General features: G+C 39.0%; 1 protein-coding gene and 1 long non-coding RNA gene across 5 annotated transcripts; both read right to left on the bottom strand.

Annotated features, from left to right (window-relative positions):
- Positions 1–14,549: 14,549 nt before the first annotated feature.
- On the bottom strand, positions 14,550–30,094 carry LOC309687065 (uncharacterized protein). Of its 3 annotated transcripts, none has more exons than XM_082501743.1 (9): positions 25,069–25,107; positions 24,902–24,924; positions 23,969–24,069; positions 20,709–20,800; positions 18,840–19,066; positions 18,004–18,163; positions 17,277–17,439; positions 17,100–17,153; positions 14,550–17,019 (listed from the first exon to the last, which is right to left on the bottom strand). In XM_082501743.1, exons 1-9 carry the CDS (start codon positions 25,090–25,092, stop codon positions 16,766–16,768), a joined length of 1,098 nt encoding a protein of 365 aa, XP_082357869.1. In that variant the 5' UTR covers positions 25,093–25,107; the 3' UTR covers positions 14,550–16,765. The 3 variants fall into 3 exon arrangements, with proteins under 3 accessions (XP_082357869.1, XP_082357871.1, XP_082357870.1); XM_082501745.1 differs by lacking the exons at positions 14,550–17,019; positions 17,100–17,153; positions 17,277–17,439; ... (3 more) ...; positions 23,969–24,069; positions 25,069–25,107 and adding exons at positions 25,358–25,534; positions 25,705–25,806; positions 27,435–27,632; ... (3 more) ...; positions 29,883–29,903; positions 30,012–30,094; XM_082501744.1 differs by lacking the exons at positions 14,550–17,019; positions 17,100–17,153; positions 17,277–17,439; ... (3 more) ...; positions 23,969–24,069; positions 24,902–24,924 and adding exons at positions 25,358–25,534; positions 25,705–25,806; positions 27,435–27,632; ... (3 more) ...; positions 29,883–29,903; positions 30,012–30,094 and having other exon boundaries at positions 25,069–25,111.
- A 7,599-nt stretch (positions 30,095–37,693) lies between these two features.
- On the bottom strand, positions 37,694–47,357 carry LOC309687954. 2 transcript variants are annotated; one of them, XR_014270925.1, is made up of 4 exons: positions 47,196–47,357; positions 39,410–39,558; positions 38,539–38,703; positions 37,694–38,461 (listed from the first exon to the last, which is right to left on the bottom strand). It is a non-coding gene; the product is annotated as an uncharacterized lncRNA (long non-coding RNA). The 2 variants fall into 2 exon arrangements; XR_014270926.1 differs by lacking the exon at positions 47,196–47,357 and adding an exon at positions 39,681–39,702.
- Positions 47,358–72,089: the final 24,732 nt, after the last annotated feature.

Raw genomic sequence — 72,089 nt, 5'->3', positions numbered from 1 at the left:
TGTCCTAGTAGATGTTGGTAAATTGTACGTGATACCCACATGTTACACAATGCTCTTGTGTGCTATGTCTGTCTAAAGATAACAGGGGCATTAGCAGCCTCAGATCAACTTCTGTCGGTGCTGTGCTTTTTGGAAATCGAATTTCCCAGAGGAACCCACCCAAGGGATTAATAAAGTTCTATCTTATCTTATCAACAACACATTATGCCATTTCACTTTTCATTTAACAGAATCCAGAAGCCAAAATGCAGACGTAAATAGACCCTAGACTCAAAGTGGAGATGAGCCAACCACAAACTAATATATTAACTAATATAAACTAACCAATATATTCTACCACAGTGGATTTTAAATTGAAAACCAAGAAGTGAACTTTCAATAAGAGAGTAAGATGTCAATGCAACTTAGGGAGCCATCGTTAGGCTGAAAAACAAAAACAAAATAAACTCTACAGTGCATCCAAAAAGTATTCACAGCACTTCAGTAGTTACTGAAGTAGTAAGTAATTTTTCACCTGAGAATTTGACACACAATACTTCATAATGACAAAGTGAACAGAGTTTGCTTGAAATTGTTACAAAGGTGTTTAAAACTATAATAATTAATAAATAAATAGATTCCCCACTTGCGCTGAGGGTGGTCTATATCCTTCAAGCTTGGGTCCTCTAGCAGCTCAGTATCGTTGCTCGTCCTGCATTAGAACTGCACTCTTCTGGATAGATGATGATCCTGGGATTTGCTGGAGCTACTCACCCAGTTAAGAGGTCACTGCCACAAGTGCTCCGATTACAGTACAGTAATGCCACTGCTGTACAGTAATGCCACTGTTTTGCACATGTCTCAACTCTGTATATTTTTATATATTTTATTTTATTGTTTACTCTATTTAATTTGTAAAATATGTGTGTATACACACACACACACACGTAGAAAAATATTTAGTATACACATCCAGAAATGCATATACTATTATATATTGTAAAGTAGTAGTAGTATTTATTTATTGTCATTGTCAAGAACAATGAAATTGTGTTTGGGGCTTCCATACAACCCAAAAAAAGAAGAAAATAATAAATACCCCTTAAAACCCAAGTGTACATATTTAACCTAGTGTGACTCCAATGCAATAAGACAATCCTTAGCAATAATGTTCGTAGAAATTCAGACAAAGACCTGAGAAACATGACAAAATACAACAATGCACCCATTCAATATTATTGTACTGTGAGATATGATATCAGATATGATAGTTATCTATTTAAGAAAGAGGGGGGGGGGGCAGAGGGGGAAGAGAATAAAGATATGATGCACCAATGCAGACCAGTTCATTGCTATTAAGAAGTTGGATATGGTTATTGTCCGTGAGAGGGGGGCAGAGTGTTCAGGAGCCTCACAGCCTGTGGATACAGGCTGTTGGCCAGTCTGGATGTTCTGGCCTGTATAGACCTGTACCTTCTCCCTGAGGGCAGCAGATGGAAAAGGTGGCGCGCAGGGTGATGTTGGTCCCGCAGGATACTGTGCACCCTCCTCAGACAGCGAGTGGGGAAGATATTACTGATCTCTGGCAGACTTGTTCCAATAATTCTGCCAGCTTCTTTCACCACCCGCTGGAGTGCTTGCTGATCGGCCTTGGTGCAGCTGGGGAACCACACTAGAAATCCATACGTCAGAACGCTGCTGATGGCACAGTTGTAGAAGTTCAACATCAGAGATCAACATCAGAGATCTGGGAATGTGTGTGCTCCGCAGTCTCCTCAGGTAGTAGAGGCGCTGTTGGGCCTTGTACATATATTTATTAGTTTCAGATTTAGCCATTCTTGTATTTTGCACAACTCTGTTGCTTGTGAAGCTCGCACACAAGAATTTCACTCACATGTACTGTACCAATGTACCTGCACATGTGATGTGACAATAAAAGTGATTTGATTTGATTACTATACTCAAAATAACTACTGACATTAAATAACCTACCACAAAATAACTATTTAAAATAACTATTTAAATAAATTTACATGATTAAATTGCTTTATTTTACCATCATGCAATTCTGTTATTCCAACTTAATGTACTTGAATTGGACCAACTTAATCAATTAATGATGAATCAATTTATTTACTGCAGTTGAGTCCAACTTAATTTAATCCTGCTGATCCAACCCACGCAAATTATGTTAGTCGAACAGAATTATTGCATCTAATAGAAAGCCATTTATTAACGTGGAAATCCTTTTCATGATTATTTTAAATTCATTTAAAGCGTTATTTTTTGGAGTGTTCAACAAAGTCTAGAGTCTGCTTAACATTAAAAAAAATCTTTTTTTTCCCTGCACTTTGATCAGTTTTAAACAAAATTCACGTAGCTGTCGCTCCATCCATCCTCTTCCACTTGTCCTTTTCAGGGTTTCAGGGAGGCAGGAGCATATGTCATGGGGCATTGGAGGAGAGGTGGAGTATACCCTGGATAGATCACCAGTCTATTGCAGGTCTAACACAGAGAAACAGACAACCATTCACCCTCACACCTATACACCTATGGGCAATTTAGAATGATCAATTAACCTAGCCCCACTAACTGCATGTCTGCGGTCTGTGGGAGGAAGCAGGGGTATCTGGAGAACACCCATGCAAACACGTGAAGAACATGCAAACTCTATGAGGGCAACAGTGCTATGCACTTCATGTTTTTGTCCTTGACAGGTTAAACTGCAATGAATAGCAATAGCATACTTGTCCTATGTGTGCATGCTTTTCTGCTTCTTATAACCCAGTGATTTTCCTGTGGTTTGAAATCTTGAAATCAGAGGACAGAGGAGGATACTACGGATAGGGCGAGATCGAGGCAGATGAGTTACTTTGGTGATTTCTAAAAGAGGCAGCTAAAAGAAGAATGTTCTGGAAAATATTTATAACTTTCATACTGACCCTGACTTAAGCATTCAGCTGGGTCTTAAGGGACTATACTTTCTACTTTCTCAATGCATCAGTTGGAATTAGAGTACAGTGGTCCCTCGCTATAACGCGGTTCACTTTTCGCAGGCTCGCTGATGCACAGATTTTTTTGTGCAATTTTGAATGCTTTTTGGTTTTTTTTACAGTGCATTATGTTCTGTGTCCTGATTGGCTGTAGGCCATTGTCAATCAATCTCGTGCCATGTCTCCTGTACAGTACAGAATGTGTTCAGTTTGTCAAATTTACATAAATCTTTGATCGCTAGCAGTGTGACTCTGAACTGCTGTACTGTATGTTTATAAGTTTTCTCCCCAACAAACACAACAATGTCGATGAAATGTTTTCCACCCTCATAGGCACCTGCAGTAGCACCCAAAGGGCAGAGGAAGATGCTAACCACCGCACAAAAAGTTGGACTTCTGGACATGCTAAAGGAAGGGGGAAGTTACCTATTTTTCAGACCATAAGGCACACGCATTGTGAGGTGCAAATCATCCTTCTTGCTTCCTCCACTTATGTACCATTGATTCATTAGTGTTAAATTCTCTTACAGCTGCACTATTCCCATGTTCTGGAACTGAAAACAGGGTTTGGATTCATTCTATAATATTGGACTTATTTTTCTACAAAGGTTTGAACTTTGAGAGAGTTTAAACAAGAGAGAAAAGTGTGAAAATGTTCATGCCTGTCTGAGAAAAGTGTATAAAGTGTGTAGTGAGGGGTTATACGGCCTTAAAACAACTATAATAATTGTAAAAAATAAAGCTAGCTACTTTGCGGATTCCACCTATCGCGCGTTATTTTTAGAACCTAACTCCCGCAATAAACGAGGAACCACTGTATACATAATATACTTTCTGTATAAAAGATTGTACATGGGAACAAGAGGTCAAAGACAAGAGAGTGATCACAGTTGAACAGGGCGAATTAATCTTTCATGTGTAACCCAGGTCCCACGTAGCTATGGTAAAGCTAGAGTATATAGTACAATGAGACTGGGCCTGGGTTCGTAGTGCTACTAGTAATGATACCTGATACTAGGGCTGGGCGATATGACCCAAAATTCATATCTCGATATTTTTTTAGCTGGATGGCGATATAAGATATATATCTCGATATATTTTTTTAAAGTCATAAAGTAAGAACAAAAAGAGAGTTCTTAGTCAAAGCTGTGTCCCAGATGTCACACAGGCACTTTTATTAACATAGAGCAGATGTACATAAAATTTACTCAAAAATAAATTATGAGCATTTATTAAATAATAATGATCCATAAATAAAAGAAAATAATGTTGTTTTTGTGCATAACAAAAAGCTCACAATTGTGCAGTCAAAATGTAAACTAAAAGACGCTGAGCATAGTAACAAAGACAGATTTCACAGCTGCTCTGTTCCCAACTTGTACTGCGTGACTGACAGCCTGGAGTTTGAAATCCGCTTCGCAACCACGTCTCTTAACAGGTGCCATTTATGGTCCTTATACACAGTAGGGTAATATTACGTTGAAGCACAGTACGTATCACTCCGCGAGGCTCAGCCGTAATCCTCCGACAATCCATCAAGCGGTGCAGCTCCGTAGCTTATCAAAGTCGTACTAAAGCATTTTTTGACAGATTGCTGAGCGCCGTGTTCCACATAAAATCGGTTCGCGGCCATCAAGCACAACCAGAATTCATACATAAGGCGCGCTGTCAACTTTTGAGAAAATGAAAGGATTTTAGTCCGTGCAGCCCCTGGGCTGCATGGCGTTAGCGTCGTTAGCTCGTTAGCGCGGTTAGCTAGCTAACACGTTGACGTCGTCCAGCCCCACACACGGGGCGATGCGCAGTAACTCGTTAACGGAGATTTGCCGTGTCCATCTTGTCGCTTCCTGCAGGTGAAGCGATGGGGGAGGAGGGGGAGTTGTGTTCAGTGAAGGAGAGGCGAGGCCGAGTAACGTTGCGTAAAGACGAAAGTGGACGAAAGAGAGGCAAACTTGCGGCTCCACAAGTATAATTATAACGTAACATAGACTATATCGATATAAAGGATATTGTCACATCTTATATCTCGTATAAAAATATATCGATATTTTTTAAAAACTCGATATATCGCCCAGCTCTACCTGATACCCTCTAATTTAACTAATAAGGACCACCACAACTGTATTTTACACAAATTTATCCCTCACCGGGTATTTATTTAGACAAAAAGAAATGAATAAAATAAACAGTTACTTTTATAAAATGAATTGAATTCAAATAAACAAACAAAAATACTGTAAATGTGACTACATGGATTATAAATAAAAGATTATCAACACAAAATACCTCTTTCTTAGGTGCCAACTGTTATTTCAGTTACAACAGCTCACACCTTTAAAATGGATGAATTTCAACCTTTGATAATAACTTTGATTAAAACTACACACTTACTCAATTTAAACCAAATTTGTAACAGTGGGCCCACACACACACACACACACTTTAACCTGTCCACACTACACCTGTAGCACGGTGCTTGTTGCAGGCCTGATTCGAAGTTCGGGTGCGGTGAGGCCTAAAACTGATGGCCGCTTCACTCAAACTGAGCCATAAAACAAAATACGTGCACTTTAGTTCCAGTTAGTACTCACGAGTCCAATGAGTTTGTTAGTGGGGCAATCAGAAATGGGCAGTTAGTTCACCAGTAGTGAAGACAGCCAGGGGTGAGAAAACAGCCAGGGGTGAGAAAACAGCCAGGGGTGAGAAAACAGCCAGGGGTGAGAAAACAGCCAGGGGTGAGAAAACAGCCAGGGGTGAGAAAACAGCCAGGGGTGAGAAAACAGCAGGGTCCATCTGGGTAGACACCTCTCTCTCCCTCTCCTTTCAGAGCGTCCCTTGGCTTCTAAACATATTAAAACACGTGAGCTACAATACCAAATGCTATCACATAACGATTTAGCATTAGCATGCTTTGACTGAAAATCACAGAGCTAAACATACAGCATGGCATCACAGCACATAACGCGGTAAGCTGCACTAATTAGCAAGCCGCTAGTTAGCATCACATATCACGCTATTTTATCACTATAACGAATAGTTACAGTACAAATGTCAAGGCACACAGTCTCATTTACCTCTTGCAGATCACAAATAAGTAATATCAGGACCACGGGTAGTCGACCTCAATGATACACTTAGATGCAAAATCCACACCACGTTTGCCTTACGACATCTCTCTCTTCGGACTTAGCTTCTGTGTCCGCTCCCACAGATTCACACAAACATTACCACTCGTCCCGCCCCCATAACATAGAAGAGTGACATTGACTGGCTCGTCAGCACAACAACCAATGACAATACAACATTGAGGTAACTGACATTAGATGGGTAAATAAACTTAGGTTACACCCCAACATATTGATTCTGCACAGAAAATGAACTCTAAATCATGAAACCCTTTTATTTATTGGACTCTTAACTGTAAATGAAACACATTTGTACCAAAGCATATGATTTTAAACCTTTTATCAACTATTTATATTTTAACCATTTTTTTATAACAGTAGACTTTTTTTTCTTTACCCTGTAAGCCTGAATAATTTCAGACAGGGCTACACATGTATAGAATAATTTTGACATTTAATACCGTTTGATCACTCTGCCTTCAAGATTATAGTTCAATGCATTAGAAAGTGGTTTAAATAAACTTAAATATATACAAAATTTAGTACAACAGTCAAACCTTCTTTGGAAAATCTATGTTGTGTTCCTCTTTGTGGTTCCGCCAATTACTAGTAGATTGCCTTCAACTTAATTCTGCTTTCTTACTTCTCCTAATTCAAGTCTTAAACTTTGTCTCCATAGTATGCAAATGTCAGTGAGTTCTGTTGTCCACATGTGACCAGTACATAGCCACATACATAAATCGTAGTTAGATGGATTGGCAATATTCATCTTGGCTACTGTATTTAAGATGGTGGTGCAAAAAACTGGCCCCAGTCTTATGTATTTTAATGGATTCATTTTAAGCCCTTGAACTACATCGGTTTGTTGGAAGACAGAATTAGACAATAATAAATGTGCATTTATGAGTACAATATTGTTTTCTTTAATAAATCAACTCAAAAAATGACAGATGTCAGCAACTTCTAATAAAGCAATATACAGTACAAAAATGGCAAACCTTTACCCTGGGTCAATTGCAGACCATATGAACTGGAAGAACAACCAACTTTGACAGGAGTCATTCAACACAAGTCACATTACTATTCTATAGAAAAATTAAATATAAATACATGCATAGCACCAAACATTCACAGAGAAATATTTAAAAAAAAATGCATCTGTCTTATATTGCAGAGGAAAAGAGACAGAAGTGCAGAAGTGGCTCAATAAACCTAAGTAAATATCTTGAACAGATTTCCATTTATTTCGAAACCTTTGAATAGGGTGTTAAGGTTCAAAATTGAGGAGGGAGAGTACAAACCACTCTTGGTCCAGAAGCTCTTTGGTCAAACAATGATTTTAATGAACACACGTGTGGGAAGACACTCTGTACGCAGACAGCCAGTAGTCCTCGACTTAATCAAAGCATGAACAGATATTTTATAGCATCAGGGTTTGTTTACTGACGCCCCTTCATGCGTCACCGGTACATTTTATACATAGATCAGATCAACATCATCATGACTTTTCACCCAGAAAATCATCTTCTATTTTCATGGCTTGGTACTTTCCGTTCTTGTCTCAAAGTGAATTGTTCCTCTTTCTTGTCTAGACATAACTGATCTCTCCTCTAAATAAGTCTAACTAATATGTGTGTATGTGTTGACCTCACATGCTCTTTGTGTCACCTCTTAACTGTCTGTGTCTCGTCCTCAAATGCTCCTCAAAATAACCTACACTTAGACTCTGCTTTCGGTTTCAGTTCTGCAAAAGGCACACTCTGCAAACCTGCAACTTCCTGTCAGCCTGCAACTTAGTCTCTCTGAAAGACATACACTGTTTAAACATCTGAATGCAATATAAACTCCAGATTATATTATTAATGCAATGGTAATGATGACAATTATTTAACAATAGCAGTAAAATAATTTCCCTGCTCCACACTCCCTCTCTCGACCTCTGGAACACCAGAGGTCGCAATACATTGTGTCCTCGCTCAGACCCTCTCTGGTGGTCTCGGACCTCGAGATCTCCAGGATCCTCGTCCCTCCTGTGGTCGCCGAGATCTTCTGCAAAGGAAACAAAACACCTTTTCCTGCACCTCCCTAACCTATCCTATCTGGGACTCTTTAATCAAAAGCCTGATCCTAATTATCTTCTCAACTTATTGACTTATATGTATATATATTCTTCAACGTTACTCACCCCTTTAAACTCTTTAAGCCCTGCTTTCACGTCCGGTTGCTCGCTCTATTTTTCCCTTATCTGATCATCAACATCCTGTGCACAAATTGTCGCTGCTGCAAGTTCCTCTACTCCAAAAGAAAACAACCACTTTAATCAATTAAGTTTAAGCATATAAGCAATTACTCCTGTATACATTTCATCATAGCTAAATGCTGCCTAAAAACAACTCCTATGTGTTAACTTCATTTTAACCTCACATTTCCTATGTTATCACCTGTTTTTGGTATAGCCTTTTTATTTCATTTTGCTCCTTTAATGTAACAATACCTCCTAATTCTAGTTTATCAGACTTAACCAAAATATATGCTTTCCTTCCTCTTTGGTCCTTCTTTAAGTTCAGTTAAAAGCTAAATGAATTTGAGGCCTGTTGCCTGGAATCAATACTGTCATGTGTGTTTCTTAACTCTGTGTCTGTAAGCGTGTGCAATCCTTCATGAACTCATATTATCCTCACAGTAGATTGGCTAATCATAGCGCTAGCCAAAGGCTCGTGACCCTCCAGAGACAAATTTGAGCCACAACTCCTTTAAAAGCACAAAATGCAATATGTATAAAAATCATTTCTATTTATAAGCTCCCCCTTTATCCTAAAGATAAACCTATGTAATATCTGTATGTGTACGCCTACATTATAACCACTTCTTCTAAAGATCAAAAAAATCAAACCTGTTCTACTCCTTCAACCCTCACTAATTTTCCCTCTAAGATTTATTCACAGCTTTGAAAAACCGGCATTGTATCTTCTAAACAGGATTCAGTTCTGTCATGGTCCTGGGCCATGTTGGCCCAGTATTCTTGGTTCCTTGTATTTTCGCTCCTTATTTAGGCCAGGTTTTCTGAGGTGTCCTGTTGTGGTGTTCCCTAAGTGTTTTTTCCCTTTGTGACTCTTACCCCCTTGTGCCCCTCTGTCTATTTATGAGCTCTCGTCTCTCTTTGTGTTTATTCCATGTTTCCCCCAGCCTGTTATGTCTGTGTTCTCCCCGTGCTTTCTCTCCTCCTGTCTGAACCTCTGTGTACTTCCTGTTTTACTTTGACAGTCTCTCGTCAGTATGCGTAATGTTGTGTTCACTCCTGCCCTGTCTCGTTATGTTTATCAGTGTCACCTGTGTTCCCCACCTGTGTGTAATCTCCCTGTGTTCTCTGGGTGTATTTAAGTTGTGTCTTCTGTTATGGTAGTTACTGGTTCGTCTGTGTTGTTTCCCCTCGGTCTCCCTGCGTCTCTTGTGTATTTCCCCGGACCTCCCTGCATCCTCGTTTCTGGTTTGTGTTATTAGCTTACCCAGTTTAGGTTTCCGGTTTCTTGTTTTTCCACCAGTGCTGTTTTGTGCCCACCGTTGTAAATAAATATTCACCTGCACCAGAGCTGCCGCCTTTTGGGTCCTTTTCTACAACTCCACACGGCTTGCCTCGCAAACCGTGACAAGTTCACTTTTAATCCTTTAACCTTAACTTAAAAATAACAGTTTCAGTTTTACCATATCCAAATGATCAAAAACCCAAAAGGTCCTAAAATGATGGTAAAATGGTAAATGGCCTGTATTTATATAGCGCTTTTCTAGTCCCTAAGGACCCCAAAGCGCTTTACATATCCAGTCATCCACCCATTCACACACACATTCACACACATTCACAAATGATCCTAAATTATTAAACAATTAAATTATTAAACCCTAAACCCCCCTTTATCTTGATACATTTCATGTGTCAAGATACTATACAAAACTTAAAAATGCTCAGTTTTCCCCACTCATGTTCCAATCTATATCATAAAAATAAACTTAAAACAGAACAGTTATCAGTCATGTGTTTCTACAATTAATGGTAACTGAGTTACATCAAAAAATATTTCCCCTTTAACATTTGGCATTCTCCCAACAATATACTATAATCCCATAATCTAACCCCAGTCAACAAAACAAAACAGAAATTTTCTCTGGTAAAAACAAATTGTTTGTCCACATTAATTCATCCTCACTCACATTCAGTCACACATTCACTCACATGCAGTCACACATTCACTCACATGCAGTCACACCATGTATTTGCTGATAGTGGAGCTTCCCGCGTCAGATTCTCCACCCTCAGCAAAATGAGCTCAGTCATTTTTTATTTTCCATAGGAAAATATTTCTTTATGCTTTTGGACTGGATTGACTCGCATAAAATCCTTTTTACAGGGACTTACGACCTTGATCAGTCCCCACAGGTAGCTTTCTCCTCAGCCAATAGAAATCTGGAAAGCCCCCTTATATTTTCAGCGCCGTTATTCACTGTTGCAGGCCTGCTTAAAACAGAAATGAAAAAATAGAGCTGACAAAATCACCTGACAGGTTTTCTTTAAGTGCACTGTTACAAAATAATGGGCCCAATTTTTAGACATGTCCATGTTTCCTAAAACTCCCTCTATTAAAAACAAAAATAACAACAACAACCTAACTGACAGAATCAACCCCTCACCACAACAACCTCAACAACCTTAAACACACAAGTCTTGCCACCACATAATTTCACCTCCTCAATACACCGAAAGTCTCATTAAAACCACACAATTTGCACACAAAAATCACCCCCTTATGCTCTGTAACATACTTCAATTCAGCATAAAACATAACCCCCTTACAACAACATATCACTAAACTATAAATTTCCTACCCACATCTGCACTTCTCTTGTCTGCCATGCTTCCTCTCCTGAAAGTCACTTCCTCAGTCACACACATACAGGAAGCTCCTACGTCACCACTCACTCCAGCTAATGTGCATACTGAGTCATCTCTCAAAAAGCTGTAACAACAGAAACATATGTTTAAACATTCCCAACTTATTAAATTATGTTATTTCTTTCTACAGTGATCACTGGTTTTGATCACTCAGTACGAGAGCACTCCTAAGTCACTATTTTTAATACTACTTTAATCACTTTTTTGTTTTCATAACTCCCTTTGTCATATGGCTTCTTCTATTCCTCAATTACAAATTCAAATGCATTTTATTAAACATTCACACCATTGTATCATTCATACAAAATAGCAAGCTGTTCTTCATTGCATATGTTTGTGTTCTTAGCCAGGTTTAATCTGTATCTCTGCATTAATCTCCATGAGCTTGTCTTGTCTTTATAAGGTTAATGCATTTTCTGTTTGTGTATGTGAATTTGCATATGTTGCTTTTGCAGTGTGTCAGACTCCTGCACAATTCTCCACTTAAGCCGTCAGTTCTCTTTCCCAAATTTGCTAACCCAAATTTTAAGTTCCCACCTTATTCCTGCTCCTCAGCCAGAAGCTAGGGCCCACTTGTCAGGTTTATGGAGACATGGCGCTGTAAACAATTCAACCAGAAACTTGCCTTGGCATGTCCAGTCAAGTTAACCTACAGGTTTCTTCCGACCGCTGCACGTGGAAAATTGATCCAGATCTGTTTCGCCCCTATAGAAACACAACTGAGACATTTTCATTATTATCATAAGTACTTAAACTACCCTTTTCCCTCTCTCTGGTCAGAGATCCCAACTTATGTTATGTATATACGTGTAAGCAGGTCTTCATTGCTTTTCCTATGTATTTTGTTAATGTTCAGTAAGTGTAAGCTGCTTTCTTCATTGCCTCTATATGTTATAGTCAGGTTTAATTCATGCATCTTTTCTCTGATTTCTTAATTCAAAACTATCTCACTTCTGATTCTTTCCAGAAATAATTTCACATGTAACACTTTGTGTATGTGTGTTTTCTATTCTTGTTTACCTCTTTGTTTGTGACGGTGGACATCTCTAAACCATCATGAGTTCAAGCTTCACTTTCAGTCCAATTACACCCTCTATTCTCACAGTCGAAGTCGTCCTGCTTCGCCTCTCACTGGTCACCGTCCTCTTCTCTCAGTGTCCTTTTGTTGTCTTGAATTCCAGCAAACACAGTCTGTTTCTTCTCTGTTTCTCTTCAGTATTTTCCTTTTGGATCAAGTCCCAGCCTGGCAAAATACCACATTCAGTGCCTTTAAACAGTCATGTCACACTGTTCTTACCAGCCTGCTGTCCACCGTGCATGGTTCATCACGTGGTTTCTTCTTTCCTGTTGATCCTCTCAGTCATCTCTTTCAAGATTACTCCAAGCATGGCAAATCTGACAATCAGTGTCCAGTGCTTTACCACCGTTCATTATCCCACTGTTCAACTGCCCAGCCTGTAATTTACAGTACATGTTTCCACCTCGTGGTTCCTTTCATGCTGCTGCTGGTGTCGTCAGTGTGGTTTCCGTTGCACTGTCTTTTGCCTGCTATTAATTCTTCTCAAGTCCACGATGTTCTGTCGGTCTTCATCAGGAGATTAACTGTCCTTTGAGCTTCTTCTCAGGATGGGGACAAGTGCGAGGTCAAGCTGTAAAATTTTAAGCCAAAATCTGGCCTGTTTTCTCCCAATTATGCTACTCTAGTGGTTTTGGCGCCGTACTCAAAATTCCAGGTTGAGAGAAGTCCACCTTTATTTATCTGTAATCTGTTTTGACACACTAAAACATACAATTAATATCCTTTTCATTTCTTTTCTCAAAACCTCCATACTTAATCTGCCTAGAGTTTAGCTCATCTGTTTCTCTCTCTGGGTGCTCACTCGTCACCTTATATGGGCATGCAAACTTCCTGTCACCCACACCATTTCCTGTTACACACACACAGCACGCAGCTGCTCTGCTGTTTCTCCAGGCTAATCAAACTTATTTTGTATTTACAATCTACAAACCCTCTGTAATTCTACTAACTTTTGATCTAAAATGTAGCATCATTCACACAATGATTTCATAATCCTCTCACACACACCTTTTAAATAAACTAAACTCTTATAACATCACTCATGCATCTCTTAAATTAAAAACACTTTCAAACTTTAAAACATCCTACTTTACATCACCAAAGAAATACCTCTCACACCTTTATTCATCATTCAAAACCTTCTAGTCACCGCATTCACACAAGAAATTGAAAAAATAAAACACACCAGCAACTATTGCTGGAGAGAAGTTACTACTGAAAGTAATATGTTAATCTTAAGTATACACAGTGCACTCAATATATTTATATATCTACATCCAACTTCAGTCAATTACTATGCATCCACTACGGCAACTCAAAACTTTATTTATAGTCCTCTAATAAACATAAATGGCATTTTAAACACACACTCAACAATGTTTGCAGCAGTATTTGTAAAACCAACGGTGGCTTAAACAGTTCACTGCTTACTCATTTGCATTTTCACACTCACACACACCGTCTAAAAATAGCTCCAGCATTGCCTCAGACTCCTTTCACACAGAGATCTATTATTTTATATTCACAAAGACGTCTTATATTTACAACTGCACAGATTTTATGCCTTTTAACACCTACCGAATTTCGAAAAATTTAAGTTAACGGTCTAACCGATAAAAGTCCAACTTTTTTGTAATCAATTAACCAGTATCTGTCCAACAGTTTCTGGCCTCATCTCTAAAGTCCCTAACTCAATTTAAAAGTGTCCAACACCCAAGGTCCAACCTTTGCTGCCCAAAAAAGCGCAGATACCGTTCCAAACGGTAAGGAGACTCTAACTCCTAGCTATTTTGGAGGTTCCCAAGTTCTCCCCGGTTGCCAACCGTACTAACCCTATTCGCCGATAGGTCAGGGCCAAGCGTCCTTGGCCGGGAGGGAGCATTACCTCCGAGAACTGCGCTTCCTACCAGTCCAACTGGCGTTCTTGAGTAATTTATAATACTTTGAAACAACAGTAAAACACCCAACAAAGTGTAAGACTGAAGCAGGTCCAACCTTATAACCAAAAAATAACCAAATTCCCTAAGATACTAAAAACATTGAGCAGTCCAACTGCTTTTCCTTTTAGCGGTCCAACCGCATTCAATCATTACCAGCAGTCCAACTGCTTTTAAATCCTCAGTACTGTCATGAGATTCTCATCAAAATCAAAGCAGACATTTACCGGCAACTTTTACTGAATAGACATTTAATTTTATCATCCAATTCAGCACACTTCGGATAAAATCAACAGGCCTGTGCCTACCTCTTTTTAAAGGCGCCTGTCCCCTCAGTTTGGTTGCCGGGTCACGCCTGCCTGTCCGACCACAACGGACCATACATCACCGTCTACACCTCCAATCCTCCCTCCTCAACCACCGAACGAAGCCCCCAAATGTTAAGGTTCAAAATTGAGGAGGGAGAGTACAAACCACTCTTGGTCCAGAAGCTCTTTGGTCAAACAATGATTTTAATGAACACACGTGTGGGAAGACACTCTGTACGCAGACAGCCAGTAGTCCTCGACTTAATCAAAGCATGAACAGATATTTTATAGCATCAGGGTTTGTTTACTGACGCCCCTTCATGCGTCACCGGTACATTTTATACATAGATCAGATCAACATCATCATGACTTTTCACCCAGAAAATCATCTTCTATTTTCATGGCTTGGTACTTTCCGTTCTTGTCTCAAAGTGAATTGTTCCTCTTTCTTGTCTAGACATAACTGATCTCTCCTCTAAATAAGTCTAACTAATATGTGTGTATGTGTTGACCTCACATGCTCTTTGTGTCACCTCTTAACTGTCTGTGTCTCGTCCTCAAATGCTCCTCAAAATAACCTACACTTAGACTCTGCTTTCGGTTTCAGTTCTGCAAAAGGCACACTCTGCAAACCTGCAACTTCCTGTCAGCCTGCAACTTAGTCTCTCTGAAAGACACACACTGTTTAAACATCTGAATGCAATATAAACTCCAGATTATATTATTAATGCAATGGTAATGATGACAATTATTTAACAATAGCAGTAAAATAATTTCCCTGCTCCACAAGGGTCATGATTTAAAACTAGCTTCACAACCTGACGAATCTTTCTTTTTTCTTTTTTTTTTTTTGTTTCAAAGAGAAAGGCACTTCCCAAAGTTTGACCTGGATGGGTCCAAGGTTTGTTTGGCGTTTTTTTTAATCACCAAATTGTGTGAATTAGTGTAACTTAGTTACAGTATAGCATACAATTCAGCTCAGGAGGCACTATAACTTTATTGGGTGAGCCTGGACCCCTGGGGCTCATCCATAGTACCCACTCTGCATCTGCCAGTTACAGTACTCTATCTTTAATCACATTACGTAAATCACATTCTCGTTAAAAAGTAACTACAGCTTACACAAAGGTGAACACAGTTGGGTAGTTAAGAAGAAATAGCAATTCTTATAACATCTATGGCATTCAGAAGTAAGTGCTTATTGTTCTCTAGCTTTAGCTAGTAAAATAAAACATATGATTTATAATACATGCATACATTCAATAGTGTGGGTTTGACTTAAAAAAACAGTTTTAGCTTTTTCATGTATGCAACAATGCAACAATTAAGTGGGCTCACCTTGCAGAAACACAAAAAATACAGTGGTGTACAACATTGAGCAATTGAGATTAGTGCAATACATTGATTTCACTGTGAGAAGCATCTATCCATTGCTGCAAACAGGATTCAATTCTTGTCAAGAACCTGAAAAAGGACCCTAAGACCCTGAGCAGTGCTTAAGATCAGTGGTCCCCAACCCCCGGGCCTCGGACCGGTACCGGTCCGTGAGTCGTTTGGTACCAGGCTGCGAGAGTAGAGGCTCAGGTATGAAATGTATGGTTTTCAGGGTTTTTATCAGTTTTCAGCGTTATTTTGTTATCGTTTTGCTCGTTAACTCGGTTTTCCTGGGTCTTTTCACGTGTGTTAAAGGTCCGTCCATGAAAATATTGTCGGGCATAAAAAGGTTGGGGACCGCTGCTTAAGATGACTGTGTCAATTCCAGAGAACTCTACTGAACTGGCTATTTGAAAATTTTGAGCTGTTTTTCCACTAACTTTGCTGGTAATTGTGGCTATACCTAAAGATGATCACGTTTATATCTTCTTTTTTTGTTGTGTGGGTCTGTAAGGTTGAATGTTGTACTGTTACATAAAGATGGGATGGTTCCCATAAACAGTAAGAAATTACACATTGCTCATTGTTTTTTTTAAAAGTAACACAAGTAAAGACATAATTGTAACTAAAGTAATTAAAGTTTGACATTTCTTGGTGATTTTAAAGTAGTTATTACTTCCTTAATTACTTTACATTTTAAATAGTTTTATAAATAAATAATTTTTATTCATCTTATCTTTTTTTGCATTACTCTAACATGACCTTAGGTGTACCATCACACTAGTTAGACTACAGTCCCAAATAAACAGAATGAGGACTCTAGCTGCTTGGCTGGGATCAATGTGCATGTTACTTTCAAGCTCGAAGTAGTTTGTACTTGCACGTTCTTGTCCTTCAATGCACTAAAATGAAAGAAATGCCCATATGGCACTTTTAATGATTTTCTCTTCTTCTAATCTGTCTTCAAGGAGATGACCTTTGTAACACAAGTAAGAATACAGTTGTAACTAGAATGTGATTACTGGTCTAAGGTGAACAGTTGGAAAAAATGAAATGCAGTGATTGAAGAACAGATTGATGATTGAAATCAGTGAAAATATTAACGTTGTTAAAGATATAGATCTTCCCAGGAATCAGTTTAGGGGAGCTGCAGTGATCAACTATTTTCAGGGTGTACGGCAAAGACAAAGCTTTGACTTTGGCCTTCTTCCCATGGACTTTTAGCATGCTCTTGAAAACAATGCTATGCAGAGACACACTTTCCACAATCCCAATGCGCACTAAACAGAGATGCAGAACATTGTATTACAAATACACATTATTTTTCAATGGCATTCCAATATGTGTATATATTTCATACCTTTATTGCAAAGAGAAGTTTTGTTCAGATTATTCACAGAGAAATGTCGGTATTCTGAAAAAAAAGTGTATAGACATATTATTGGTAAAATGCAGAATCTGGGCTGTGCCATCATGTTAAAATGACACAAAATGAAGTTCTACTTTGTGAGAGGACATCTAAATGTATGCGACTGACCATTAATCATCTTTCTCTGATCCTGTTCTGATTCATTGATTAATGTAAGCCTCCCAGCGCAGCACGACCACAAAGTGGTGTTGTAATAGAGGTGACCACAGCATCCAAATCCTGTCTTGACAGTGTAAAGCACCTCTTTGTCCTCACCTGAGCAGCAAATCTCCTGGTTTTGAAAAGAAATGTGTTATTGTTAATAAAAACATAATTGTTTGCAGTCACTGAGGCATTGTGTTAATTCAGTCAGGCCACATTACATGTTAAGCCAATAATCTTGCTACATCCTCAGTTATCAGCTCTTTGTTATAAAAACATTGTAATATTTTATCAGCTCTTTGTTACAAAAACATTGTAACATTAGCAGAGAAAATTTGGCAAGCTTTTTATGGGTGCAACCCCGATATTCAACTTTGCTATTTAGAAGATTTCCAGTTGTATAACATTCATTACTAAACAGTACTTTCAATGGCGTAGTGGGAGGGAGCTGCTGCTTTCTTAAGTTTTTCCCCAGACCTATATCAATTAATTTTCTTCAAAAAATACGCTTTATGTTCCTTCACAAAAAAATCTAGCATTAAAAGTTAGCATCAGTTATGCTAACCACTGTAGCCAAAAGTAACTTTAAATCATGTTTCGTGCCTACAACAGGCAGAAGCCTGTTTAAAGGGGGTGAAGCAGTGGTAGGAAATACAAAATACTTTGTTGACGCCATCAATATCATTGACTCTACCTGTGGCTTTTGCAGAATGGATCCACAGCACTGCGCATCCCCCCCATGCTCATCTAATGATGTCAGATTGTACAGTGTTCCTGCACAGCACTTCATCTGTGGGTCTTTAATGTTGTAGGCTTTGACCCCACAGCAGTGGATGTTTCTCAGTCTGGGATGTCTGGTTGGAAAACAGAGGTATCAATTAATATCAAATATGGAGAGTGAGATGAAAAATGTAAGCTTATTGGAGCCTGAGTTATATGAGCCATTATCTATATTGACAGATTTCAGCCTGAAAGGTATTATCTTCATTTCTTCAGCACAGGGTTTACACAGTGAAAGAAAAATATTGGAGCTGCAGTTTCAGCACTCCGTCAGGATCTACACAGAATGCATTTATACCCAGAGCCATTCTCAACCACACTTTCACAGCTACTACAAGTAGAAACGAACTTATGAGAGCAGCCAAGACTCAACCAGTTCAACTGATACAAAACTGAACATAAATGAAGAACTAAAACCCAGATATAAATAGCTGCTGATTTGGGTGATAACTCTGATAACATTACAACGGTTTCCAACCCATTTATCAATACAAAATATTGAATGGTACAATAAATTAAATTCCTAAATATTTTAGTTCTTCTAAATAGATAAATTACTGGAATGGTGGCAAGCAAACAGACAGTTTTCCACAATAAATTTGATCTCAAATTGTGCCAAATACTGTCAGAGACTCAGAAAGAAGAAATTCTTTAATAATCCATGTGAAGCACACACACACACGCACACACACACACACACACACACACACACACACACACACACACACACACACACACACACACACACACCTGTGTCCATTGCAGCAGATCTCAGCATGAGGCTGGTAAATTTCTGTCCCACAGCAGTGTTGTCCTGGGCTGCCATGAAAGTGAGAACAACACATGGTCCCTTTAGCCGGGTTGTAAGGAATACCTATCTCTGAACATTCCTCTCCATCGTCTCTGCCCTCGTACAAGGTCTTATTACAACACAGAACTCCACGTTGTGCCGAGCCATACGGCGTCTCTCCACAGCACTGGAAGAATCAGAGATAATACAGTAACATTGCAGCGTTGTGACACAACCTGTCTCTGTAACGTTAAAATTTTATTGCACATAGGTGAACACAAAAATGTATTAGTTTTGGAAAATAAAAAGATGAAAAATTGAAAATCAGTAATATTAAAAGCAAAGAAAAAGGGTTACAATTTTACATTACAGTTTTTTACAGCCGCTAGGACACATTTCACAATACTTAGGTCACTTTTGCAAAACTCTTCACACAATTCTCCTAACTGACCTTCAGCTTGGCAAAGCAGTTCATTTCACATTCAAAATGCACTACAACTACCAAAACACTTTATTCAGGTCTCAAATAAACTCATTCTTCCAGAACACTAGCAAAGGTTGACAGCCGACAAACACACTTTGTCACCCACAAAACAATGACCTAAAAAACACTAACAACATGTAGCATTACACAGTGTTTTCTTGTGTAAATCAAGGACGCATCTCTGTTTATAATTTCAATATATGTTACTGGAATGAATCAGACATCATGCAGAATTCGTTAATATTTGTTTATGTATTTTTATTTTTTTGCACTAAGTAATCCCAAAATACAAGAATTTGTATACACACCATCCACTGATACACATACAATAGTAATGCTAATCTACTCGGTCTCCTCCATTTGGCCACAGGTTCTCATCCACATCAAATCTTATGTCATCTAGGGCAATACACCTAGGAAAGAATCTTCTGGCTGCCAGAATTGAAGGAGTTGAAAAATTGAAGGAGTAACACCTGTGTAGATGTTCATCTACAATGAGAATAAGCTGTGGCTGGTTAAACTGCATTTTTAGATTTAAAATATGTTTCACTAAAATATTGCTGTTGGATTTTGCTGTCTTTTTAAGTTTTGCATTGTGTTATTGTTTTGGCCATAAGTTTAACAGTTTTGAAAACAGTATGTAAGCACATGCAAAATGTCCTGTACGTACAAAGATTCTTGGCAGTTGTTGTGTCTGAGTGAGAAAATAATTCATGAAATTTGAGAGATGTAGTCATTGAATGCATTTTGTGCCAAAACAATGATAACTGATCCTCAGTTTAGCCCACATAGACTTCTGTTGTGCTCACTGTGTGAGGAGTTTTGCAAAAGTGACCTAAGTATTGAGAAATGTGTCCTAGCGTCTGTAAAAAACTGTAAGTACATCTAATTTCATAATGTGTCTTGTTTTAGTCTTACCAGACTTGGTATCCTTTTGCAGCAGTGGTAAGTATGCCTTTAGATGACTTTTACGCACCACATTAAAAACACCCAGTTACTTTATAAAAGGAGCGGGGTGGAGCTCCATGCTTTCTCGTGGAAGGTGCATACAAAGAACTTGCATTTCTGGAATGACTGGGACCCTGTTGTTAGCTCTATACATTTTAAGTTATTTTAACTGAATTTAATACTGTAATGTATGTGCTAACATTTACTTAGTCAAAATCTCACTAGTATGGCCTTAATACATTTTTCTCTCTCTTTTTTAAGGAACAGTGCTTTGGTCTTCTGGCTTCATAAGGAAAGAGTGGGTTGATTTTGCCACAGACATTGTTGACTTGCACTGAAATGAAAAATTCATCTAGTTGATCAGGGTTGAAAAAAAAAAGAACAATGAAAACATTACTTGATCTATCCAAGGCTTCTTTCCTGATACACATCCATCACAACAGACTTGTGTATGGGGGTTGTACACAGTGGGTGGTGTCTTCCTTTGACCTAAATAGAGAGGTGTGATGGTCAGAAGGGTGGAAAGATGAGTGAGTGCAGAGTAAACATGTTGAGATGAATAATGTCCACAAAAGATGACTCAAAGGGTCTGAGAGAGAACAAATTATACATGTTCACATTCAGCATGTTTACTTGTAGCTGCATTTTCTAATACAATACCCTCTTTCATATTCACAAGTAAGAGCCTGCTTATTTTCCCATCCTTTGCACTGTACTGATGATAAAATTGAGATTTCAGCTCAGTCATGTCTGTGAAGCAATCAACAATCTGATCTTCCTTCCCTCTCCTCTGCCATGTATTGCTTATCCACATGTTAAAAATGCTAAAATGCCAAATCATGCTTTGTTTTTACCAGCAAGAGTTGGATGTTTTATATCTTGCGAAACGTAAGCAAGAGGTGATGTAATCTCCTCAGAGGAAGGGAAAGACCCTAGTGTGGGCTTAACCCATATTCACTTTTAAAACCCTTAACGTCTGGGAAAAACTCCGAAAGGCAAAACATTAGACAGATGTGGAGGAATTACCAACCACAAAAAAACTGAAGCATGTGAAGCCAAATGTGCGAAAATCAGAGTGAAAGAGAAACAGTGGGAAAGTGGAGAGAGTGGAAAACATCTCGTAAGCAGAAACTAAAAGTTGGCTGACTTTCCGGTTCAACAACTGCCCCTGTAACTTGACATAACAAGTTACAGGGGTACTGCAAAGTTCATGAACCCATTCAGAGCTCCAGGCAGTTTTTTTTAAAACAAACAAGCTGCTGTTTGAAGTTTATTGTTACGTCAGTAATCTTTTTAGTGCCTCTAATGATTATTCTTTAATTATTCTCAAATCTCATTATAGTTTTTAAAGGATTTATCAAAGAATGTCAGCGTAGGTCTCAATCATCCAGGTCATCCTGGTAATCTAAGGAGCCTGGAAAAACAAAATGACCAGACTTCTTTGCTTCACCTCGTATCTGACAAGCTTCTTCAGTCCAAAACAAATGGTGGAGACTGAGAGTCCCAAATACTTAAACCGTAGTGGGATTTGTCCCTTAAGAGAGTCATTGACCCACTATTGATCCCATACCTCATCAAATGGGCCAAGTTGTGAAAAAGGATGTGAGTCATTATTAGCAGAGGTTTCAGGTGAAACCATCATGTGACCTATTGAGGTTAACTGACTGAGTGAAGATGTGAGTGGGCGTCAAGGCCCCTGGGAAGGAATCTCAAAACTGGATTGTAGGTTACAGTCAGTTGGTGTCGTAAGGAGTTTGCCCTACCAGCATGACATCTCAGCGCACTTCGAACCCAGCCAGACACTCTGGTTAATCCCAAGGACAAAATGCTCAAACACAAGCTAAACTAGTGTTTCCTACCCACCTGCTGCTCATAGGTGTGCTGTGAGAAATGATCAGGTGTACCGTGGAAGATTATGTGGTTCCACCTGATTAGTACTGTAAGTGAACGGTGCGAGTAATGGGCAGAACAATTACATTATCTACCACTAGAGGGAAGTACAACTACCTCCTCTAATTAAATAGGTTGCCAACTGCCAGTAAAACAGAAGAAGACCAAGGAGAAATTACATAATAATCATGCTGAGTGAGACAACTCAGTGTGTAAAAGCAATAAATATTGAAAAGAATAAGTAGTCAATCTGACCTGGATCCTGGAGAAAATTCTGACCCAGATGAATGCCCTAGTATGAGTAGTGGTCTGAAGAAAGCAAAAAAGGTATACTGGGGACAAACCGAGCCAATTCTGCTATGCATGGTGTGCCGGGAAAAATGATCAATGGTGGTGTGCTGTGTGATTTTACTCATGTGAAATATGTGCCATGGTTCCAAAAGATTGGGAAACATTGCTCTACCATTTTTATTTTATTTATTTATTTTTTATTACAAAGCTTAATGATTTATAGGATGATGGAAGAAGATATGTGATAAGTTACGGTTGTCATGTGGGCCAAAATGCCAGGAGATTTTTTATGACACATTTCAGCCCTACACTAATGCTGCACATAATGACAACATTGGCACTACAGACATGTTACATTAAAACAGGTTGCTACTAAACATTTAGATGTCTGTATCCATAGAGTGAAAATAAAAGCACTTCAATACATGCAGGCTTGTTTACAACCTTTTTCAGACGTCATTGCATTGCTTTTCTTTTACGCATCATTCCATCTTTCCTGATGGAAGACAGATAGTACTTCACTGTCTGCAAGTATGACGTGACATTCTTCACTGTCATTAAATATAAGACATAATTTTGCGAAGTACTAAATCTTTCAGTTTGTATGAAGAAACACTGTTCACTGTTTTATGTATTTCAGCAACCTGGGGGACTAAAGTCGGACAAAAACAGCTTTTGTCCTTTTGGTTCTTTATTCCCAAGAAAGTATAGTAAACAAAAAACGTATTCACACACCTAAGATTAGAATTTAACACAACTTGTTTCTGCTCTTTTTGTGTAAAGGTAATTCCTAAAAAATGTTTCTCTGGTAAATTTTGGTAGGAAGGACACTTTCTTGGCAGGCTTATAGCAGTCTTTTTCTTAAGATGACAGCTTAAATGCACCCATTTTACTACATGCCAACAAAAAAACATCAAGCCATTCACTTCTCAGTAGTGCGCAGGACTTGAGTTACTTGTACCATGAAATTCCTATTAATGCTTTGACATAAATAGAGGATTTGGAGGAACTTCTGCCAGTTCTGCAAGTTAGACGATGTAAAATGATTGCTTATAACAGCATGACTCTGTAGAAGAGACCTGAATTGACTTGAGAACATTCAGAAAATACAAAGTGCAATTCAAAATCAAAAATACAAAAAAAGAAGTACAGAGGTACAGATGTTCCTTTCCCAGAAGGAATTGCATTTGAGATTTTTGACTTCCAAATTAGCAAAAATCCATCAAAAATAAGTACAATATCTCAGTTTCTTAATGTGCTATTCTGCCATAGTGTTACTTCAGATTTAAGATATTTAGTTTGAAAGTGTTTCTTTGAAAGATGTTTTTCTCTTTCACACAAGATAAAAAAAACTGAGCTAACTGCTTTGCTGGAAGCCGTGCTGGCATCACAGAGTGATGGGTAAGTCCCATGAGATGGTAACTGACAGATAAGGCAACCACATATCAAAACAAACAAACATGGAGACGGTGTTACCTGAGGCACAGAACCAGTGAGATTCTTGATTTCTCTCACAGCAGCGACGTTCCTTTGGATTGTAACATAACGACCCACAGAGATGTGTTTTTGGTTCAGTGCTGTGGATGTACAAAGACAAAAATAAACACAAACAGTCCACATCAACTTGTTATTATTGTGATGATCTATGTTTTTTTTGTCTTTATTTGGCATTTTCAGTTTCCTTGTGCTTCCTGGTTTAATCATTTGTATTGATAGTTATTAGTTACTTGTTTATTTAGTTTTAGTTAGTTATTTAGTTCATGTTCTCGTTGTCTTGGTCTCGTCTGTGTTCTCCCCGGCCTGTCATGTCTCCCTTGCTCTCTCACTGTCCTCGCTCTCTTGCTGTCCCTCGCTCTCTGTCTCTGTGTTGTGTTTCCTGTTTTATTTTGATAGTCCATGTCTCAAGTGCATTGTGTTCAGTTTTAATTCCCTTGTCTTGTTATGTCTGATTTTTTCCACCTGTTGCCCATCCCCTTGTTATCCTGTGCATTTAAGTCCTCAGTCTCCCTCTGCTCATTGCTGCGTCATCCCAGTTTGCTGCATTTGCCTGCGTGTTCCCTTTTTTATCCCTAGTTTTGAGTTCCTAGTTTCAGTCCCCAGCTCTTGGTTTTTGAGTTTTGTATACTTGTACTTTTAAGCATTTTGTTACAGTGAATTAAGCTGCCTCCTTCAGTTAATTCCTTTGTCTCTGAGTCCTGCATTGTGTCCTGCCTCTGCTTTTCATACAGCACAACAATGACACTGCAGATGTTGTCCCTGGAATCTGCTTGAGCCAGTCTTCCAGTATTTGGATTACAGTTCCTAATGTTCCTACCACTGGGACCACTTTGGACTTTGACTTCCACGAAATCTGAATGTTGTGACATTTGAATAAAGTTATATTAAGAGTAAAACCTTTAGTCAACTTACCACTTAGACTGGCGCTCAACTGTCTGACAAAAAAAAAAAGAAATAAAAAGGATGTTTTAATGCACCCATATTGGCAAATAAAGGACCAAAATGTTTCTTTACTGATCACTGTATGAATGAATACAAAGAGAATAAGAACCCTACATTTATTGGAGTGTATTTCTTACCTTTTCTCTCACACCTGTGGACATAAAGGATAAAGGCTTTTGACTGAAAATAAACAAATAAATAAAACAAATAATAGGATTTGGTTTATAAAATGGTGCCAGATGGAACAAAGTGTAATCTTGACATTGTTTTTTTTTTTACAAGATTTTGAATTGCAATTAAATTAAATATAAAGTTAGGTATAAAACTTTTAAACTACTAAAAGTAAACACTTTTTAAAAATAGATTTCTAATATCTGTATGAATTTGTCTTTGGCAAGTTCTGACTTTCACATAAAGCTGACTTACAGCCAGATGGATCCTTAGGTTGAATCTCAAGAACACCCTCCTTATTCAAAAAGCAACACTGAGTGTCAGTGTCATAATGGTTGTGACCACAGCACTGGTGATTACCGGAATTCCTCATTAGAATTATTTTGTTATTACTTGGGCCACAACACAGCTCCTTTTCCACATCATATGCCCCTGTGGAAAAGATCCAGATCTTAAAAACTGAAACACATACAGTGTATCGTAATCGTAGCTAAGTTCATGTTATGCTACCACTGGGTTTACCTTTTTATCATGCAGTATAGCTTTAAAATACTGTTCTTGTGTTTAAGTGGAATGCTTATTCTATAATTAGCTCGACTTACTTTTATCACAACATTTGTACTTCTGTGGAGATTTGTGAACAACATTTAACTGACAGCATAGTTGCGTATGTTTGTTGAAGGTTATATTTCCACATGGAAGAACTGCAGAGACAAAGAGAAAGTCAACATACAGGCATCAGCTACAGTAATTTACACAACCTTCCTTTAACTACTGTATGATTAGTTTTGGACTTCGTGAAGATAAGAGATGATCAAAGGAAAATAGAAAATACAAAATTTGTTACTGTTTAGCATAAGCAACATTGTTGTTAGCGGTTGTCATATTGATAATCATCTATTACTGCTCTTGGCGGAGGCGGATGCATCCTATTTCCCTCTCCCTCCCTTATCTTTCCTGTTTGGCTTCTATGTCCTTGTCTAGTGTTTGGAACAATGATAACAGAGTTCTGGCTGATTGGAGCTGGCTTGGACCTGTTTTATCATAGAACAAAGAAAGTAGTTACAGTTGTTCAAAACCCCACAAGGCTGGCCGACACGATTGAAGATGAGTGAATACTCAGACTGTCTTTATTGAACGCAATATTGATAAGATCTTGGAGAAGCTCATGGCTCTGCAATGGGAATTGAGAGACCTGATGACCAGTGATGGACATTCAGACCAACTTGGAAATTGGAATGCAGTTGTTCGTTCAAACCCAAACAACTATCTCCTACATGTGGCTACCCAAGGCCAAGACTGGCCAGAACAACAATCTTCATTGATGACATAACTGTGTTTTGACTATCTGCTCCTATCCTTTAAGGTCACATGCATCAGCTGGACACTGTTGACTTTTGATTAACCAGGTCAAATGACACTCTCTCTCAAGTAGAACTTGTGTTCTACTTGAGAGAGTACTTTACTCCCACCGTGCTGTCTACATGGGTTAATACCTAACCTCGCCACCCCCCTTGCAAGTCATGTGATTTTATGTCGTAAGACCTGAAGATTTAGGTGCTTTCTGTGCTGAGGTGTTTTTTTCTGTTCTTAAACTGCTCTCCCCTTGGAGCTCAGTCTGGGAGAAGTTCTTTTTTCTCCTCCTCTTTTCTCATGTATTGTGTTTTTTTCATACCTCTCTGACCTGTCTTCCCAATGTTATGTTTGTGTACTCTATGTATGGTCAGAAGGGGTGCACATGATGGTGCCAGAGCATGTAAAACAATTCCCCTCTGAATAATTAAAGTGTTATCACTCAATCAATTATAGTTTTTTTAAAGAAAGGAAAGCTGGCTCCCTATTGGTAGCCATGTTTCTATTTTTTTCTTTCACCCTCTCTCACTTTTTTTCGCTTCACACAACACGTGATTTGTCAATGTGTGTTTCTGCCTTGCGTTTGCAGCACTTGCAGCAGCAGTAGCACACAAACAGAGCAGGATGGAGAGAGAAAAGAGAGGTGTGGGCAACAACAAGAGTCAACATCATCAAATTTGAAAAGTATAGTAAAGAAAATGAGTTACACCAAGAAAACACGCAAAATCTGGACACAGAGACTGTGCATTATGGCAACAGTCCCCTCTGAGAGTATCTTCTCCAAAACAGGACAGATAATTATTGACAGAAAAAAATGGATCAGCTTCTCAAAGTTGAGGCACTTAGTATTTCTAAATGGTCTGTGTGTTCACTTTTTTGTTTTGCTTTGCATATTTGAATCTATATTTTATTGTGTTGTGGTTTGCAGTGTTAAGAGTTGAAATGTAAATAGTTGTGATGTGCAGTTACGTGAGCTTACCTGCTGGAGAGTCCTCCATGCAGCAGTCTGAATCTTTAGGTTGTATCTCCAGAATGTTTTCCTTATTTGTACAGCAGCACTGAGTCTTGGTGTCATACTGGTTGTGGCCACAGCACCGGTGGTGGCTAGAATTCCTCACCAAAATTATCCTGTTATCAGTTGGACCACAACACAACTGCTTATCCTTATCAAAAACCTCTGTGGGGAAAAACATGTTTTTTTAAAAAAAATCATACTCAACCATAACTTAGTCTTTATTTTGCTGATAGTCCTACTGAAAACAATGATGCTTGTATCACCATTTGTTAAACATCTTTGTTTCTCACAAAGACATGTCATCTGGAATCAAAAATCTCAGTTTTGTTGTTTCCTTTGTTTCTCTTTAGTTAAGTGGTTCTTGGATTGGATTGTACCAGTAGCTGTAAAGGACTGTTTACTGTATATAACACTATTTACTTTGGCACAACCCAACTGAAAGTTTCAAGCACGTCAAATAATTCTTTTTTTTACATTTGCCTTTGACATGAGAAAAGGCAACTAATTACCTAAGTACAACACATCGTACTATTGGATGATGTGTTGTACTTAAAGAAAGTACATCAAAGTACGTCAAAGAAACACAATACAAGAAATCAAACTCAGTATTAGAAAAATGAAATGTAGAGAGAAATCTAAAACTACATAAATGCTAAACAGTGGCTACAACTCAGACACAACTCAAAATGTTTAGAACAAACATTAAAATTAAAAGAGAATCCAAAATTTAAACACTAGAAAAACAATGAAAAAAACAAACTCAAGAATTCACAAAAATAAAGCAAAAAAACAAAATAAGCTGCTTTGAGGAATCTAAAATAAAATTGTTACACCTTACTGAAATAAGGAGCCTGACTAGCTAAGCCTCAGTGTTTAACACTCAAGCAAATCAGATTGTTAAAAATTCACAGACACCTGAGATCTTGTGATGGTTTAGATGTAATGTTATGTTTTAATTGTATGCTGTATGTTTGGTGTGATGTTTTTCACTAGTTTGTCCAGCATTGCTCACCTTTACCACAACATTCAGCCATTGGTCCAGGTTTTGCTGTGATGGTTGACTGACAACACATTTCATTGACTGGGTTGTACGCCTTCAGGTCACAGCACTTGGATACCTTTTCATTCAGACCCTGGTCAACACTGGCTGTAAAAACAAGACACGGATACCAGAACCACAGTGTAACTGCTGAACATGTGATGTCTGTTCATGTAAACAGTAATGTGTAAAATGTTATTGCCTGTCTGTAATTTCTATTAAAGCATTATTTTTTCCATCACATTCAGTTTCTTGCACAGTTAATGTCACCACTACAATTTTAGTTTACAAATGCATTACCTATGATGTCGTGCTCATGCTGTACTTTACAACAAGTGGCTGTTTCCGGATTGTAAGGCTCATTTCCACAACAAGAGAGACTTGCACCAGGGTAAAGTTTGTTTTCACAGCAAGTAGCCTCTTGGATGTCATACCATGTTCCATTACAGTCTTTTCTAAAAATAAAAGATAACATAAATAACAGTAAATACAGCTTTTGCTGTAGAACATATAATATTTCAAAGTGAGACTCTAGAAGATGCTTCCGACGTTCTGTGCTTACATTTAAAGTTTTTGTGAGGTTGTTTGGTTCATGCGCTTATAGCTTTCGCAATGTTTGCACTTTTGTGACAGACACAGGATCAGTTCTGGTCCCATGATTTAAGTTTAAAAACAAAATGGATTGTGCCCTTCCAGTTTTTTCCTCTCAATTTTCGGTACATTCTGATATGTAAATCATAATAGTGTCATCTTTAAAACACCGCATTGCTACAGTCTACATAACCATTACGTCTCCCCGTCTGTTCTTGTGTGAAACATGGCTTCTAATGCAGAGCTTAACCTGTAAAGAGAGGTCAAGTGATTGAACTACAAAACACAAATAGTACAGACAGTGAGTGAGGAGGGCTCACCGATAACAGTTGTTTCTGGAGGCTGCGCTGGTTCCTCCTGCAGAGTTTGTCAACAAGCACAGTCACGTGAGTCGCTTCTTAGTTAAGGCTAAAACAAGTTCATTTGTCAACATTTTTTTCTACATGATGAGAGTTACACATGGACTACTGCGACAATGGAGCCTATAATGGTAAAACAAAAGTCCTTGGTGATCTGGGAAATGAGAATCCGTCTACCGCCCACAGTCACGCTACCAGCTGTGATTTTTCACCAGCACTACTGTAAATTGCCGAATCGACATACATAACACGTTTTCGCACCTAAGGAATAACCGTCTGTTTCTGGTCGTTTCTGGTTGTTCAAAAAAGAACATTTATAATGTTCTTTTTTGAACAAAATCAAGAAAAAAATAATAAAAAATAATAATATCAAATATGTATCATGCAGTGTTGTGCAAATAAATAAACCTTAACCCTACTTACCACAAGCAAAAATCACCCAAGCTGAAAAATTAGCACAAAGCATTATTATTCAATTAAAACACACACGCGCGCACAAAAACCATATAACGCATCAAAACCGATTTCGGCAAATGATGTCGAATAACTTACCAAATCGTAGCGCCCAAAGCACGAACATTTTGAACTCTGATTACCCACTGAAAGTGAGATCCAAACTGACAAAGGGATGAGTTTAAATACTACGTTAGCCACACCTCCCTTGTGAGAATATCAGTGGCATTTATAAACAAACCGTGAAGCTGGTGTGAACACAAGACGGACGTGCAAAAGGCGTATGCACAACACTACTACTACTACTACTACTACTACTACTAATAATAATAATAATAATAACATTAAGCTCATTCTTGCCTTCCTTGTTTCCTTTCATAATGTTAGGTTCAGGTTTTATGGACTGGCTGAACAACGTTATGTTTGGATATTTTGTCCTAAATTGTCATACTCGGGATGTTTTCCCACAGTCCCACCGTCAAGGTTACTCATACAATAACTGGACCTCAAGCAATCTCCTTCCTGTCTCCGTTATTGCAGCTACTCAGTTTGACTGCACGGGTTAGAGTGGCATGATACAACAGCTGTTGTCTTCTTTCCCAACATAGTATTCTTATATTGTTTCTTCTGCTTCCCAACGTCTAATAACTGCAACTTTAAATTTACTCAAAGTAGAATGGTGACTGAAAATATAAACATCTTGTGCAGCTTGCCGTTGTTGCAAAACAGCATATAAGATTTTATTTTGGGAGATCGCAGGCATTTATTTCCCAAAATAAAGCACTTGGGATTTTAAGGATTATGTAGCCATATAAAAGCAGTTTTTGCAAAGCATCAGAATACTGAGCAGCAATTTAACAGGTGGTGCACTACATCAACATCAAGAACTCCCAGTTGTCCCACAATGCGATTGGTCACTTGCAATGTTGAATCTGGAGCAACCTTAATTATGATGATGTGGGAACAACACCAACACGAGGACATCAGATCGTGCACATCTTGCGGTCACGTGCACTTCACTACAGCACAAACACGGGAAAACGACCATTCCAAAACGAATGACATTTAGAAGACTCCATTATATTACATTTCTTTGCTCTCAATGTTATGATTGTCAATAAACGCTTTTTGTATAAAATAGTGCAATTTATGCCTTCAGCATCCGTGTGTAGAAGTTGTTAAACGGTTTGTTTGTTGTTTAAAGATTAAATAATAGTTGTTGTTTAAAAAAAAAAAAGCTAAAAAGAGACACACAGTGACCGACATAGAGGGATCATGTTTTAAGCGTACAATCTGTTTGTTTACTATCCGTTTTTTCATCAAGAAAAAAAACAAAACAAACGAAAACACAAAAATCTAGATGCTGCAATAAAGCTGTGACTATTTGGAGGAGCGTTAATATGTGTGCATAATGTCTTGAAGTTTGTTTCTCGCGTGCGCTAAAAGACGCGGGCCAAACAGCAAGTTGGCGAATGAAAACCTCAGGCCTGGCTGGCTGAATTTCCTTAACATCAGCAGCGCAAACAACCCTTGTATTATGTTGAAAAGAAGCTTCCTCAGTACTAGAACTGAAGAAGCTTCTCGGATGAGAGGTGAAACGTCTTCAAGCAACTTAAAGAAGTCCAGATGCTTTTCTTTCCAAGCTCCTTAGATCATGCACCTACTACTGCTGCAAGTCAGTCTGATCCAGTGGCTTCCATTTCTCTTGAAATGCACGCCTCCCCTCCACGTTAGTTATGTCCAGTATAATCTTCTCTATTGGAGGGGATATGAAGAGCTGAAATGTTGATTGAATATCATCAACTCGTATGGCGGCAAATCTTGTAGGACCAGGAGTCATTTTGATGACGTTAGAAGATGACAGCCTGCCTTGACTTGGTGTGGTGATAATGACCATTTTATATTACCATCATCTTTAGATTTCCATGTATCCTCTGTGGATGATGGTTGCTGCATTCCTTGGTTTTCATTTGATGTAGAGATGGCAGCATACTCCGCCTCAGAATCCTCCTGTCCTTTGGAAAATTGGCAGTCTGGATCATCAGCAACAGTGTCCTCAGCCTCTGAAAGATCTTCTGTCTCTGAAACATTTTTTCTTCATCACTATCCCAGTTATAAAGCAGTGATAAAGCTTTTTCAGCCGTCAACCTTCTGGAGCTCATTTTTGGTGTGTTGAAATGACATGAAAACATGACAAGAGCAGGGGAGAGAAAGTTTCTTGCATACACACCTGGGTCAGAATGTATTTTCAGAGGCAATCAAAACAAAGTACATCAAAGAGAAATGTTTATTTTGGATCTGAACATGTTTTTACTTACATATAAGTATGTGGGTCAAAATGACCTGCAACATAATTTTATATACAAACATTGCAAAGACATTCCAGGACACATCAAAGTGTCCATAGTTTACACACCCGTTCATGATCCCAGATGAGGAAAAGTCATGAATTTTCATGAAGAAAATGAAAGGATGACCAGTACTTTGGTCAACGCACAAAGAAGAATGGGTCAAATTGACCCTTAACATAATAAGAAGGTAAACATTGTGATCCTCAAACTTCCGTCGATTCAATGAGAGTGTGACCGCACCGCTTCCACTTCCATTAATATTACACACGCAGTGTCTGTGTGGGTCTTAGAAGTGAGGTGTTGTGTTCATTTACTCTGTTCCCTTCTGTTCACAGTCTGTGTGCTGGAAACGCAACATTTGTTTTGCAATCTGGATCCATAAAACAAAACAAAGTGTGCAACAAAAAAGAGATAAACAAAAGAATATGCCCAGTTAATTTCCTGCTATTGAAGTTGATATCACTAAAAATGGGTACATATGAAAACCAAATAAGATTTTGAAATCAATAAATGGACTTATTGATTGATTGATTGATTGATTGATTGATTGATTGAAAGTGCCAACCATCACGCTAATGATTCTCAGTAGAGGTGAGCTGAAGCACCTTAAGATTCACTCTCACAAAATGCAGACTTTAAGAGCAAACTTGTTCAGGAAACACTAAAAAACATTAGAACATGTAAGAAAGCAAACTGTTCCCTGTCTCTGTGTACCGTCTTCTCATGTCCCGAGACCAAAAAGGAAGTGAGATGGTTCTACTACAGTCAGTTTGTGCCTGGCTTTAAAAATCATTACAAACATTACAAGCTGCCCAGAGCTGTGACTGGAGTTACAGTTGTACTAGTGAGGAAATGAATCCTTTGTGACCAGCAGGGTTTAAAACACTGTATCCTATTTTGCGAACATCCCATGACCAGTCAGGAAGTCTTGGAGCTAAGAAAAAATTTGATTGTTTTTTTTTTTTGGTTAAAATAAGATGGGTCAGCATACACTAGAAATTTCACTTAACTGGAAAGCTAAACCAAGGAGTTAAACATACCACAATAAACACAGGTCCTGGGCTGCAGTAAACCACGTGAGCGCATAATTGACTGTGAGTGGCCTCAGTAATCAGACAATATCTTTGATTAGAGTAGGTAATGCTCAGATGATCCATTTTGTGCAGAAGAAAGTCACATGATACCTCAAGTTTGACTTTTTGTGAGTGCAAACGAAGTTAGCAACAAAAGCTTATGACCACTATTGTGATATGATCTTTGCCTGCTATTGAAGTTGATATCACTAAAAATAGGTACATATGATTGAAAGTGTCAACCATCACGTTAATGATTCTCAGTAGAGGTGAGCTGAAGCACCTTAAGATTCACTCTCACAAAATGCAGACTTTAAGAGCAAACTTGTTCAGGAAACACTAAAAAACATTAGAACATGTAAGAAAGCAAACTGTTCCCTGTCTCTGTGTACCGTAACATACACAAATAGACAGACCTGAATATTAATAAAGAAACAAAAAATTATAAACTGACAATTGCATCACCCCAGTCACACCTGGAGTCTCTGAGGCAGAGAAGGCTCATGGCCAACCCAAAGGAGTGTGCTGTTGGACAGGGGAAAGTGGAGTATTTGGGGACCACTTGGGAGGCGGCCAGGTGCATCCTCAGGTGGAGAATTGCATTCTTCTCATGTCCCGAGACCAAAAAGGAAGTGAGATGGTTCTACTACCGTCAGTTTGTGCCTGGCTTTAAAAATCATTACAAACATTACAAGCTGCCCAGAGCTGTGACTGGAGTTACAGTTATACTAGTGAGGAAATGAATCCCTTGTGACCAGCAGGGTTTAAAATATCCTATTTTGCGAACATCCCATGACCAGTCAGGAAGTCTTGGAGCTAAAAAAAATTTGATTGGTTTTTTTTTTGGTTAAAATAAGATGGGTCAGCATACACTAGAAATTTCACTTAACTGGAAAGCTAAACCAAGGAGTTAAACATACCACAATAAACACAGGTCCTGGGCTGCAGTAAACCACGTGAGCGCATAATTGACTGTGAGTGGCCTCAGTAATCAGACAATATCTTTGATTAGAGTAGGTAATGCTCAGATGATCCATTTTGTGCAGAAGAAAGTCACGATACCTCAAGTTTGACTTTTTGTGAGTGCAAACGAAGTTAGCAACAAAAGCTTATGACCACTATTGTGATATGATCCTTGCCTGCTATCGCCAAGGAAATGTGGAACACTACACCCTTCAAGCTCCATGAAAGGAAAATCTTTTTTTTTTTTTTTACTAAACAATACAACACACAGCAGGCCAGCACACATGCAAAGATCTATTTTCTCTGGTAACTTTAATTCTGTTAACTACAATTAAAAGTCTTTGTTCTTAATTTCCATTGCATTTGAGACAATCTTTCTGTAGTTACATGAAGGTACTATTACAATTTAAAAAGACTCCCGAATCCCCACTGCACCAAAAAACATATTTAAATCAAATTAATGATATAGCTGCATTTTTATTTTAGGGGACACCTTGTAGCCACAATAGCCATGAAATGTAGTGGAGAGACAAGCAAAGTAATGTAAAATGCATGTCAGTTCTAACAGTACAGTCACTGAGAAACTGCTTTCCATGCACATTTTTAAATTCTTCATAGTCCCATTCTTAACTGCTATTACACAATACATCGCACACTTCTCCTTTCTAGAATCCTTCATGCCTTTTTAGGACTCTTCAGCTTTAGGTGAACTGAACCTCATATTTTGTATCACCCCAGAAAGAAAACCCCTACATGTAATACAAAATACATTCATCTGGTATGATAAGATAAGATAAGATAGAACTTTATTAATCCCTCGGGTGGGTTCCTCTGGGAAATTCGATTTCCAAAAAAGCACAGCACCGACAGAAGTTACAGAGTTATACACACACACATATATATAAATACAGAGACAATATAAATAAAATATACGAAGGGGATAAATAGAATAAATAGGAATAAAAATAAAAATACAAGTGAATTGCACATTTCAAGTATTGAGTCTATTGCACCGTTGACTATTTACAAAAGTATTGCACAAAAGGTATTGCACAGTGAGGTGAAGAGGCACTAGGCACTGATGTGACATTATTTAACTTACAGCTCAAACAAACAAAAATATTATGTAAAATTTACCAGGGCCAAAAGACTATTATGATCCACCCAGTATGCTTCCTGCTTCCCTTTACTTTCAGCAGCAGATTTGGTGGAGAGTCAGAGAAGTGGCTGCACCTGAGAGGTGATATTACATCCCAGTTGTGTCCTATGTCCTTCCCTCATCGTCTCCCTGTTAAGTCAGTCTTGGCTTCATGTTTATTTGCTAGTCATGTCTCTCGCCCTCTCAGTCCCTCACTCTCAAGTGATCTGTCAGATATTGCTGTTTATCACTCAATAGATTAAAACATTCAGTTATTCATTTGTTTATTTTTGTGCAGAGCCCAGAAAATGGCCTCTTCTTAAAGCTGTTGTAATGTTATTTCAGCCAGTTATGCAGGTCATTTTATATTTTAGGACTGGAGGTTTTAATCAGCTGGTGAGGCAGAGGTGGCCATTAGCCCTGAAACTGGTATTCCACTTTGAGTGTTGTAAAGGCTCACCTTTCAGCACACTCACTTCACCAGATACACCTTGTTTCTTTTCCTCACCTTTGATTGGGTGTGGTGATTGCCCTTAATTGCACTCACCTGTGTTAAATTCCCCAATTCTTTGATCTTTGGGCTGAAGGAAGAACAACACTCGGGCAGTGTTTAAATGCTCAATCAACAATCAATACACTCTTATTATTCCATACAAACACAATAAGCAATACAGTCATCTGGATGGGAGATGCGCACAAAGAGGGTCACAGCGGATCTCAAAATGTCGGACCGTTACTCAAACTCTGGTGGCCCCCACCTAATCATAAAAACCTAAACATTCACATTCGTTCCATCTCTCAGTGAACCTGAGTTATGACCTTGGCTCCCTGTTTTCCTGCTTCTGACAAAGGTAGGGGAGAAGCTCTCGTGCAGTATCCTCTGCTCTTTCTACAATCAGAAAAGCAAGGCCATGATTCTCTGCAAACAGTGTTCTCTTTATAAATCAGCATAGATCAGCAGTATGAAATGTCATAAAACAGTGTAACTCATTCACAGTAAATCAGCAGTATAATGTAATACAAATCAATGTAATGAATCTAATGATTTTCACCGTCTTCTGACTCAGGAGTATAAAGCAACTTAAAAGTATGTAATGATTACACAATCTTTAATCACGTATAATGTGGCCTACAGCAGTATCATGAATTAATAATTCTTTGATTAGAGGTATAATGTAACATATGGCAGTATAATAATGTCACACCTGTCACCCGTTATACAAGTTCTGCACTTACCTACAGCCCACTCCCACATGGGGCGGCAGCTGAGAGATAGCAGTCCATGTGTATCTTTCCTTTTGCTCATTATTCAATAAAACGAAAAAACCTGCAAGTGATTGCTGACTGTTCATTCTCATCCTGACCGGATGAGCCCATGATGGTAACAATCTCCAACCTCCTCTGAACCTTCCTCCAAAACATTGAGCATTTTGAGATGCACATTACTGCTAATGCATTCATCTAGAATCATTAACAAAATGATAGGTGTATAAGCTTTAAACAAGTACAAAGTGCAGCATTACAAAGTTACATTATAACTAAGCATTTGACATATATATATCTTGTTTCATAAAACAATGAAATACAAACAATCAAGTTTTCCTTTACAAAAATATTGAACAGTTGCTTTCAAGTCTTTAACAAAAAAGTGAAAAATCATAAAATATAAAAACGTAAATTTAACAATTAAAATAAATTCATTAATACATTATTGTCAGTTTTCTAACCCTTCGCGTGCACGCATGCGCGCACACACACACATCCTCCAACCACACACACCCATATTTTGCTCCATTGCGGGTTATTTCACACCTGAAATATTTTGTAAACAATTAAGCAAATACAAGTAATCTGCAATAAATCACAGGTAGTCAGAAAATAAACTAACTCTGTTACGCTACGTCCGCACCTACACGGGTATTTTTGAAAACGCAGCTGTTTCGTCCACACGTAAACAGCATTTGGAATCACAGAAAAAAAGATTTTTTAAAACTCCTTTTTTTTTGCGTTTATGAGGTGGATGAGGTGTCGTCACGCAACATCAAAGGTATGTGCCTTTTTTCATGTCACGCTGTGCGCCACGTTATTGTTTACATGAGATGAATTGCAGAACGGCAGATAGAGACAAAATACTGTTAATCTGACTATCTTCAGGTTTTACAAGCTTACATACGCAAGCAGTTAAGGTCCCTCCATTTACAAAGGCAGAGGCGTCACGATGTGATTATTTTACGTGTAGTTGTTTTTTTTTCCTGTGTAATAATATTCAACATCGCTATCAATACATTTTTCAAAAAATGCCTCTCTGTGCAAAATAGGTTTAAAAACATAAACAGCTGTGGGATACTGTTTGTCTGTGATTTGAACCGGGGGAACAAATCGTGGCAGGATCAGCCGGATGTTATTTGTATCCCACTGTAACGTTACTGTATAAAGTATAGTATAGTATGTATATCTCCAAAATGTCAGGAGTAGTTAGTCATTACAAGAAGTGTTTGTGAACTACAAATCACAGATGTGGGATACTGTTTGTCCGTGATTTAAACAGGTTCTTCCTTCCTTTAAAGTACGTACGTACATACATACACGCACACAGATAACACAACAATGAATACATGTATTGTTTAATTAAGAAAACATCAGAAAGTGATAAAACACATTAGAAATAGCAATAGCTTCCTAACAGACCAATAAATCAACACATTTTCATCAGCAGATGTTTGCATGTTCAGTAAAAATATTTCAACAAGTTTATGATTAAAATGATCAATGAACTTCAGCCTTACACTATGTAATGTACGTTTCATGTTGTACTCATGGTCCTTTGTTAGTCCAGTTTAGGACAATGTCTCTGACGTATGTTTCATATCAGATATATGTCATATCAAAACAAGCCCACACCTGCAGTTGTTTCAGTTTTTCACTGGTGCTCCCTGTCAGCTGGTCAACCTCATCCATATCAGCCAACCAAATGACAAGTTCCTCCCTTTGTGCTTCAAATCCCTCCCACTCTGAGACAAGGAGCTGAAAGAGAGAGAGAAGAGTCAATTATAAAGAAGAGAGAAAAGTGAAACCCTCCTCAGAAGGTCTGACTCGCATACCTGCAGTTGACCTGTGATGGACTCCAGTTTGGCGTTCACGTCATCCCTCGTCGATGCCAACAGCCGAGTCTGCAGGGTGCCCTGGAAGAGCTGAGTTAATGTTCGACTCCTCCTGGTCAGGCTCTCCAGCTGGATGAGCCGAGGTCTCCCCTCTCACCGCTGCCTCTGAACACAGAAACACAAATTGCATCTGAAGCAGGAGGTGCAGATTTTTTTTTGCTATTCTTTTCCAAATCCAGGCTAGATCACGTGGAGGTATTTGGAAAACTTTTTTGGCCAGCGGACGACTGTTGTCTTGCAGAAAGTCAAATCAAACATATGCGATACACAATCAATTCACAAGAACACATAAAAAACAAGTCCAGTTCTTGCCTGATTTCAACTGAATTCTGCATCAAAACAGGGTAAAACAAGTGTTTGCAGCAAATATGAGCACAAAGCCTCAATTTGTACAAGCCTGCTATTACAGTTCTCCTCTATGCAGACGACTTTCCTGTTTTCAAGGCACAACTTGGTCTGCTGTACGAATCTCATGGATACACACTAAATGAAACAATAGTGTGCATGACTCCAGATTCTGATCCCTCATCCTAATATGGTCCCAACATAGCAACAGCAATAAAGCAAATGTTGAGGCTTCAAAATACAAAGTCCATAAACCAATGGCTGACATGGGTTTTATCATAAGGGTGATAAATATACAGATTTCAGTCTGTCTTAGAGATTTGATGTTCATTTACCTGCAGATGCACTATACGTGCCTGTTCCATGGTTTTCCACAACATTTTGCACATCACTATTTAATACAGGAAGTAGGTGAACTAAAACAAGTCATCTTTCTTTGTGAGAGGACCATATTAATGAAACAAACCTCAATGACATGATAGGGATCCCTAAAGATGCTCCTGCTGCTTCTCTTCCTCCTCATCCTAAGCTTCCTTCTCCTTGTCCTCAACTTCCATCCAATTGTAATTCAACCTAATTGTGTTTCTCCCCCTCCTCTTCCTCATTTTGTTGGAGCTGTGAACACAATTAATGTGAATCTGGATTAATTTGTGCAAACAAGAAAAATCTACAGCTTTTTGGTCAGACGTGCTCTTGTGATTTAAGCCGGGTAGAGTAGATTTATGTGTTGATGCTACCTGCTTCAACTCTGGCTGCTGAGTGATATTTACACCCTGGCTGGATTACAAACTTTAACCATGTGCTGAACTTTGGCCCAGCGTTGATACCTCTTGTTAGTATAACGGCCTCTTCTTAGCTTGTATGTATGATGTATGATGGTGGATAAATGAAATATACAAAAAAATTAACTATATTACAAAAGAACATCTATCTTGGAAACATCAAATGACCGGAGCATAACTTGTCAACTAGTCCGAAACTAAGTTATGCAGGAACAGTCAAAGACACACCTTCTCATGTCACATTTATTCATTTCTATATAATTAGATAAGACAATAAAGAGTTATCTAATCTAATTATTCATTCAACACACTTATGCATAGCTGTATTTTATACAGCTCATACAGAATTCAAAGTGCAGGTTCATGTGAGTATTTAATGTACGGCTCAGATCTACAGAATTTCAGAGTTTCTAGAGCAGACACAGAGCTCACGCCACAACAGGCTTCAGGCGCCATATTAGACTTGTGTCAAGCCAGCCTCCAATTCGAGACTTGCAGTCAAGCCAGCCTCCAGTTTGTTTTACGTTCCCTGTGTATTCAAAGTATTACGGGAATGGATGTGGAAACCGGATTTCAAAATAAAAGCCAACTTCGAGTGAATTAACAGATATGTTAAGAACATAATAACATATAATTTAGGCTTTTTTTTTTTTTACAAACTCTAATGTTAGATCTATATGACACAGCCTTGTACCCTAATTGTGCCCTGTCACTATCAAGGCCATCTTATTTTGGATTTCAAAGTAAAAGCCCTGTGAATCTTCATTTTTGAACTACTCTTTCAATGACTTAATAATGCTCTTAAAAGCAAAAGTCGTATTTCCAAATACTATTTGAACTTTATATCAACACTTTCCAACCACAGTCTTTTTACAGTGATACCATATCAATATCAAGTCAGTCTGATTTTGCCTTTCATAGTAATGGCCCTTTGAAATTGTCCATAATTGACTTAATCTTCTAACAATTCAAAATGCTCTAAAATGAAAAATTCTTGTTTCCACAGGGTAATTCCACCTTAGATCAACAGTATACAGCCCCACAGTGATACCATATCAATATCAAGTCATTCTGATTATGCCTTCCAAAATAAAAGCCTTTTTAAATTGTCCATAATTGACCTAACTTTCAGTGATTTCAAAATGTTTTAAAATGGAAATTTCCTGTTTCCACAGGGTAATTCCACTCCAGATCAACAGTATACAACCTCACGATGTTACCATATCAATATCAAGACATTCTGATATTGCTTTAAAAAATAAAAGCATTTTCAAACTGCCCATATCTGACTTGATCCTGGAACAATTTCAAAATGCTCTAAAATGGCACATTCCTGTTTCCACAGGTTAATTCCACTTTAGATCAACAGTATACAGCCCCACAGTGATACCATATCAATATCAAGTCATTCTGATTTTGCTCTCAAAAATAAAAGCCTTTTCAAATTGTCCATAATTGACCTAACTTTCAGTGATTTCAAAATGCTCTAAAATGGAAATTTCCTGTTTCCACAGGGTAATTCCACCTTAGATCAACAGTATACAACCTCACGATGTTACCATATCAATATCAAGTCATTCTGATTATGCCTTCCAAAATAAAAGACTTTTCAAATTGCCAAGATACGACCTACTCTTTTAAAGATTTCAAAATGCTCTAAAAGTGAAAATTGCTGTTTCCACAGGATAATTTCACTTTAGGTCAACAGTATACAACCTGACGATGTTACCACATCAATATCAAGTCATTCTGATTTTGCTTTCAAAAATAAAAGCCTTTTCAAATTGTCCACAATTGACCTAACTTTCAGTGATTTCAGAATGCTCTAAAAAGGAAATTTCGTGTTTCCACAGGATAATTCCACTCCAGATCAACAGTATACAACCTCACGATGTTACCATGTCAATTTCAAGTCAGTCTGATTTTGCTTTTCAAAATAAAAGCTTTTTCAATTTGCCCATATATGACTTACTCTTGGAGCGAATTCAAAATGCTCTAAGATGGAAAATTGCTGTTTCCACAGCATAATTCCACTTTAGATCAATAGTATCCAACCCCACAGTGATACCATATCAATATCAAATCAGTCTGATGTTGCCTTCCAAAATAAAAGACTTTTCAAATTGCCGATATACGACCTACTCTTTTAAAGAATTCAGAACGCTCTAAAAATGAAACTTGCTCTTTCCACAGGATGAATCCATGTTAGATCAAAAGTGTACATCCACACCATGGTACTACTTCAATTTCAAGTCATTCTGATTTTGCCTTCCAAAATAATGGCCTGTTGAAAATGCCAATAACTTACCTAACTTTCAGTGATTTCGGAATGCTCTAAAAAGGAAATTTTCTGTTTCCACAGAATAATTTCACTTTAAATCAACAGTATACAACCCCACAGAGATACGATGTTAAGATCAAGTCACTCTGATTTTGCCTTCCAAAATAAAAGTATTTTCAAATTGCCCGTAGACGACCTACTCGTTTAACGATTTCAAAATGCTCTTAAATTGAAAGATGCTGTTTCCACAGGATAATTCCACTTTAGATCAACAGTATCCAACCCGACAGTAAAACCATGTAAATTTCATGTTGGTCTGATTTCGCCTTTCAAATTAATGGCCCGTCGAATTTGTCCATATGTGATATACTCTTTCAATTATTTCAGAATGTTTTAAAAATGAAAATTGCTGTTTCAACACATATTGGGTTTTCATTTTGAAAAGCAAAATCAGACTCAATTGATTATGACAGAATTGAATCATAAAGATGATGTAAAAGGAAGCCGAAATTGCCACTAGGTTGTAATTGATAGTACGTTTATATTTTAAGTCTGTGGAAAGATGTCATTCTAAATAAAGAAATTACAAAACAGCTTGCAAACCAACCATGACATCTTTCCACAGACTTATTCGACGGGCCATTAATTTGAAAGGCGAAATCAGACCAACATGAAATTTACATGGTTTTACTGTCGGGCTGGATACTGTTGATCTAAAGTGGAATTATCCTGTGGAAACAGCATCTTTCAATTTAAGAGCATTTTGAAATCGTTAAACGAGTAGGTCGTCTACGGGCAATTTGAAAATACTTTTATTTTGGAAGGCAAAATCAGAGTGACTTGATCTTAACATCGTATCTCTGTGGGGTTGTATACTGTTGATTTAAAGTGAAATTATTCTGTGGAAACAGAAAATTTCCTTTTTAGAGCATTCCGAAATCACTGAAAGTTAGGTAAGTTATTGGCATTTTCAACAGGCCATTATTTTGGAAGGCAAAATCAGAATGACTTGAAATTGAAGTAGTACCATGGTGTGGATGTACACTTTTGATCTAACATGGATTCATCCTGTGGAAAGAGCAAGTTTCATTTTTAGAGCGTTCTGAATTCTTTAAAAGAGTAGGTCGTATATCGGCAATTTGAAAAGTCTTTTATTTTGGAAGGCAACATCAGACTGATTTGATATTGATATGGTATCACTGTGGGGTTGGATACTATTGATCTAAAGTGGAATTATGCTGTGGAAACAGCAATTTTCCATCTTAGAGCATTTTGAATTCGCTCCAAGAGTAAGTCATATATGGGCAAATTGAAAAAGGCTTTTATTTTGAAAAGCAAAATCAGACTGACTTGAAATTGACATGGTAACATCGTGAGGTTGTATACTGTTGATCTAAAGTGGAATTACCCTGTGGAAACTGAAATCTTCCTTTTTAGAGCATTCTGAAATCACTGAAAGTTAGGTAAATTATGGGCATTTTCAACAGGCCATTATTTTGGAAGGCATAATCAGAATTACTTGAAATTGATATGGTAACATCGTGAGGTTGTATACTGTTGACCTAAAGTGAAATTATCCTGTGGAAACAGCAATTTTCACTTTTAGAGCATTTTGAAATCTTTAAAAGAGTAGGTCGTATCTTGGCAATTTGAAAAGTCTTTTATTTTGGAAGGCATAATCGGAATGACTTGATATTAATATGGTATCACTGTGGGGCTGTATACTGTTGATCTGGAGTGGAATTATCCTGTGGAAACACGAAATTTCCATTTTAGAGCATTTTGAAATCACTGAAAGTTAGGTCAATTGTGGACAATTTGAAAAGGCTTTTACTTTGGAAGGCAAAATCAGAATGACTTGATATTAATATGGTATCACTGTGGGGCTGTATACTGTTGATCTAAAGTGGATTTACCCTGTGGAAACAGGAATTTTCCATTTTAGAGCATTTTGAAATTGTTCCAGGATCAAGTCAGATATGGGCATTTTGAAAATGCTTTTATTTTTGAAAGCAAAATCAGAATGACTTGATATTGATGTGGTAACATCGTGAGGTTGTATACTGTTGACCTAAAGTGAAATTATCCTGTGGAAACAGCAATTTTCACTTTTAGAGCATTTTGAAATCTTTAAAAGAGTAGGTCGTATCTTGGCAATTTGAAAAGTATTTTATTTTGGAAGGCATAATCAGAATGACTTGATATTAATATGGTATCACTGTGGGGCTGTATACTGTTGATCTAAAGTGGAATTACCCTGTGGAAACAGGAAATTTCCATTTTAGAGCATTTTGAAATTGTTCCAGGATCAAGTCAGATATGGGCAGTTTGAAAATGCTTTTATTTTTGAAAGCAAAATCAGAATGACTTGATATTGATATGGTAACATCGTGAGGTTGTATACTGTTGAACTAAAGTGAAATTATCCTGTGGAAACAGCAAAATTCTGTTTAAGAACATTTTGAAATCGTCAAAAAAGTAGGCCGTATATGCTCAATTTGAAAGGGCATTTATTTTGGAAGGCATAATCAGAATGACTTGATATTGATATGGTATCACTGTGGGGCTGTATACTGTTGATCTAAGGTGGAATTACCCTGTGGAAACAGGAAATTTCCATTTTAGAGCATTTTGAATCGTTAGAAGATTAAGTCAATTATGGACAATTTCAAAGGGCCATTACTATGAAAGGCAAAATCAGACTGACTTGATATTGATATGGTATCACTGTAAAAAGACTGTGGTTGGAAAGTGTTGATATAAAGTTCAAATAGTATTTGGAAATACGACTTTTGCTTTTAAGAGCATTATTAAGTCATTGAAAGAGTAGTTCAAAAATGAAGATTCACAGGGCTTTTACTTTGAAATCCAAAATAAGATGGCCTTGATAGTGACAGGGCACAATTAGGGTACAAGGCTGTGTCATATAGATCTAACATTAGAGTTTGTAAAAAAAAAAAAAGCCTAAATTATATGTTATTATGTTCTTAACATATCTGTTAATTCACTCGAAGTTGGCTTTTATTTTGAAATCCCAGGGCTCTCAAAATTTCAAAATCCCTGGTAGCCCTTCGGGCAGGGACTCTTCAGTTTTTGGTAGCCCAAAATAAATGTAAGTAGTCCGAATAAAAAAAGAGAGCAATTTTTTGATTGATGTTTTGTTTCCTGTTTTGTTTCCTTTACAATATTATACATTAAAGTATAATATTGTATAAAAATTACAATCATCAACTCAAATACTTGGTTCTAATTGAACAGAAATTTCTATGAACTTGTAAGAACTGTGTAGAACATGAATCAGTCTGTGTCAGATCCTGAATTTAAAATTTCCACTGAAGTCACGGGTAAGAGACAAGTGGAACCAAGATCTAGGCCATTTGCTTTTTGAAGTTTGCAAAGACTGCTAAATTTTGCCAGTGGTAGTTCACTCTTTGCAACATAGTACGCTGTTATAAACAGATTTTTCAGGTTTATTTTTAGTATGTTATTTGCAATTGGTGTTTGTTCTGGGAAAGATATTGCAGACTGAGCAATAATGCATTTCTTGCATTTCTCATGGCTTCTAATGGGGGCCTTTTTTAAAATGACTGGTCCCAGTAACAAAGGCGCTTGTCGACTCAGAAATCGAGAGAAAACCAACAACACACCCGGCAGAACATTATGTTATTTACACTGGTGCACATAAGTGGTCCGCAGGTGCGCATTCGCTGTCAAAATAAAAGACGTGCACCAGATAAGAAGTTGCAACGCGCGTTTGCGTCCATATAAAAAGCACTGTTTTTGTCCGCTAGAGTGGGATTTTCACGGCACATTCCGCACCACATCTCTGTGCGTTCATCATTTGTTTGAAGCCAGATCACCTCCTGCAACCACTTTTCCGAGAATACGCGCTTCTTTTGTGGTTCGGACTCCTTCTGACATTTCTTTGGAGGTGGAGGAACACCAAAGTAATTGCTTAAAGGAGCTTCTTCGACATCTTTAAGAGTTTTAAACAAATGTCTGTCCTCCTCCAGAAAATCTTATGTATGCAAACACGTGTTGCAACTTCATATCTTGTGCGCGTTTTTTTTTTCTTTTTTCTTTTTTTTTTTCTTTGACAGCGAATGCGCACCTGCGGACCACTTATGTGCAGCCCTGGTTATTTAGCTCGTCATATTGCAGCCACAGAGATTCTTTTGTCCATGAAACCATAAAGCTGCACTTTCTTTTTGCCTTATAGTCTGATTTGTCATAACTTTTCCGTTTTGTGGTAAGCTTTTCTTTGGCTGTCACTTCTTCACCCTGACCTGTCTTATTTGGCTCAGCAGAACTAAAATATATATCCTGCTGCTTTTACACACACACACACATAACCGTCAGCGATTCTCTGCGCGATCAACCTCTCATATGTTTAAGCTTGCTGCAGGAAATTTCACTTGTCATGTTTGCATAGTAAGCTAACGATTGATAAGACGATGTCAGAGGAATTGGTGCGCAAATTATCATCACTCAGTGATGTCGCTCTCTATACATAGTTCACACGATTGCAAAGTGAAAGCAAAAAACAAGCGCAAATTCAAACGCGATTTCAATATGTCACATATTGACGGTGGCTCACCGATGCCAATGACATAATTACCCAGCTACATTTCTGAAAGAATGCAAAAGCATTGACATATATTTTTCCTTCCTACAATAGCCCGACGGGCAGGGCAGAGATAGATTTTGGTAGCCCGACTGGAAAAATCGCTAGCCCCGGGACGTCGGGCTAGCGATTTTGCGAGCCCTGAATCCGGTTTCCACATCCATTCCCGTAATACTTTGAATACACAGGGAACGTAAAACAAACTGGAGGCTGGCTTGACTGCAAGTCTCGAATTGGAGGCTGGCTTGACACCAGTCATATTAGTGACTTTAACAATGTATACAATTTTAATTTCGGTCTAGCTGACATTAGGTTATGTACGCAGCACGCAATTGAACCACATATTTTAGAAACCAAAGGTTCAAATTAGCTGGGAGCCCCTTCACTTAATTATAACAGTGGTTTTATTAGGAAAACAGTTTCTGTATACCAGATACTAAATTGCGCTGACGTCAACGGCTAACGTATCTAGCTAATCGCTACTGTTAGCACAGCATTAACAGCAAGCCACAATGACAAGTAACAAAAACAAAACTGTGATAAGGTTTTAATGAAAATGTTTTACCTTTTCCAACAGTCCCAGAATTCGGAGCTTCAAAGTCCAGCAGGTACTGAAGACTGTTATCCGTTTCGCTGTCACCGTCCGTGAGAAAGAGTTTTTTTCCCCGAAAGGTCAAGGCCCGCTGCTTGCGGACTCTGTCTGCGCATGCGCATCCCAATGACTGACCCCTCCGTCCGCTCCCGGGAGGTTATAGTATGACGTGTTCTGACGTCACTCTCTCTCTCCCTGTCATTTATTTGGCTCGAAACACATATTAACAAATTGCTCAGTGATAAACAACTACTCAGATTATTTACCTAAGCAGTGTGCTTTGTCAAAACGAAGTGTGTGTTCATTACACTGACATTCTGTTCTGCAATTGTTATTTACTTGTATTTTATAATTTGACTTTACATACTGCTGGGTGGTTTGTAAAGTTTACAATAACTAGTATTATCATTATGCTATATTTTCAAAAATACATAATAATCTCAAAAGTAATGCCTTGGAGTAGAAAATAGTAATGCTTTATTAAAATTTAAAACTAATGTACAGTATTTGAATGTGTGTATTGTGTCTACTGTTTGTTAACTCACCATATTCATAATGGGTTTGGGGTTAGGGGTGTGTGTGTGTGTGTGGGGGGGGGGGGGGGGGGGGGGTTAGGGTCTTTAGGCTTTCCCCCCCACCCCTGCCACCAGTATATTTTTAAGCAAATATTTCTAACTTTTATTTGAATATTCAGTTTCCTACCATGTTCTCTTAAAGGGTAATTGCCAGGTAACCCGCCATCCCCCTTCGCACACACATGCACACAAAGAAAACACACAGTATAATTCACATCCTCGTTATAGTGAATAAATATTTATGCCATTTACACCATCAAACTTAGATTGCTAAGGATGAAGAACCTTTTGTTCTTTAAAGAACCATTTGTAATAGCTGAAGAACCATCCACAAAATCAAAAGGTTCTTTGACGTATGATGGTTCTTTAAAGAACCATGAAGACATCTGAAGAACCATTTAAGAACCATAATTTTTCTGAGTGTACCTCAGCACTTGTGCAGGTGAAGCAAAGGGAAGATATGCTTCACCATATTTTCTAGTCTTTGGCTTAGAATGAAGTTGGTTTGGAAACATATTCAGCGATGCTTCATCTCCTGCTTTGCGTTTCTGTAGGCGCCAGTGCTAGCAGTGTCCAAGCATTTTGTTTTTTATTCCCCCTTTTCATCCCGCCCCCGGCCATGGCTCTGCGCCCCCCTAGGGGGCGGGCCCCACTCTTTGAGAAGGTCTGTTTTAAGATCTCACTGTTGGGTTTGTAAGGCCATGTTACTCCTAAATTTCTATCTTGTTCAAAGAGAAGATATAAAACAAAGTTCTAAGCTAATCGACCTTAGTGTTCTCTTTTTAAAAAAAAAAGAATCGATAAAGAATCGAATAGTTAAACAGAATCGAAAATGGAATCGGAATTGTGAAAATCTTATCAATACCCATCCCTAGTTATAATCAGTGTTAATTCTCAACAAATAACTGATCCTGTGTAAAGTGTTTTGATTGGCCTACAGTCTCCTAGTGCTATCAAAAGTATTTTCCTGGGTTTGCTGTTTTTCTAGTTTTGTGAAAGTCCATTGTTTTCAAAGTCTTTACACTGAAAGCAGAACACCAAAGCAGCTTCAGCTCTCCATTACTATCTACATAAAATACATTCACACCCAGAAGTGCTGTTGCCCCCCACACTTTGACAGTTACTCTAAGTACAAATAGGGTTGATGAGAGCAGTCAAGAAAAAACAAGAGCTGGAAAATATGCATGATGCAGAGACCGTGTGCATTCCATGAAATATATAGACATATAAAGATATTCCATGAAAGACCTGACTGACAAAATGCAAAACGGTGTTACATACCAACTGATGAAAAAAGGAAAAAGTGGCTGTGTGGAATCACAGATCACAACAGATTTTCTGTTTCCGTCTCATTCTATACTTTCCTTCATCTGCCTGGACAGCATTCTTTGTCCACTATAGTAGTAATGTAGATGCACTTTGTTAAGTTTAAAATTCATTCAAGGATACTAAGAATGATCTTTTACTAGAAGTCAAACATGTTAATTCTATATCTATGTATCTATAAATCTATAGCCAATTACATTCAGTATTCTGGACTGTCCCTGTTAAGTGTAAACCTTTTCTGTATTTATGAAACAAGCTCACATAGGTCTTTTTTTCACTTACATCCAACCAGTGAGGGCAGGGTTAACAAACAAGCAATGTGAATCATTTGCTTATGCCTAAATGTTAAGGATTTGAAAGGAAAAAAAGGAGAAATTACAACAAAATAATATTAAAACAAGTGAACACAAATGTGAATCATACACAATAAAAGACAGTCACATGGACCAAAACAGCTATTCTCTCACTCCTTGAAAATACACTTCAACTCTCCCATCACAACCATTGCAGCCCTTATTTAAAGGGTCCTGACGATACAATCATTGTTTTGGATAAATAAACTTAATAATACTCTTCAAAGGATTGGACAAAACTTTACTCAAAGTAGCTTTTTAGCTGTCACTCACAGACAGATGCATTATCAACATGGCTTGGTTTCGATGAATTAATTATCACTGGTGTTTTATAGTGCATAGTAAATTGTTTCCCCTTTATATTCTTGGGCCTGCCATGTAAACCTTAATACAGTGTTTCCCAAACTTTTGGAGCCATGGCACATATTTCACATAAAAAAAAAAAACATTTTATGGTCTTCAGTAGCATGTATCCTGCAGATGATGCACAGTACGTACTGTAATATTCATGACAACCTTTTACTAAAAAATTAGTTAAAATTTTTGACTGTTGTAATTTTACAATCTGTATTAATTTCAGTTAATGTATCATACAATGGCCATGAAAAAAATCTCCACTTAGGACAATGTACAAATCCAGACTTTTTTTTTGTTTTGTCTAGTAAAACACCTTTAGACCAAGACACCCATGTACACTCATGGGGAGAGAGAATGAATAGCCTTAAATGTGTAAAGGACTATTTTAAAATTAATGCGGAGTTGAGCTGGGAGCCAGCGACGCTGCTTCAGGATAGGGGTGATGTGGTGAGTAAAGGGAGTCCTAGTAATAATACGGGCAGCAGAGTTCTGGACATGTTGAAGCTTGTTGATGGATTTTTGTGGCAGGCCAAATAAGAGTGAATTACAGTAGTCAATCCGAGAAGTAACGAGACTACGGACCAGAATAACAGTGGCATGTGGAGTGAGGAAGGGGTGGAGGTGATTGATGTTACGGAGTTGGAAATATGCTGAGCTAGTGATATTATTGATGTGAGAGTTAAACGATAATGTACTGTCAAGAATGACACCCAAATTTTTCACAGATGGAGAGGTAGAAACTGACAAGTGATTGATAGTAACAGAAAAAGTGTTAGTCCTGGATAGCGATGATTTGGAGCCAACCAGGAGATGCTCTGATTTGTTGCTGTTGAGTTTAAGACAGTTGGAGGAAAACCATGAATCAAGTTCGGCTAAGCAGAGGGTGACGGAGGGTGGAGGAAGAGTAGACAGGTAAAGCTGGGTGTCGTCGGCATAACAGCGGAACTGAATATTATATTTACAGAAAATGTGTCCAAGTGGAAGGAGGTAAATAATGAAAAGGAAGGCCCAAGGACAGATCCCTGGAGCACCCCAGAAGACAAAGGAAAAGGCTGAGGGGTGGAGGATTTTAATCGAATGAACTGAGTGTGGTCAGACAGGTATGATTTGAACCAGGCTAGTGGGGTATGAGAAAGGCCGAAAGAAGCTAATCTGCTGAGAAGGATGGTGTGAGAGATGGTGTCAAATGGTGCACTCAGATCGAGGATAATAAGGATGGAGAGGAGACCAGCTGCCATAAGAAGATCATTTGTTATTTTTATAAGAGCAGTTTTGGTGCTATGAGAAAGACGGAAACCAGACTGGAACCGTTTGTAAAGGTTATTATTGGTAAGGCGTAGATAAACTTATGAAGCAACTATTTTTTCAAGAATTTTTGAGAGAAATGGTAGATTGGATATAGGACGAACGTTATTAAGGTTGTTGGGCTGTAGACCTGTTATTTATTTATTTTTTTTCAGAACTGGGGCGAGCGGCAACGTTGAAAGAGGAAGAGAGGATAGACACGCCTTAACTAAGACTGTAGGAAAGGGGTCAAGGTGACAGGTAGAAGGCTTTGATTTGTGGATGAGATCAGAGATATCAGTGACAGAGGGAAGTTGGAAGGCAGAAAGGCAATGTAATGGGGGTGGGGTTGAGAAGGAGGAGCTACATGGAACACAGGAGCCAGGTCTTGGTGTATTTTATAAATTTTTAAAGTGAAGAATAGCTTTAGAGAGTCACAGAAGTTAGACGAGTAGAGATGAGTGGGTAGAAAGTCAGACGGCCTGAGAAAATACTTGAATAGTGAAAACAGTGTCTTAGTAGAATCCTCGCTTGAACAAACAATGGTAGAGTAATAGGCAGATTTAGTTTGGTTAATACAATCTATATAAAACAGAACATGATTGTTAAACATTTTCTTATGAATAGTAAGGCCGGTTTTCTTATGGAGACACTCAAGTCGTCGGCTTTTAGCTTTCCAAAGTCAGAGTTCAGGTGTGTACCAAGGTGCTGAGTGAGAAAAGGATACAGGTCTAGTTTTTAGTGGAGCGAGAGAGTTCAAAATACTACTAAGGCTATGATTATAATAAGAGACCAGATCATCTAGAGTAGACAGGTTGTTGAGAGATAGACAACTAGAAAGAGCAGAAGAAAGGATATCAAGATTTATTCTCTTGATATTCCTGAAAGACATGGTGCAGGGGTTTTTGATTATGGAGAAAGTCATTAGGACATTAAAGGAGAGAAGCAGATGATCAGAGGTTGGTAGCTCGTTGGCTGTGCAGTTTGAAGGAGTAACTCTGGAGCAGCAGACTAGGTCCAAGTATGGCCCTTGGTGTGAGTAGGGAAGTTTATGTGTTGTTTAAAATTAAAGCAATCAAGGCAGGATAAAAGGTCTTTGGTAAGAGGATGGTCGGAGTTATCCACATGCAGGAGCCTCGGTGAATGTACTTTCACTGAGGGAGGAACGTAGACACCAGAGGGCTGTACAGGCAGGAATAGGAAAGGAATTTGTGGGAGAGAACAACCAGGATGCCAGGAGCCAGGACGTGTGGAGATGAAGAGCAGCCGGTGGTGGAGCAGCCAGGGAAAAGCGGAGTCGGAGAAGCCGTGTGTATTGAAGGAGTCCAGTACTAAGTCGATAGATCAATGACACAAGGATCCAAACCCACACAGACAGTACGTAGAACCTGGGACCACATCGCGCTCAGGAACGGAGACACCGGAGGGCCATACAGGCAGGAACGCAGGAACAGGAAAGGAATCCGTGGGAGAGAGGAGTTACAGCAAGACATTTAATAGTTTAAACATATGAGTATGAATTATGTCTAGAAAACATGACTCACCCACATCAGTTAGGGTGAAGCTGCAAAAATTCCTTTGCCAAAACACCATAGCCTGTGTGTAATCAACCAGTGAGAGCCTGCATATTTTCCCATCCTTTGCACTTTACTGATAAGAATTGTTTTCCCACTTTGAAGGAATTGAACCAAATTGTGTCATTAGGCCAATGCACTGGCTAATGCTTTCCGGGTTTTGTAATAAATACATTTGAAAGTTCAGTCATGCTAAAAGAATGAGACAGTTCTACATTTTTGTTATAATCTTTGATAAAAGCTAAATTCGTGAACTTGGAACTTACAGCCAAAATGAGTCACACAGCAATAAAACGTCTTCCTAGTGTTTCATTTTTGGTGTCATGTTCTTTTCAACAGAAGATTTTCACACTCTGTGCAGCAGTGTTGGTCAAGTTAATTGAAAACTAACTAACTAACTAATTACTTAGTTACTGATTACTAATTAATTCTCCAAAAAGTAATCATATTACTTTACTGATTACTTATTTTCAAAAGTAATTAGTTACTTAGTTACATTTTTAAAGCATGATACACAACCTGAATACGTAGTAAAGCAATAGACCCTTCAGCCCAATTCTATTTTTTATGCATAATCCATCATATAAAATTGAATCAAATGGAAAGTCTCTTTTAAAAATTGTTTTATTAGTTTTAATCTTTTAATTTTATGCACATTGCATTAAGCAAAAATTAATTTATATGCAACTGTCTTTGACTTGAAGAAATTGTTTAACATTTAAACCTATTTTCTGCATATTCCAGCATGTAAAATAAAATAATGTTTCGCATATACATGGACTCTTTCAAATTGATGCAAGTAAAAGTAAGCAAAAAATAAACAAAATCAAAGATTCAACAGTACTAAGTCCTGTCGCTTTTAAATCTATTGTCACCTGTTTAGCGGTAGTGGGGCCGGTGCTGCCCGGTGCCACAGCAGTCATTCTTTTATTAATGGTGGCTTATCATTCAAAGCAGAGGATACCCAGAGTTTACTTTTAAATACATTTCTAAGATGTGTATGAAACTGGATTTGGCCACTTCTGACCTTCAAGTACAGCTGATTCTTCTACACTATGATGACAGCACACATGATCTGTGGAGTTCCTCTTCAGGATCTTCTTATCATTCATCAGAATACAACACGGCTGTAGAAAAAGCAAAAACAAATACTAAAAACTAAAACAGATATGCTATACTTTAATCATATCCAAGTGAAAGTTGAGCTTTTTAAAGCGGGATCCTGGGTTCTTACATTCTTCATACAGTAAATCCCATAACTATCGCTCTTTATTATGTAATACTTCTTTTGATTAGCTCTACTTACCCTTTCACAACATCTGCACTTTGGTGAAGGTTTTGCAGTAACAGTTAACTGACAGCATAGATGTGTTTCTTTGTTGAAAGTATTAGTTCCACATGATTGAGCTGTAGAAGCAAAGTCAAGATGTAGGTATCACTCGCAGTAGCTGGTATCTAGAATAGATGAAGGGCTAGTCATTTTGAATAGGATACAATGAGATTCGGAGTGCTATTGCACATTGGTATGTCAAGTTTAAAGCTACATAAAGGCATTTATGATTAAATAAAGCTTACATAAGAACACCAAAAGAATGTTACTCAAAAAATAAGAATTAAAAACTGAGTACTAAAACTAACCTTTATTTGAGAGTGGTGTAATCCTATTGTAAACTAATTCATCTACTGCAAGTTAAAACATGCACACTAATATGGCAGGTTACTCATCTCAGTGATGGTTGTGTTTTTGACTGTCCTGCTGGGTGCTTCTGCCGCCTTCTCTCAACCACTGAATACGACCCACATTCCTGTGGCCAGTCTATCTGTCATGGTGCTGGGTCGTTGACCCAGCGTTTTGTGTTTTATATGATTATTGTCTTCTGTTCTAGTTTATTCTGATGCTAGTATTCTGTGTCCTGCCCTTGTGCCCTGGGATTTCCTGTTTTATTCTGAAGGTCTGTGTCTATGGTCATTGTGTTCAGCTTGTATCCTCCAGTCATTATGTGTATTAGAATCAGCTGTGCTCCCACCTGTATGTCATTACCTGGTCTCCTTGTTTGTGTGTGTGTGTATATATAGTGAGTGTTGGTCTGTGCTTGTTGTCGGCTCGTCTGCGTTCCATGGTGTTCTGTTCCTTAGTCTGCGTCTCTCTGCCCCTCACCCCGTTTTGTAGTGATGGGCAGATGAAGCTTCATGAAGCACTGAAGCTTTTCATCCAATTGGTTCACCCCAACGCGAAGCTTCATGAAGCTTCATTTGCTCTAGCAGGACACCTACTGGACGTAAAAATAATAGCTGGCATGAATTTGAAGAGTGTGGCATTTTGCACACAGCCTGTAAATGTCAACAACAAAAGGAGTGTGTAAAACATGTATATTGTAGTGATGGCAGTATACTGTGTATATTTATAGTGGCAGTATGGGAAATGATTATTTGGAAATGCTTGAAATGGAAATGATCATTTACTGTGAGGTGAGGTGTGGTTGGGGTGTGGACAGTAGTTGTGCGTTTGTAACGTTGAGGTATGGACAGCTACACACTGAGGCTTTGAGCCTCAGTCCTGCCTGTTCACATTTTATTCTGTAAAAACGAAATTTTCACTGCTTTGATGACCTTTTTAGTGGGGAGAACATAGCTAGGATTTAATGATTTAACAAATCTTTTGAATCCTTTGTCCTCCACAATGCTAAATGGCTGGGAGTCCTCAATCACCATGCTGACCAGGTCTTCATCTATTTGAGATTGTTCTCCTGAGGAAAGACAATAAAGATAAAGCACAAATATAAATATCACACGTAACTTATAACAGTTGTATAATATTGTTATATCATTTAGTAACATTACTGCATCCTATATTATCATTGCATTTGATGGCTCACCTGGTCTTGCTCCACAATCGGTGTCCCCCTTATTCTCATGCAAAGCTCTGTAGTGACTAAGCATGGATGAGGTGTTGTTGTTGTTATATCCCAGCTCCCTGGCACACAGCAAACACTTCACCTTGTACAAAAGTCAAGACAGCTCAACATAAATTGTATTGCACCATCAGTATCATGAAAATACATCTTCTGTAGAAATTTACATAGCTTGTTGGGAGGAATAAGATCAAAATGTTCCCACACAGGGGAGGACATCCTCCTCTTCTTAGCGGGCTCCATTCTCTCCTGACTTTCTCTCCTCACTCTCATAAACCTCCAAACGGTCTCCAAACTCTCACTAACAGCAACTCTCCATCAAACACCCACATTTTTGAATGAAGTCTGAGGGGTTTATATCGCTGTCATATCTCGCGGCAAAGTTCGAACAACTTCCTGAACCAGTCACGTGGTACAGCCGGGCAGCGAGGCTTCGGACGTCATCATTTTCAGCTCCTCCCATAAATGAAGCAAGCCTCGATACGCGCTTCGCGGAAACGCCCCCTCCATTACTCGACACACGCTCCGAAGCCTCGATACAGAACGTCCCATCACTACCGTTTTGTATGATCTCAGGTTTGTTATTTAGTTTTCCCAGTTTAGGTTTCTTCAGTTATTTGTCATCCCTCATTGCCTGTTTTGCCACTCCGCCACTTTGTAAATAAACGTCACTCGTATCATCAGTCACGGCCTGCATTTTGGGTCCTTTTTTCCTCCAACACCACGCGGCTCGCCTCGTGGTGTTGTTAGTTTAAAGATGTTTTTACTATGTTATTTTGTGAATAAAATATGGGTTTATGTGATTTGCTATTGTGCTTGCATTCTGCTTGTATTTACATTTTACTCATCATCTCAACTTTTTTCTTTGGAAGTCGGGTTGTAACATGACATTTTCCATTCATTTGTCCAAGTTTGCTCACCTTTACCACAACACAATGTTCGGCAGCCTTGCCTCTGTCAGTGCGCCCCAGGGTGGCTGTGGCTACAATGTAGCTTGCCATCACCAGTGTGTGAATGGGTGGATGACTGGATGTGTAAAGTGCTTTGGGGTCCTTAGGGACTAGTAAAGCGCTATACAAATAAAGGCCATTTACCATTCAGCCTTTGGTTCAGGTGTCACTATTGACTGGCAGCATATTATGTTGACCGGATTGTAGGCCTTCAAGTCACAGCAGCTCAACACTTTTTCACTCAGACCCTGTGTAACACTGACTGTAAAATCAAGACACAGATACCAACACCATAGTGTAACAGTTGTAAGTTTGTTGTATGTGCATTACATACTAGGAAATTAAGCCTGAAGCATAGTCTAAAAGTATCCTGGTGTGTTTCCCTTATAGTTAAGCAGCAGTGAGTCAGCAGGGAACAATCTTCTTGTAGGTCTGGAACAAATTATGGGTTCAGGCAAAACTGCAGGAAAAGAAAAAGTCAGTAAATCTCTGGTCTTTCATAGGGTTTCATCAGACAACATCAAAGTCATCAAAGTCATTATAAACTCTAGGGACAAGTGGGAGACTGGAAGAAACGGATCTCTGATTTCCTCACCGACACTTTTCCAAAAATGCCTCAATCTGCTTACTGCACACAATGTCATGGTGAGTGGTCCGCACATGTTCATAGAACTAAAAATAAGGACTGTTGCAATAGCTTTGAATAAATGGAAACATCTAACTTAGTTTAAGTGCTTGTAGATGGATGATTCATATTTTAAAAATGCTTTAAAAAGCAAGCAAATAAATATTTTGTTGTTATCTTCTGTGTTTGGCTGTTTCTAATCATTACTCACTGAGAAATTCTGTTAGCAGTTATATAGCTACCATTATTTATACCAGTGTAACAGGTATATACTATACATAGTATATACACTATGTATATACATACAGCTACCAGTTATTTCTTGCAGTATTAAATAGTCTATAGCAGGACAATTCGACTGCTCCACAGACTGCAGCCTCAAAAATAGCCAAACACTTGAACAACCAGGCACTGAAATTACTGCTTTAAACATTTTTAGGCTTTTCATACCATTAACTAAACCGATTATTAAGTTATTCCATGTTCACCTCATTTAGGTGCTCTGTTTCTTGCAAAAGCATAAAGTCAAAATTCTAATTCTAATTATTGTTATTCTTTCATTAGCCAGTTTAATAATTCATTACCTGTGATGCTGTGTTCATAATGTATTTTACAACAAGTTCCAGGATTGTAAGGCTCCTTTCCACAAGAAGATAGACTTGCAGTACACATATCATGTTTAAATATAAACATTTTACAGTTGAAATATTCACTCATCCTCTGCAATACTGACCTCTGATGGACATGTGTGATAACACTCAGTGAGAACAGCATCATTAGCACCCATAATCTGTACTGACACAAACGTCTAATTACTTTTTGTACATGCACCTCCTCTAAAAAATGTGCTTCCTGTGACTATAATATTCACCAAGTACTCACCAATTTCCATGAGTCACCCCTGTACGAGTACACTATTTCTTTCTACTTTTCTTTCTATTGACTAGGCGAATGTTTGTGACGTTGGACCAACACGTGTATGTGTGGGTTTTTTCCGCCAACGTTACGAGACTACACCCTCACATATGCACAGTGTGGGTGAAGACATGGTGACTCACTGATGACAAGCCTTTCTGGAGATTGCATTACCTCCCACTGCAGGCCCTCTCAGTTAAGCTCCAAAGTGGGAGTTACTAAGCTTGATATAAGCTTCCTAAATGCTGAAGGAAATTGCAGTTGCTTTTAAATCTATGAGTTATTTAGTAATTACGCAGGGCATACATGATTGTTGATGCACTTCTACACAGTTTAATTTAAAAAGAATGATTTTGGGTCTTTTCAGATGAAAGTATCAGTCGCTTTCACACATAACTTATGCTGCCAAATAGATTGTCCTTTTCCTTTTTTACAGCATTATCACTATAAAATGCTGCATCTCAACATTAGTAGGAGGGTTTCTAAATTCCCCCAAAAGAAGAAAGGAATAGCAAAGGCACACTGAAAATATGGGACCAGGTGATGGCGGGGCCTGGCACTGGTGGCTCGGTTGGGCCCCTTCCAGGGGATAGGGGTACCCTCGGACCTTGAGCCTTTTGGACCGGGGCTCGGATGCTCTGGCGACTGGCTGGGCCTGTGGACTCGTCACTGCAGCCCACTGTGGCGTCTGCACCGTGGCTGCTGGGTGGTCCCACGTCTGGGGCTCTCCTCAGCTCTATCCAGGAACGTGGCGCGGTTGCTGGCTCAGTTTGTCTACCGATACCTTTTTTGTTTTTTCTGACCACTACTCATGCTAGGGTCTTCATCTGGGTTGGAATTTTCTCCAGGATCCATGTCAGATTGACAAATTTTTCTTTTCAAATATGTATCTATTGCTGTTATGCACTGCGTTTTCTCACTCACAGGATGACTATTAGGCCTATGTAATTTATTCTTCATCGTCTTCTGTTTTACTGGCAGTTGGCAACCCATTTAATTAGAGGAGGTAGTTGTACTGCCCTCTAGTCATAGAGAATGTAATTGCTCCGCTCCTCACTCACGCTGTTTGAGTACTAATCAGGTGCAACCAGACAATCTTCAACGTCACACCTATATGCTGCGGGACAGTGGCTGGGAAACATTGTGTTAGAGGATACAGTAATTAAGCGGCTTTTATAGGTACAAATTTCCAGCACACCTTTAACTAGTCCACTCTGGTGGAACTTAAAGGATTTAAAACTGGATCATCAGAGTTCAAAGTATAAACCGTTTGGAAATAGTCCCAAAACTATTTCCAAAAGTTAGATCCTGCTAACGCAAAAGGTTTTATGTTTGGGGTTTTTTTTGTTTGTTTGTTTTTTAATGCAACCTTGCTTTCCTTTCTTCTTGTTGGCTGAACACTTTTATCTTTGTATAGTACTGCTCCGTATTTTTCCTTTGATGTTGCCCTCAAGCTGCTAATTGGAGTTTGTTGGAGTTCGATAAAAGTCCATTTTTTATTTTTATTTTTTTCAAACAGCTTGATACATGTTTCAGTGAAGTTTTCTTGAAACTGGCAGCAAATGAAAATTATTTGTCTGTAAAAGACACTTCTTACCGTTATCATGCCTCACAGATAGCCCATATGGCCCCCATTACCCACACCATTGTGTGTCAGCAACGGCCACCTACCTGCTGATCGTTGCCTGGGGCTGTCCTGGCTTTCCTTCTAATACTCACCTCCTTATTTTCATTTATATGCACTAGCTATATAAATGAAATGTTCTCTGATATCTCAGGAAAATGCAGTTACATAGCCCACAGGCCACTGTGTTTATCAGACTAACTTACTGCTGATTTTAAAGCCTAGCCCTATAGGCCAGAGCAAAGTGGTGCAGGGGAGGTTGTAAATTTGGTAATCATGTTTATCTGGGAGGAAAGTTATCTAAGTTCCCAAATGAGTCAGTGCTTGTTTGCACCTTTGTAATGCTGTGATTGCCAAGCCAAAGATTATCTCAACTCACAACCTGAAGTTCTGCTTTGAAGAGATGTGTCTGTCTGATATGTTTTGCCTTTGATGTCTTCAATAAAATTTTCTTGTACAGCCTCTTTGATGTGTTTTTTTTTTTTTTTTTTTTTGGAAAGACGTCATTAACATTATTTAGAAAACAGAAACTATGATATCTTATACTGAACTTGCTAAACGGCCCCAAAACCTCTACAGAAAAATGTAGATGAGCAGAAGTAGATATAAAAACTGCAAGAACTCCAAGATTGTACTCTTATACCACAGGCTGCTTCAGTCAAGGACAATGATGACCTTCTTCTTTCTATGAAACACATTCAAGTACATCCAGTATCAACCCATGTATTAATGCATCTTGGCAAACCACAACCTGATTGAATGGGTGTGTCCATTCTCTCTGAATGGATGGATCATACCATTCATACTATGTACCTAGAAGCAAAGAGCAAGACTTCAAAAACACCCTAATATGTATAACAGCTATTCAGATATTTGTAAAAGGGTATTGCACACAGGGATACTGTGCAGTGGCCTTAAAGTCATAACAGTCACCATGACCAGAAATCCACTTCCTTAAAACTGCTTTAAGGTGTGGTGAATCCACACGGCAGGGATCACTCTCTCAGCCAAAGCCTTGGTCAGATTTACTAAATGAGGCAAATTTGCACAAAGTTTTGTGGGTGATATGCTAACTCTGCACTAATTTCAATTTTCAATTTCATAACGGTTTCATTTTTGAGTTACTTTTAGTAAATAAATATTTTAGTCAACAGCAGCAACTTCAAATTAACTCTGAAGGCAGGCTAATTGACCAAAACAGGAGCTTTTATGGAAAGTGCAGAACGTCATCAGCTTTCAACCCACAGACCTAACTCAGGGAAACATGGTTTTCAGTTCCAGAAAACGTGACCAGATGTAATTCAGTCAACACTAACCAAGTTTAGGGCCAGACTCAGATCACTAAGCAATCATTTCTGGAACAGGCCCCTGGTTGACTGGATACATGAGATTGCAGGTTTTAAACATGTCCTGATTTTGTTAGAAATAACAAATTAAGAAATTCACTGAAAGACAGAAAGAGAGATTTGTGTGTTTGGCTACAGGATGTTTGTACAACCATAGGGAGTGTGTGTTTAGTACACTTCACCAGCAAATTATACTCATTTCTCTTTGATGTTAGACTTCTCTGGATGTTTTTTGTCACAGATTCTAGGCCAAGCAGGGTAGTGTGTGCGTTTCAGTTGCTTCCAACTGGCATTGCTACAGTGTATGAAGTAGTGGAAAATGAACATAAGTCTCAACAACAAAAACAACTCTAAGGTTGTCAGCTGGACAAGGGTGGAGTGCCTACTAATGTGTTGGGAATGTGTTGCTGCCCCAGCATATGTAGTTCAAGTATTTTGGTGGTTTTCATGAGTCAGGGGAAAAGTGGAATGGGAGACTGTGACAAAGTGGAGAAGCAGTTGCAATTCTCTCCATTTGTCCCATATGTGTTTACCTTTTTTTGCACATTGTACACATTATTCTGTTTCTAGGTATTTGCTATGATTTGCTATTTGTCAAGTAACATTGCTTCACTCACTATCCCGGGTTTGTTTGTGTAAGCGTTTTGTTGCCGGCAAATCAAACATTCTGCAAATTAAGACAAATACTAAGTTATGTTTCTTTATACTTTATTATGTTACAGATTAACTCATTTGTTCATACTTACTCTGTTTGTCTTTTCAGTCATCATGAGTGTCAGGTGTGGGGAAACGCCCGCCTGGCATTTCCTCATTTTAAAGTCCTGATCATGTCACACATGACATCATCAGGTCAAACCATGTGGAGGGGTTTCTTTTTCCAGAGAGATGCTTCCTTTTGTCTGTGTTAATGTTTAAAGGGATTCCTTTTGTTAATACTGCCATTTAGTTGTGTAAATGTGCATGTTAGAAGTGTGTAGAGGTTTTGTGTTTTTAGATAACCTGAGTAGAGTTTTAGATCCCTCAGTTGAGTGAGTGGTACTGGCTGGGCAATTGGAGGGAAATTGATGGCCCTATTTAAAGCCAGTCTCTACCAGATGCAGGTGAGAGGAGAGGTGAGCTGTGTCACCAGAGCCATGTTATGGTGAGGTTTGTTAACTGAATTGATTTGGGGGAAGTTTTGTTAAGTTATACATTAAATTAAGTTCACTGTAAATAAATTGCTCACCTTGGAAACCTAAAATGTCTGCATAGTCTGCTTCCCTACCACTAGTGATGGGCAGATGAAGCCCCATGAAGCACTGAAGCTTTTCATCCAATTGGTTCACCCCAACGCGAAGCTTCATGAAGCTTCATTTGCTCTAGCAGGACACCTACTGGATGTAAAAATAATAGCTGGCATGAATTTGAAGAGTGTGGCATTTTGCACACAGCCTGTAAATGTCAACAACAAAAGGAGTGTGTAAAACATGTATATTGTAGTGATGGCAGTATACTGTGTATATTTATAGTGGCAGTATGGGAAATGATTATTTGGAAATGCTTGAAATGGAAATGATCATTTACTGTGAGGTGAGGTGTGGTTGGGGTGTGGACAGTAGTTGTGCTTTTGTAACGTTGAGGTATGGACAGCTACACACTGAGGCTTTGAGCCTCAGTCCTGCCTGTTCACATTTTATTCTGTAAAAACTAAATTTTCACTGCTTTGATGACCTTTTTAGTGGGGAGAACATAGCTAGGATTTAATGATTTAACAAATCTTTTGAATCCTTTGTCCTCCACAATGCTAAATGGCTGTGAGTCCTCAATCACCATGCTGACCAGGTCTTCATCTATTTGAGATTGTTCTCCTGAGGAAAGACAATAAAGATAAAGCACAAATATAAATATCACACACGTAACTTATAACAGTTGTATAATATTGTTATATCATTTAGTAACATTACTGCATCCTATATTATGATGGCATTTGATGGCTCACCTGGTCTTGCTCCACGATCGGTGTCCCCCTTATTCTCATGCAAAGCTCTGTAGTGCCTAAGCATGGATGAGGTGTTGTTGTTGTTATATCCCAGCTCCCTGGCACATAGCAAACACTTCACCTTGTACAAAAGTCAAGACAGCTCAACATAAATTGTATTGCACCATCAGTATCATGAAAATACATCTTCTGTAGAAATTTACATAGCTTGTTGGGAGGAATAAGATCAAAATGTTCCCACACAGGGGAGGACATCCTCCTCTTCTTAGCTGGCTCCATTCTCTCCTGACTTTCCTCACTCTCATAAACCTCCATACGGTCTCCAAACTCTCACTAACCGCAACTCTCCATCAAACACCCACATTTTTGAATGAAGTCTGAGGGGTTTATATCGCTGTCATATCTCGCGGCAAAGTTCGAACCACTTCATGAACCAGTCACGTGGTACAGCCGGGCAGCGAGGCTTCGGACGTCATCATTTTCAGCTCCTCCCATAAATGAAGCAAGCCTCGATACGCGCTTCGCGGAAACGCCCCCTCCATTACTCGACACACGCTCCGAAGCCTCGATACAGAACGTCCCATCACTACCTACCACCTTCCTTGACGTTCGAGTCTGACTACTTCACAGAGACTGACAAACTGATTGGTGTATTGATCTGCTGTGGTAAAGAAAGAGATGTGTTACCTTGACTTATAGCTACTGAACTGTATCTGGACTTTCTCTTTTTCTGGGCCTCCCACACACCTCTGATGGTCCCAGATTAAACAGTTTAGATAGTGGCTGTCAAAGCAACAGCAGGGACATGAGCGCAATTTCACAAAAAAAAAAAAAAGACTTCCTGTACATTATGCTTGATTTTCTCTGTAACCACAACAAGGAGAGATGGGCATTTGTGCTGCTCTTTTGTGATAAGGAAGAATCTGGCACTTATTTGACCGCAGCTGTCTGTGTTTCTCCTTAGAAGATGCATATTTACAAATAACTTTCCAGCTTTGGAAAAAAAAAAAAATCCAGCTAAGTGAGAACTAACTTGGACATGGATCAAATGAAATATCTTAGAGATGGTCGTTTACTGGAGTCGTCGGCTCTGTCCGTGTTTCCCTTTACAAAGGGAATAAATAAAGGGCTCCTTACATCTTCACCATTGCATCCTGCTCTCTCTCATTCATACACACATGTTTGTCTCACATATACTAATAGGAGGAATCTGTCAGCCTGTCTATTGCACTACAAACAGGAACTACCCCCACTTTGAACCCATCTGTGAAAAAGACTTGATTTCAGTTTTTTTCTTTTTAATGGCCCATCAACCTACTTTCAGGCCATTTTTTCTAAGGCAACGTTTTTAAGCGGATAACTAAAAACCTATTAAAGATAAAAGCTGGAAATTTCTATCATCAAAATGAATGAGGATCTGGCACTTTAGAAAAGAAGATAAATTCAAGTTGTTCCATAAAGTAACATATTTTAGCACAGACTAAAAAAAACTTCATATTTCAAAAGAGAACAGACACATGTTTAACTATGTTTTAGTTTGGGAGTCCCCTAAAACCTAAGAGATTAAATCTGGACCTTCTCCTTTTATGGCCCTCCCACACACTCCTGATGGTCCCAGATTAGGCACCTGAGATAGTGGCTCTCAATACAACAACGGGATATGTGCACAGTTTGAATATAAATAAATATGATTTCCAGCATTATGCTCTATAGATGCTCTGTAACCAAAACAAGGTAGTAAACTGATCTTTTTTGATAAGAAAGAATCTGGCACTTATTTAACAACAGCTCTGTGTGTATTTCTCCTTGGAAAATACATATTTATAAATAACGTACCAGCAAGTAAAGTTAGCTTCGGATTTGGAGAAAAATCAAATGAAATATCTCAGAGACAATCGACTACAGGAGCCATCTGTGGCTGGGACCTGTGTGTTAAAAAACTCAAAAGGAATATGTTTAAAATTGAAAAAAAAATTACACAGTGTGCAAATACCCATGTGCTGCAAGGCTGAATGCAGCAACCTGGATTTCATTTCAGTTTAAGGCCCTTTGCTTCATGTCTTCTGACACTCTCTCTCTCTTTAATTCAGTTCAATTCAATTTTATTTATAAGGGCCAAATCACAACAACAGTCGCAGTCCAACAATCAAGTGACCCCCTATGAGCAAGCACTTTGGTGACAGTTGGAAAGAAAAACTCCCTTTTACCAGGAAGAAACCTCCAGCAGAACCAGGCTCAGGGAGGGGCGGCCATCTGCTACGACCGGTTGGGGTGAGAGAAAGAAGACAGGATAAGGACATGCTGTGGAAGAGAGACAGAGATGAATAACAAGTATGATTCAATGGTCTATTAACACATGCTGAGTGAGAAAGGAGAGTGAAGGGAAATACTCAATGCATCATGGGAATCCACCTATTGCAGCATAACTAAGGGTCACCTGATCCAGCCCTAACTATATGCTTTAGCAAAACGGAAAGTTTTAAGCCTAATCTTAAAAGTAGAGATAGTGTCTGTCTCCTGAATCCAAACTGGAAGCTGGTTCCACAGAAGAGGGGCCTGAAAACTGAAGGCTCTCCCTTCTACGCTGCTTTAATTCCTTGATGTCTTGCATACTAAGGCCTGCAAAACCCCACACTGAGAAAATGAAATACATAAATGAACTCTATTGAGAGTTGGTGTCGGTGTCCTGCAGTTTTTAGATCTCACCCTGGGTCAACACACCTGAATCAAATGATTAAATGGTAAATGGCCTGTATTTGTATAGCGCTTTACTAGTCCCTAAGGACCCCAAAGCACTTTACACAATCAGTCACCCACCCATTCACACACTGGTGATGGCAAGCTACATTGTAGCCACAGCTGCCCTGGGGCGCACTGACAGAGGCGAGGCTGCCGGACACTGGCGCCACCGGGCCCTCTGACCACCACCAGCAGGCAACGGGTGAAGTGTCTTGCCCAAGGACACAACGACCGAGACTGTCCGAGCCGGGGCTCGAACCCCTAGTTCATTAGTTCATTACCAGGCCTCTGGAGAACTTCAAGACATGTTGAGGAGGTAATTTAGCCTTTAAATCAGCTGTCTTGTATCAAGGTTACATCTAAAACCTGCAGGACACCAGCCCTCGAGGCCTGGAGTTCGACACCTGTGATTTAGACTGACTAAGCTGTGTTTTTTTTTTCTTGCTTGGATGTTGATGTTTTTGACTTTTTTTCCTCTGTCTGGTTTTGTGTAATTTTGAACGTAAAATCTTACAGTCAAGGAAAGTTTGCCCACTAACAAGAAATGATCATTCTATTATTTCAATAGTAGGTTGACAGAGATGACACAACAATAACAAAAAAAAATTTAAAAAATAAAAAATCCAGAAAACTGCATTACAAAAAGTTTAAAAATGAATTTGCCTTTTCATGCATTTCTAACTAAAATGTGAAAGTAGTTGCTAATCCTCTTTGTTTTAGTAGTTGCCATAGGAGATCATCTTGTGGATTGTCAGAACCAGCACCCCAATACAGGAAGTGGGAATCAGCTCTCTGTTTAAAAAGCCCTAATCTCTGATCTACAAGTATTACCCAGCAGGCGATCCAGGGTTCAGATTAAGCTAGTGAATGAAGGGACTCGCCTGGTCCTACCTCTCTCTCCAAGAATGTCCACCTACTCTGGCAAAAACTGGGGCCTGAGCATACTTGCAGGCCAGGTATCTAATCACCACACCTGTTACAGCAACTCCCAATGGACTTGGAATATAACTAGGTACAATTTAGGGGCCTGACGTAGGCCAAATTAGTCTGAAGCTATCTATGCAGGATCAAGCTATAAGTAACTAAGAGTAATGCTGGTCTTTCAGTAGCCAATTCACCACTTTAGATCAGAGTGGACTGGCTGAGCAACTATTAAATTGACCATTTTACATATAAATTTTACATATAAATATACTGATCCGCTATATCCTCCTGTTTATGGTGTTGTGGCAAATCCACTAGCCCAAAAAAATGGATCGGACATCAATTGGAGAAACGATAGTCTTTATATAAGGCTTCAAAAAGGGGAATGTACAACAAATAAACTGCTCGACATCAGAGCAACATATAATGGCTTCCCAAACTTTCTTTGCTAGCTAAAACCCAGAGTAACTTTCATCTACCACAAAGGATTCTGGGAAACGCAGTTTCTAATGAAAATAACTGTTAAATGCTCCCTTTTAGCAGAAATTAAATCTATAATTAACAGCCCTCACTAAACATGTGACTAACACTTAAATCACTTACAAAATAATCAAAATGCTGTTATCAAACAAAAACTGCAATAAAGTTACAACATCCTCCCCCCCGATGAACAATCTGTTCATCTAAAGCTCTAGGTTATACAACAACTGAATCGGTCTTCTTAACAGAGTCCCCGTTGTCGTGCGAACTAAGCAAGATCTAACAAGACCGTCTCGACCAGGAAACATTTCTTCAATTCTTCCAAGTTTCCACACTTGTCTGGGGAGGTTGTCATGCCCAATGAGCACGACATCCCCTAGTTTTAGGGGTGTAGGCTTTGAAGCGTCACAGCAATGAGCTGACTTCAACTCCAACAGATAGTCCCTTCTCCAGGTGTTCCAGAAGTTGGTCATAAGTTTCTGCCGGTATCTCCATCTCCGAGTAATATCCTCTTTGTTAGGTGTTGGATGGTGTGTGTCCTTCGGGATTGACTTGGGTGGTAGAGATGTCAGTCGTTTGCCCACCAAAAAGTGGGCTGGAGTAAGTGGTTGCGGTTCATTTACCTCGTTGTGCACAAAGGTGAGAGGCCTTGAGTTCAGAGTAGCTTCGACTTCCGCCAACACAGTACACATTTCTTCAAAGTGGAGTGAAGCTCTACCTAACACCTTCTTGAGACAGATTTTCACTGATCTGACAAGACGTTCCCAGAATCCACCCCACCAGGCTGCTCTTTCTGCAATGAACTTCCAAGTAATTCCTCTTTCCGAAAAAAACTCCAGCAAATGTGGGTCTTTAATTGTCTTCCACAGCTCCTTCAAATCTTGGTCTGCTCTCTTAAATGTTCTGGCATTGTCAGAATAGATAACTCTGCATAGCCCTCTCCTGGCAATGAATCTCTTCAACGCTAGCAAAAATGTCTCAGTTGACTGATCTGACACAAGCTCTAAATGGACCGCTTGTGTCACAGCACAGGTAAATAGGGCAATGTAGGATCTTTTCACAGAATCCTCTGTTTTCACATAGAGTGGCCCAGCAAAATCCACACCTGTAACTTCGAATGGTGGTGACTCGGATATTCTGTCCCTAGGCAAAGGTGCAGTTAGCTGATGCCCAGCTTTTGCCTTAAACCTCTTACACACAGTGCATCTGGTCACAATGCTCTTAACCAGCTGCCGAGCCCGGATGATCCAATATCTCTCTCTTATTTGTACAAGAGTGTCCCTCACTCCTGAATGCATCACCCTTTTGTGACAGTCCTGTATCAGCAGTTCTGAAAATCTGTGTTTGTTTGGCAGAATCCAAGGATGCTGCTCTCTGAATGTGAAGTCCGACTGCTGCAGCCTGCCTCCAACACTAAGGAGCTCATCTTCATCAAGGAATGGTTTCAGTTCCTGAATCTTACTGTCATTCATCATAGGTTTTCCTACTTTCAGTCTCTGGACCTCCTGGTGAAAACTGTGATGTTGTGCAACCTTAATCCAGTACTTCTCAGCATCAAGAAGCTCATTTGCTGTCAGCTCACCTCGCATCTTTGGTTGCATCGTTGTTTTTGCATTAGCTATGAATCTCCTAATCCATGCTGTCACTCTGAGCACTCTCTTCAGTTCGCTGTAACTCTCAAGCTTCAGTATTGGTTCACAGATGTCAGTGTCATTAGCAGCAAACTGCATGGCTATTTGATAACTGGATTTAAGTTCTACATTCATTTCGTCTGAAATGTTTTCATCTTCAGACTCAGGCATCCGATCTTCTGATACAAGAAAACTAGGGCCATTCCACCACAGCTGGTTTTGTAGTAAGGCTTCCACTGATTGTCCTCTTGTGGGCAGGTCAGCGGGATTAGCTTTCCTTGGGATGTGTGACCATGAAGATGGACTCGTAAGAGTCTGGATTTCAGTCACTCGGTTTGCAACAAACGGTTTCCACCTTTGTGCCGAACTGCAAATCCATTGCAAAGTGATCATGGAGTCAGTCCACATTTTTATTTGGGCTTGCTCCATCTTCAGCGAAATGATCAAGTTGTTCGCCAGTCTGGCCCCAATCACGGCTCCCATGAGTTCCAGACGTGGCAACGTCATTTTCTTTAGGGGAGCCACCCTGGCTTTAGATGCGACCAAGCTCATTGTCGTTTCTCCTTCTCGTGTTTTGCCTTGCAGATAGGCCACAGCACTGTATGCCCTTTCACTGGCATCACAAAACACATGTAATTCCAAGCCATCCTTGCTTTCTTGTTGCATATTGATTTGGTACCACCTTGGTATGGTGAGCTGGTGTAACTGAGTAAGCTCTGAACACCACTGTTGCCATTCTTGTACCAGATCTGGTGGCAATTCTTCATCCCAAGAGAGCCCCCTCTCCCACATTGCTTGGAACATGCACTTGACCCTAATGGTGAAGGGGTTCAGAAACCCAAGTGGGTCATAAATTTGTGCTGAGGACTGCAGCACGCTTCGTTTGGTTCCTTTCTTCTCTGTTAGAAGCCTCACTAGAGAACTAAGGTCAAAGGTGAAATCATCAGGCTCTGGCCTCCACACTAATCCAAGCACCTTTAATGCTACTCCATTCGTTTCAGGTGCCATCATGTAGTTTGTGGAGCTCTTCTCCCATTTCTGCCTCAGTTCAGCTGAGTTTGTCATCCATTTGCAAAGCTCCATACCAGCAGCCGCCAGTATTTCTTTGGCATTCGTCGTTACGTGATACGCCTCTTCCACTGAGCGTGTACTTAAAATGAAGTCATCTACGTAAAGTGACTCCCTTATTGTATTCACCACTTGTGGTTGGCTTGTTTCATATTGTTTTAGATGTCTTTGAATTGTCGCTGCAAGCAGAAACGGGCTTGGTGTAACTCCAAACACCACTCTCGCCATCCTCAGAATGCGCAGGTGATCATTCACTTCTCCATTCGGTGCACCTGAGAACCACAGGAACCTGACTGCGTCTCTGTCCCTTTCTGCAAGACGTATTTGCAGGAATGCTTGTTTTATGTCTGCCAGAAAGGCGATTTCGTGTTCCCTAAATCTAAGGAGAACACTGAGCAGATCTGGATTCAAATTTGGGCCCGTAAATAAGCAGTCATTCAGCGACAGACAGCCTTCTTCATGGGACGATGCATCAAAGACCACTCTTAATTTTGCAGTTGCTTTGTCCTCTCTCAGCACTGCATGGTGAGGCATATAATACATTACAGAATCTGTGCTGCTGTTTGGTGTCACTTCCTCTGCAATGTTCTGGTCCAAGTAGTCCTCCACCACTTGATTATACCTGCTGAAGAGTGTGACATCCTTCTTAAATCTTTTACTCAGACCTTCCAGCCGTTTTTTGGCAACTCTGTAGTTGTCTGAGAGCTCTACCCTTTCTGGCTTCCATGGCAACTCCACCTGATATCGTCGTTCTTTAAACATAGTCGTTCTCTCAAACATCTGCAGAGCCTCATCATCTTCTGGGTTCTTTGTTGTCTCATTTGTAATACCCAGAGACTCTATTTCCCAGAATGCTTTCAGTTGCTTGGAGAGGAGTTTCTCTTCCTCACACGGAAGGAACATGCAGGCTGCCTCTGTAACACTTGAGGCAGAAACCGGCCCCTGAACAGACCATCCGAAGGTGCTCTCCAGTGCCACCAATGTTTCTGTAAGTCTCTCCACCCTTCCTGTCACGATCTGCCAATAGTAGTCAGCTCCTATGAGGACAGCAAGCTCTGGTTCCTCATTGGATCCTGGGAAGTCAGCCAGTTGTAATCCTCTTTTCTTAAGCTCATGCTGGATCTGTTCACCAGGAACCTTCATTATTGCCGAGCACACTTGTGGGGTCTCCACAGCTTCTATTACAATACTCTGGCTAGGATCCCAGATATTTTTTAGCATAACCTTCACTATGCCGCGCTGTGATCTTGTGGGAAAGGAGGACCCAAATGTGTGTAGTGTCAATGTCTCTTGCCTTATTACTGGTAAATTTAGGCACTTCACCAACGTTTCATGTATGAAGCTTCTTTGGCTGCCTCCATCTAATAAGCAACGAGCTATCCTTCTGCCTGACGGGCCTTCAATCCACACCTTTGCAGTCTGTAGCAACACAGTGTTCTGTTCACCTGGTTTCACTCTTACTGAATGAGGGAGCACGGAGGAGACCACTGCTTCTTCTGGTTGGGATGGGGCCTGTACATCCACCCTTTCACCACCGTACACAGCAACGTGATGTCTCCGTCCACATTTCTCACAGGACACATTCTTGGTCTTACAGAATCTTGCAATGTGTTTCTGTCCCAAACACACAAAACATCTCCCCATTCTCTTTAACTTGTCCTTTCTTTGAAGCGTGTCATTATTTGGGCAGTTTTGCGATTTGTGATCGTCACTCTCACAGAATATACAGGTGTTTTGTTTCTGGCTGGCTGTGTACAGGGCAGCAGTAGATTGTATGCTAGGCCTTTTAAACCTCACATCGTTGAACGGTGGCTTGTACAGTTTATTTTCAGCTTTCTGTGGGTTGTACGACTTTGTCATTTGCAGCGTTCTTTCCCTGCTCTGAACCTCCTTCTGTAGGAATGTGACCATTTCTGACACTTTCCACTCTTCATCTCCATTTCTCTGACGGCTGTATTCAAGAGCTATATCATCTGGAATCATCTTTAGCAATATTGGGCATAACAAGCTTCCGTAGCTTTCTGACACTACACCCAATGACTCTAAACTTCTGATCTGAATTTCACATTCATCATATAGCTGCCTCAAAGCATGCACATCAGAGGATTTTTTAACAGGTGTGAGGTTCAGCAGTTTTGACATGTGCGCACTAATTACTACATCCTTTCTTCCAAATCGGTTTTGCAGTAACTCAATTGCGTTGTCA

Source organism: Aulonocara stuartgranti (assembly GCF_965226115.1).
Source record: "Aulonocara stuartgranti genome assembly, chromosome: 14".
Lineage (NCBI taxonomy): Eukaryota > Metazoa > Chordata > Actinopteri > Cichliformes > Cichlidae > Aulonocara > Aulonocara stuartgranti.
This window is presented reverse-complemented; position numbering and strand designations above follow the sequence as displayed.

Excerpts from the sequence above, each read along its gene's own strand:
- LOC309687065 (XM_082501743.1), bottom strand. The coding sequence starts at position 25,092 with ATGTCCACAGGTGTGAGAGAAAAG. Across the intron at positions 24,070-24,901 it reads GTTGAGCGCCAGTCTAAGTG|CACTGAACCAAAAACACATC; the intron begins GTAAGTTGACTA and ends GTACATCCACAG. Across the intron at positions 17,154-17,276 it reads TCAGAGAAAGATGATTAATG|AATACCGACATTTCTCTGTG; the intron begins GTCAGTCGCATA and ends CTTTTTTTTCAG.